Genomic DNA, 66,579 nt, shown 5'->3' with positions numbered 1-66,579 from the left:
TACAAAAAGACTAAAATACCCCCATAAACTTAAAAAATGACTGAAACGTCCCTACCACCCAAAAAATGGTTGAAATACCCCCTGCAACATGAAAAATGCCCAAAATACCATTGAAGCCTAAAAAAGACCAAAATACCCTTGAAACTAGGGGTGTCAATATTCGACCCAACCCACAAACACGACACGAACCCGACACGAGTTTTTTCAGGTTAGGGTTGGGCCTTAATGGGTTTGGGTCATAAACGTGTCATAAGCAGGTCAACCTGCGTAACCCGCAATAGACACGTTTGACGCATCAATTTATTTGTTTCAACCCGAAATGTCCCACTTAACACAACCCATTTAACTCGTATAACAAATAAATATTTATTTTATTTTAGATTTGTTAAATACCTATTATATCCAACATATATTTTAAATTTAAAAAGAAAAGTGAGTAATTACAAAAATTTACAAGGGATATAATTGGAAATTGAAACTTTACAAACCCTAGAACTACTAATACTTTTTTTTTGGGCATAGAACTCGCACAAATGAAATTGGATGAGCTTGTGGAAGATGTTATGAATTTGGACATCAACAAAGAATCTATGGATGATAATCGTGGTCATAGTCAGGATTAGTCTATTGTTTGCTCAAATTCTTTTAATATTGATACTTAGTATTTTGGCGAGTTCCAAGGATATTATATTTTTGTTGAACTATGTTATTTTATTTTTGTTAAACTTTGTTATTTTGAATTTGGGTTGAAGTGTATACACTTCTTCTGACGTGTAAAGAATTTATTTTTAAATGAATGTTATATTTTTGTTGAAGTATATTATTTTGAATGTGGGTTGAAAACTTGAAGTGTATGCATTGTTTTTTGGGGTGAAAAAAAAAATATTTCTAGATGGATGTTATATTTAATATTATGCAGATTGAAATGGGTTGTGTTACATTCGTGTCAACCCAACACCACTCGTTTATTAAGCGTGTCAAATGGGTTAGGTCAGGTCAACCCGCTTTATTAACAAGTCAGGTTAGGGTTGAAGGATCATGACACGATTATTAAATGGGTCGGGCTAGGGTTGAGTCATTTAGTCAAATACTCCTACCTCGACACGACACGAATTCGACATGCTAACCCGAATTGACACCCTTACTTGAAACCTAAAAAGGACTGAAATTAATAAAATATAATTTAATAATCCTTGAAAATGACTGAGGATATTTTGGTCATTTTTTAGGTTTTAGTGGTATTTTGGTCATTTTTAGGTTTCGGGATTATTTTCATCAATTTTTAGGTTTTGGGGTTGTTTTGGTCATTTTTAGGTTCTGAGGGGTATTTTGGTCATTTTTAGGTTTCAAGGTTATTTTGATTAATTTTTAGACTTTGAGGTTATTTTAGTCATTTTTTAGGTTTCGAGAGGTATTTTGGTCATTTTTTGGATTTCAGGGGTATTTTGGTAATTTTTAGGTGTCGGGGGAATTTTGGTCATCTTTTAGGTTTTAGGGGTATTTTGGTCATCTTTTGGGTTTTAGGGGTATTTTGGTCATTTTTAGGTTTTTGGGGTACTTTGGTCATTTTTTGGATTTTAGGGGTATTTTGGACATTTTATGGTTTTAGGGGTATTTTGGTCATTTTTTTAGTTTCAGAGGTATTTTGGTCATTTTCTAGAAATTTAAAATTTATGTTGTTTATTTAAATTTTAAATAGGTTTTAGTAGGTATTAGTGAGTTTATCTATTAAGACTCATATAATTAAAAAAAAAAAAACAAAAAATACACTATAGCTGACCTATCCTAGTGCTTTTAAAGCGCTGGAATAGGGTCCACCTATTCCAGCGCTTCAAAAAGCGATGGGACAGGTGTATCTTTATAAGGGAATGGAGTCCACCTATCCCAGCACTTCAAAAAGCGCTGGGATAGGTCTATTTCCTCAAGGGAATGGAGTGACCTTATCCCAGCGCTTTTCAAAGCGCTGGAATAGGTTGCACCTATTCCAGCGCTTCAAAAAGCACTGGGATAGGTCTATCTCCGTAAGGGAATGGAGTGACCCTATCCCAGCACTTTTTAAAGCGCTGGAATAGCGCTTCGAAAAGCGCTGGGATAGGTCTCCCTTATGGAAAAAGACCTATCCCAGCGCTTTTTGAAGCGCTGGAATAGGTGCACCCTATTCCAGCGCTTTTAAAAGCGCCGGGATAGGTCTTTCCCAGAAGGGAAATCAGTAACCCTATTCCAGGGCAATAATGTTTCCTATACCAGCGTTTTTTAAAACCGTCGGTATAGACCTCCTATTGCAGCGTTTTGTAAAGCGCTGGTTTTGAGCTGCCGTAATAGGGTTTCCTATACCAGTGCTTTCAAAAAACACTGGTATAGGCTTATCTATTACGGCGGTTTTTAAAAACGCTGGGAAAAAAACGCTGGGACAGGACGATTTTTTTGTAGTGCCAATTGGACTTATTCTGTAGTGACAATCTCTCCTTGTATTGCACAGCTCCCAGTATGTGACTAACCAAAAAATACGCGGATCCCAGTACGCGACTTGATCACCAACTTAAGAAGGATGTTGGCTGCAAAGTTCTTCAATTCATCACGCGATAAAGATCATGAAGTTACTTGGTCACAAAACCCTACGGTGTACAAACATAGTAGCTTCTTCAAGATGAACTAGGGCAACTAGGTTTCTGGTCACATTTGTGGAATTATGCTCTTATGCAACTATGCTCTTGACTGTGCAACTTGTGATGGCCCTTAAAATAATCCTTATATATGTTTAGGGTTGTGAGAAAAGAATGATTAAACACATACTCACGGATTGGATAAAAAACAGTTCTGAAAAACTGAGTTTCATAAACCTCAACAGATACCCTAGCTGTCGAGCAGCTGTCAAGCCTCGAGCTGAATAGCTCTTTTAAACCTCTATTGATACTAGCTATCGAGCTTTAATGAACAACACTTTTTCACTTGATTCTTGGACAGACTTGCATGGTTTTAACACTTGAACTTGAAACCTTGTTTCTTGAAGTATTAAACACATCCTAAATCTACTCAATTACAAGTAAAGTGCATTTTGTCAAAGGATTAGCCAACACATAAAATGTTGACATATGTTCCTAACATCAAATCACATATGTCCTAACACCTTATAGGAACCCTAAGAGGCAAAATCCACTTATTTCAAATTTTCATTTGGCCTACAATATTTTCTAGTATTTGTAATTTGTCTACTATAAAGAGTAATTAATAGTATTTGTTCACAATATTTTCACAATAATTTTATAGTAAATTATAGGTACTAAGTTGTTATTGATTCTAATTTGAACTTACCACTTAAAATTACTTTTTTGTCCACCACTAACAACCTGTCGCTTAGAATTTGTTCTTAAAATATTGTAATTTGTCTACTATAAAGAGTGATTTTATAATATTTATAATTTGTCTACTATTTTTTTTTGAGAGTTTCAAATTATGACATCCGCTTCTAATGATAATTTTTTATCATCAGATTAAGACACCAATTATTTTTTGGTATAGACAGATATTGTATCTTAAATTTCTTATTCAACTATCAGAGTGAGTAATGTTATCTTATCGAATTGGTTTGAGATTACATTATGTTAATTGGTAAGTTGAGATGTCCCCACTCCAAATAATGGATTAATTTAAAGAAAATAGAAACATAACCAATACTCAACTTTTCTCAGTTGTTTAGTTTCTCTTATATGTCTAACCACGACAATAAGTCAAAATTTTATTCCTCATAATCTTATATTTAATCAATATTCTCCCTCTGCTCTTTTAATTGATTCTTCTTTTACTCTTTAAATAGTCCTAAATGTATTATAAAAAATAATATTGTATTTTTAAGGTTGTTGCCGCTATAAACTAATAAAAGAAGAACCTTAATTAACAATTTCAGAGTAGTATGGAGCAGTAGCACATTTATGTTAAATTATCAAAGAAATAAAATCAATTAGAGAAGGAATAATTGTGTGTTGTACTATGATTTACCGCATTATATTATATCATCAACAAGGCCGGCCTTAGACATTTTGAGGCTTTAGGTGAGAACTAATATCATCCGTCAAAGTGGTTTCTTTTTTCTTTTTTTGAAAAAAAAAAAAAACCACTTTAGCATCCTAACCATGTATTTTCAATATCCTAACAAGAAATCAAATATTATTACTTCATCCTTAATTTATTCTTTTTCCCTGAAGTAATATATGCGTCAAAATATTTTGTACTTTAATTGTTTCTTTTTTTCCATATTTTTCTTGGTTGATTGAAATCATGGTTCCGCTTGCTTGACACAACATTTTAAGATAAAATTAGTCTTCTTTCACTTCAAAATTTAGTCAATTTCTACTACAAAAGAGAAAATTGGTTGAATTTAGGATAAAGTTTAATTACAAAATCGATTGTAGCCTTAAGCTACAAACTCAATATCTTTTTATTGAAGGTGAATTTTGACAAATCTACCATTGGATTACATATTCTTTTTATATCCTCCATGTTTGCAAAATTTTAAGAAAATTAAAGATCAATAACTATGTCATCAATAAATTTTTAAATTGCAAGTTTTGGTAATTTAAAATAATGTATAAAATATAAGTTTATAGATTATATAGTAATTAATATCCGATTGACACAAAATTTAACGTATATATTAAGAACATAAAGAACATGTAATTAACGGTTAGATTTTTAGAATATGCAATAATATTTGTTTTATTGAGTGAGTTTGTAGTTTAAGGCTACAACTAATTTGTAACTAAACTTTATCCTTGAATTTATATATATATATATATATATATATATATATATATATTTTGTGAAAAGAGAGAATTAACGATGAGCCAGTTAATGTGGATACCTACAAAAAAGAAGGTAAAAAATACACAGGTGTACGTGGTGCCAATCACAGATGCATAAATTAATTTCTGTTCTCTTTTTTGGAAAGAAAATTGGTAATTCTCTGGTAATTACTGGGTGATTATTATCTTGATTGATATATCATGATTCATAATCTGGTTACAATAATTGTGGGCTGGATAACAATTATAATTGTAGGTGAGATTCTTAATTAGCACCATATTCTTTGCTTTCATGTTTTAGTTGATTGACACGGGGCTTCGCTGAGCTAAAGTATTACTCAACCATTTTAAGCATGCTTCAGCAGGATTCAGTTTAAACTGGTTTGACTAAGTTGAATAAACAATATGGATCTGTGTCGGTTATATTCGTACCAATAAAAAAATTTACTGGAATAATAAACGAGTTATGCTACTAATTACCCTTAGAGTAATGGTTAATAATTTATTTTATGAAAAATGAAAAAAGTTGTAAAAAATTTAATTACTTTTTTTTTTCCTCATAAAAACCTTCTTTAAATGTATTATTAATCATTGTTCTAAGGGCATTCATTAGCATTTTTTTTATAATAAAATTTACTTTAATTGTTGGTTTGACTAAGTTAAATAAATGATAGGGATCCTGGGTCTACATTTTATAAAATTTATTAAAAAAACTGACATAAAATAATATTATTTGACATAAATTTATTTTTTAACGGACAATTTACTGTGCCAGTTAACATTATCCTTAATATAATACAATCCAATAGTCTTGTCTGTGCAAATATCGATGGATTCAAAAACTAGAGCAAGGTTGTCCCTTATGTGTCACGCTAGCATGGTTCTTGGGGCATTTATTTAATGATTCTTATGATGCGAGCCTCATCCATGCACTAACAGTAATATACTTAATGCTAAAAATTAAAATTTAATGAATAAACTCATCTACCTGGAGAGACATTATTACAAGTAACTTGTAAAAACGTAATTATTCTGACACGCATGCGTGCACCCACGCATACAAAAAAGAAAATGCAAACATTGTTTGTTTATGTGTGATTTTCAAGACTAGTTATCAGTAAATCGTTGAATTTTTATTTGTATAGAAGTTGTAAATGACACTCAATCTCATCTAACAGCATAATTAATTTTGCTAGATTCGAAAAATGTTACAACACCAACTTGTTCATGTAACAAGTTGTGAGTAATTTTGCTAGATTCAAAAAATGTTATGACCACAACTTACTCACGTGACAAGCTGTGTGTGTGGAGTAAAAGCAGTAGGTTCATAACTTCATCATTCATAACTTGGCAAGGTAGCAAATTGTAGCTAAAGTTATGGTTCTATTCCCTCTCTCTTTTTGTTTGACCAAAAGTCATATAGCTATAGTAACTGTCTTCTTAAAAAAAGAAAAAAAAAAAAAAAACCAAGTTATATTGTAACTTAAAATAAGACTCACATACTACACGACGGATCTTTCTCTCTCTCCAGTTTCTGATTGCATAACAAGCATGGCTATTACATTTGTCCGAGGTATATTTGTTAGTCGAAAAGGCCACATGCTAAGTAAATATCTTATATCATATTCGTACCATAATTAATTTTAAATGGAACTCATTGATGATAACCAATGTCGGACCTATTCACCAATCAAGCTGATACTGAATAATGATAAGCAAATTGATATCCACCTGATTGGCTGTTCATGATTTTATTTTTTTCCTTCCAAATAATGTATTTTTTTTAATACTATATTATGTTCTTAAATGATTATTTAAAAAATTGAAAATATATCTTAATAATATAGTTGAAATTGAATAATAAAACTTACTTTGATTTTTGTGGTGAAAGTACATTGTTTATTGATGAGTTTATATCAAAACAATAAAATATAATGTATTATTAAATAATTTCAAATAAAAATTAAAACTAATTTTAATTTTTTTTGAAAATTTTGGTAAAAATATGTAATTGGAGATTTTTTTTAAAATTGAATATAACCTTTTGAGAAAATTATGTTATTAATTTTAATGTATTCTTAACACGCACAAAAAAATCACTTTAAATTATGCCGCAAAAGCACATTGTAGAAGATCGAGTTTTTATCAAAACCAAACCTATAATATAGACTATATATTAAAATAATTAATGAAGCTTGTTTTAATTTTTTTTTTTTAAATTGTGATAAAGATTTAATTAAAGTAGTATTCTTAAACTTCTTAAAATTTTAAGAATGGAATTTTAATTTCAAAGTAAATCATATTAATAATTTTTAATATATTCATAACAATAAAAACCATTTGATGTAACCACGTGATACTGTTTTCTTTTAGATAAAAAAAAAAAGGTGTCACGTGACACATAATTTTTATGATTTAGTATAGTAAATGATATTGAAAATTAATGCTATTAATGTATTTTAAAATATAGTTACGTAGCAAGGTCTCAAACTCTTTGTTTGTTGTTTTTTTGTTTTTTTAAGTTTTCGAACCCAAAGTCTTTGCCTTTTTTAAACATGGCAAAGTGAGGCCCACATGCGTGAACCTAGTACAGTACAGACACCGAAAGTGACAATTGCTAAAAATGTCCTTTTCCTACTGGACCAATGATAAACTTTGTAATTTAGGATTCCCTTAGCAATCGGTTATCTCAAAACGAGTATACAACATGCTGTCATGCTGAGTTTTTTAGGTATATATGGAGTATAGTAGTTACGCACCTCGTTCATACTGCGGGACTACCTAACACGGGGTTTAATTCGTTAAAGTGAAGAGTGACTTGCTCTTACGATTTCACATTTTTCATTTTTAGAAAAAGTATAGATATGTATATGTAGTTTGTAATGTATATATACATTTCATGATCATCCCAAGTTCTTAGAAGATCACCAGTCCCCAACTGCGTCAGACTAATACTAATCAGCTTCCTTTACACCTTTCTTAGAGAATCCCATGAGCCATACAGATAACAACCGCGTCCATAGAGAGACTGAAGCTTCAGATTCACTAGCCCATGATGATCAGTCTCCATATCCGCCAAAAGTCGAGCTCAATCTTTGCACGTCATCTATGCCAATTGGTGGTGACCCCAGGATGGCTAAAAGGATTTTCCACAACGCTAGCGAGCGTGATCGTCGCAAGAAGATGAATGCTTTGTACTCCACTCTTCGTTCACTACTTCCCTCGGCTGATCAAGCGGTACTGTATACAATTCATTCACTTTCTTTCTTTTTAAGTTTCTAAGTTTCTATTGATCTTCCTATGGCACTTAGTAGCAGCCACTAGAAGTGGCTCTAATTCTGCCCCGCTATCATTTTCCCGGGAAATCATTTAATGTGATACGGCTCCTATCCGATTATTAGCTAGCTAGGTAAGTAACTTTTTCACCCTCAATCTTTGCCAGTATGCAGTGAGCCAGTGGCGGCATTACGATTTTTTTTAGAAAGGTAGTAATAAGATATATCTCGGGGTAGGAGATAAATCTTGCCATCTATATAGTTTCCTAATTACAAATTTGTTCACAATACTAGCAAGAAAATAAAAGATAAATTATAAGATCATGAGATATTGTTTCTTAATATAATGAATCTACTAATTATTGTAGCTAAGATTAAATCTTGAAAATAAACATATTAATTATTGTAGTTTAAAGAATTTTAATTATTACTGCTTAAAATACTTTTATTTATTAGTTTATGTCTATATTCTTTTACAATCATTTTATTTAACAATTCAACTTTACTTTTATAAATGTTAGTGTTTGTAATTGTAATAAGAAAATTTTAGTTTTGTTAACATTTGCTTTTGTCTTTACTCAATACTCCCTTGTCCCATGGCCCTGGTCAAATTTTATTTAGGAATCACCATCTTTCTAATTGTTTAATTGTCTTTTAGTGTTAACATTTGCTATCCACCAACTGAATGACTCATACCCTCAATCCTCACCCGAGAAATAACAAATTAAAAACACATTCAAACTTAACCACTCCACTCACATGTGCAGATAAAAGTATAAATTAATTGAGACATGCTATGTTGATAAATTTTGATAATAAATCATAGGTGGTAATTGTCTTTTAGTGTTAACATTTGCTATCCACTGGCTGAATGACCCACGCCCTCAATCCCCACTCAAGAAATAACAAATTAAAAACACATTCAAACTTAACCACTCCACTCACATGTGCGGATAAAAGTATAAATTAATTGAGACGTGCTATGACGACAACATTTTCAAAATAGATCCTAGGTGGTAAGTTGTTATTGATTCTAATTTGAAACCACCACTAAGAAATTACCTTTTTGCTCAACAGTAATAATCAATAACAACTTACCACTTAAAATTTCTTGTGAAAGTGTTGTGAAATGTTGTGGATATAGCATTATTCAAATTTATTATAACTTTATTTGCAAGAATAGATTGTTAAGAGAATCATATTCAAGCTTATATCAGTTGAAGTTAAAAAAATTAGGGTCAGAGTGTTCAAAATTTTATTTTAGGAGATCAAAAAAAAAATATATATATATTATATATAAAAAATATTTTGGCTAGCTTAGGGGGTTAATTGAACCCCTGGACTAAAGGTAGCGCCGCCCCTACCAATATGGCCCATTTTCTCTCATGAAAAGGTGGAACATGCTTGTTTACTTTATAAAAACTAATGTGTAGCCCTGTGCACATGCACGGGTACAATTAAAAATAATCACAATTATTTATTATTTTTATAGAAAAGGTTCAAATTATACATGATATTAACTTATAACTTTTTTTATACCAAACATATCTAAAATCTGTGATGTTTTATTTATGAGTGTGTGTGTGTGTGTGCGCATAGGTTTTAGACTCTTTGGTTTTTGCACTCAATAATTCTCTTATCACAAAAATTAAAAACTAAGATGGACAAGTGGCGAAAAATTGGATTCTAATTAAAATCCAATTTAGAATCTAGTTGGATTTGGACTCTTCAATTTTTAAAGTCAATAATTCACTTGGCACTAAATTAAAAATTAAATAAGACATGTGGCATAAAATTGAGAATCCAATTAAAATCTAATTGGATTAGAGAATGTTCTCTAAGTTTTGGCTATTAATATATATATATATATATATATATATATATATATATATATATATATATATATATGATTTCATATAGGCCAACTTTAAACCTAAGAACTTTATTTGACAACAAAAGAATTTACAAGTTGGACTAATTGAAAATCATCATATAGATCTACAGTGTAATTGAGAGATAGGCTTTGAACCACATATATGCATAAAACACCATAAATAGTATTTATCACTGAGCTATCATTTGAATCCTTATGCATACTTTTCAAAGCAATAGTATATATGGTCTTTCATGTTCTCACAGGTAACCATAAACTGAAATTGATGTTTGGTTGGCTTAAGAAATTTAAATATTTTTTTTTGAAAGATTTTTAACATATGACATTCTCTCCTAATAATTGCTCTTGATTATCAAACCAAGACACCAAACGGTTTTTGGTATAGGCAAGAATTGAATCTCAGATCTTTTATTCAACTATTAGAAACTTTACCAGTTAAACTAATTGGAACCTACAAAAAATTTAAATAGAAGTTAGAAGAACATGCTATTAGTCCCTCATCGACATTTATGATGCATTTTCCATCACTATCCTTACCTTTAGAATCCATTTCAATTGTGTTGTTCACAACAGTGGCGTTTTTGTTATAGGAAAAATTAAGTGTTCCGACTACAATTTCGCGCATGCTTAAATACATACCAAAACTAGAACAAGAAGTGGAGGTACTAATGCAAAAGAAGGAAGAGCTTATATCGAGGATTTCTAGGCAAGGTGAACAAATTCATCAAGAAAATCATAGACAAATTGTAGGTCGGAGCTCTTTATCTGTTGTTTCTGCAAACTGGCTTAATGAAAGAGAAGTTATGATTCAGATATCTACATATAAGGTTCATAAAAGTCCATTAGCAAATATCTTGCTTAATTTGGAGAAGGATGGGTTTCTAGTATTAAATGTTTCTTCCTTTGAGTGCTTTGGAGGAAGGGTTTTTCATAATTTACACCTCCAGGTATGTATTATGTTATTTGTTTTTTTTTTTTGATGAAATATTATGTTATTTGTTAGTTGGTTTTGTTGTCTTTAAAATAAACGGATAATATGTACATAACAGGTGTCAAAAGAACTATAAATCCACCTATTTGGAAATTTTAGGATAAACTTATCGTAGAATTGATTTACGCTCCGTTTGTTTTGGTGTAAAATATTTTCAGAAAAATATTTTCTCGTTTTACTGTGTTTGTTTTGCAGTAAAATATTTAGTCAAAAGTAAAATATTTTCAGTCAACCAAATCAGTTAGGCAAATTTATGTAAAATATTTTACGCTTAAAAATTTGGTAAAATATTTTACATTTGCTCTCTCCCTTCTCACCCCGATACTTTTACTCCCTCAAACCCCAGTCCCTCTCACACACACACTCTCTCCCTCAAATACCTCAGTCACTCTCATGCTCGCTCTCCCTCAGATACCTCCCATGACTTTCCCCCTTCTCACTCTCAACTTCTCCATCCACATATACCAGAGCCACCAAGCCACTCTCAGATTCACGGCGCCACCCATCTCCGGTGACTTTCACTCCAGCTCCACCTCTGCCATCATCAGCTCCACACCTCCACTCACCGATTCTTGGTTCGACCACTCAAATCCACTGATTCTTTTTTTGATCTGACCATACACCCCACCGGTTCTTAGATCTGACCATACACCCACCGGTTCTTGGTCTAACCATACACCCACCGATTCTTGGTCTAACCATACACCCACCGATTCTACCTCCACTGTCATCAACTCACCCACTGGTTCTCAAATCTGGGTTTTTTGCCACTGCATGGGTTTATTGATTTGGGCTTTTTGATTGGGTTATAGGTTGTGGTGGGTGGTTGGGATGGTTTGTGTCATGGTGATGATTGAGTTTTTGGGTGACTGGAATGGTTTGTAGGCCATGGTAAGGGCTGGGTTTGTGGGTTATGGTGGGTGATTGGTTGGCTTTGGCTTTTTTTTTTTTCCTCCAATTTTGTGGATTTGAATGGTCAGTTGAGTGTTGAGTGGTGGTGGGTGGGTTTGTGCAGTGGTGGTCTGGGGGTTGGTGGATGGTGGTGGGTTGGTTTTTGCTGGATTAGGTGGTGGTTGTGAGATTGTTAAAAAAATTTCATTGCGCTAAAACATACCTTTATTACCTTTTCAAAAATGCAAACCAAACACAGTAAAATGAAAATATTTTCAGTAAAATATTTTGCATGTAAAATATTTTACTTTTGCAAATATTTTATGTTGAAACAAACTGAGCGTTAATTTATTTATTGATATGTAAATGGTTTAAATTTGAAAAATTGCATTTTATTATCTTGAACTACACCCTTAATAATATTTTATACTCTAAATTATGACATTTCTTACACTTTGCACCCGATGTCAAGTTTACTATTTACTTGGATGAATAAGTATGCACCAAGTGAAAATATCCGAATTGCTCCTCTTCACAATCTTTTAAAAACAAATTAGAAATTATACTTTATCATCTTAAATTATACTCCCGATTACACTTTGCACCCTAAGTTTTGAATTTTTGTCCAAGTTAACAACAAACTTGGCATCGAGGTACAAAATATAACAATGATCATTATTTAGGATATAAAGTGTAATTGGAGGTATAGTTTAAGTTGGTAGAGTGTAATTTCTCCTAAATTTTATCAAATCCTCATTATTTAAATAACTTATCATAAATGTTTTGATAAATATATATTTGTTTTTTAATAATTCAGTTGTGAAGGAGTGGGAAAAGGGGATTCAAACCTTGATACTTCTTGTTTAGGAAACTAGGCAAATGGATTTGAGTTACAAAATTTTTAACTATATATACATCAATCAAGGACTTTTTTTTACTATATATATGAATTAAGTAATTGATGACATAGTGAAATCTAAGGCCTTGTTTGGTTAGAGAATTTTCATCACTCAGTTTTCGTCACTCAATTTTCATCACTCGTCACTCATCACTCATCACTTAAAATATCCCAATTTCCCTAAACACCCAACATTGGCACTCATCGCTCAGTTACTTTGTTTCAAAAAAAAAAAAAATCAAACTTTGCCGCCAACAACGTTGTTTCAAAAAAAAAAATAATAATAAAAAAACCAAAACAGTCCAACATTGCGGCTAAAAGGTTAAAAGTTGTAAGTTTAATTACGAAAATACCATTAGAAACTGAATTTTGGAAACTAAAAACACCTAAAATGTGTTTTCAGTTTCCATAACTCATCACTCAAAAATCAGATAATTGAGTGATGAAAACCGTGACTCAAAACTCATCCAAACAAAGCAACTTGTTGTAGGGCCCACAAAATTTGGATATTGAGTGATGAAAACTGAGTATTGGGTGATGAAAACACTTAAACCAAACAACCTCTAAGTCACTCATTTATCAATGAATACTTCGATAGTCAAGATTTTAAGAACGTTATGGTAGCATTAGGCAGCTAGGGCAGAAACTCTTGAGGATACTCTGTTACTGGTAGAAACTTCTTGAGGATATACTGTTAGTATCACATCTTGGTCTACAGTATAATTTAGATCTTGTACATCTATTTATAACAGTATAATTTTTTTTAGGCCTACCGTATAATTAATTGGAATACAAATTTTACCTGGTCCAGTGTGGATATATTCTACAGGCAGAAAGGAGTTATGCTTTGGAGCGTGCGGTGGTTTTGAGTGAGAAGCTCCTTTCATTTTATGAAATGGGGAAAGGGTTCAAGCACGAAAATCACCATGGCTCCGTTGTAAACGCATTCATGAATTGACAGTGACCAGTCCTATATATCTATTGTTCTAGTAGGGTTTGAATATCCACTTTACTTTTGCAAAATTTAAGCTGCGGGTTTGTAAGGGATTTGTTATTGATATATCTATGGTTTTGAATCTTCTGATGAAGGTGAGATATCTTGGTATTGAGTGATTTAATTTAGGACAAAACTAACGTACAATACTTTAAATGATGTTCTTTATATTTCTTTTTAAAATTTAGTTGTGTCTACTTGACTAAATAATACACTTCCATCACACAAGAAATAAGCTATATGTCAGAATTCTAAGAGAAAAATTTAAAGAACAGTACCTAAATACTATATCTAAATCTTTCCTTTTGATTTAGGGTGTGTTTAGTAAAGTGGATTTTAGGAAAGATGGAAAAAAAAAGGAGAGAGAAAATGAGGAGGGAAATACTTTTTTAGATGGTATTTGGTTGGGAGGAGGAGAGAAAAAAAATATGGTGGAGCCCATGTATTTTCTCTTGGGGCTCACAAAAAGTTTTTTCTCCAAAATGAAGAAAAAATTGAAAGGAAAACTGGACCAGTTATTTGGACAAACATATCCTTGCAACGTTTTTCACTTCTTCTTCTTACCCTTTTTTTTTTCATCCCTTTTTTTTCCTAGTTCCCTCAATTTTTTTTAGTGGTTTCTTTTTACTTCATCTACTTTGGGTGATTTAGAGCATTCACATTGGGAATGACATATATCATATCTAGGGAAAATTTAGCATAAAAGCCCAAAGCCCCCACACATCCGGACTTGTAAAAACCAACTATTGCAAAAAAATTTGCAATAGTGCTACAGTGCAATTCTAAAAGTAGAATTGCACTGTAGCTCAATTCTTAAAAAAAAAAAAAAAAACTAATATTTTATTCACTTACTTTATCAATTCCCCTCTCTCTCTCACCGGGTTTTTGGATTTTGGGATATATTATTTTAATATGTTGTATTGTAAAATAAAAGTTAGGATGCAGAGAGTATTGTATGGTATAATTGATAAATTAGTTTTTTGAGATGAAAAAATAGGATGGGATAGAATTTTGGAATGTGAATGCTCTTTTATATATATATATATATGTCCATCCATAATTCCGTACATAATTTTTTAATGAAAATATAGTTTATTTCTTTCTTTATCTAATAAAGACATGTGAGTAAATTTATAAAAACTACATTTTTCATCTCTCTACTTTTTTATCTCCCAACCAAACACAAATGAGAGAAGCTAAAATCTCTTCTATCCTCTTTATTTTTCTTCTTCTCTATTTTCCATCTTCGTACTTTTCTTGAATGGTTTCTACTGTGAATAGCTAAATATTAAACTCCAGCAGCCACAACCAAAGAGATGACCTAAGAAATGGGAGATTCTCTCCTCACAGCAGCCTTTTCAAATTTTTAATGGAGAATCGTCTGTTGGAAAATACAGGAAAAAACTTGTTTGTATCTTATACAAAACATGCATAGCAGAAAAATTAACGGATCTACTTCATTCGCAATTGATAACATGTACTATGTAAGTTTTAGAATTAGAGAACAAAAAAGTGTACCTTGAAGCGGTGAAATTCAAAACCGAAGATCAGAAGCACTTGGGAAGACTTTTAATCTTCACTCCAATTCCACTTAATGCCCAATATGTGTGGTCACTCAATCAATTTTCATCAAAGAAAGAATAAGAGAGTGTCCAACACTCACATACAAAACCATTTCATTCCTTGTATAAAAAACACTTATGAAAAGGTCTCATGAAAAGCCTACACAGAAATTTTGTATGTTTCTCTCCTTATATATAATTGATTATCTAATTGGGCTACCTTTTTGGGCCATTCCAATTGGGCTCTTGTGTGTGGCTTGGAGTGGGACCAAAATGGACCAATTAGACACTAGCTCCAATGGGATTTGGGCTTTTCTGTCAACTCTTGACAAGTCTAAAGTTACCATTAACTATATTTAATACTACTATATAAATATAGTTGCACTCTAGGCTTTATCTATAAATTATATCTCAAGACTTTATTATACATGCAACCCCTTCATAAAATATTCGTAGTAATACAAAGTCATGAATATAGACTGCCACTTTGAAGATTATTATATCTTAATCCTTGAGTACTCGATTTAATCCTTTAAGTTATTCATTATATATTTATGAAATCCAATTCCATAAATATATATACTTTAGTAACTCCTTACTAAAGTGGTTGGGCCCAACTCTGAATAACCAAATCCATTAAACTTATCTTAAGGGAATATTTTGTATCTCCATTAAGAGACTATAAATTTCATCTTGTGAATACATGTTCCATCAACACTAAATGTGGCTGTCCAACATAATGAGGTTTTGACCTTAACTAATAGATCTCACTCCTGATATATCAAAACGACCTACATCTCATGATCAGATCCATTATTCTCTCAGGATTTAGAGTTGATGTAAATAGAAGTCGTGAGATTTATTATTCATTTGACAGTCGTTAAGAGAATAATAAATCTTACAGCAGTCCAGTTCAATATGTCTTAACTCTTAAAACATATCAACATACCAACTAGAAATCTCTATTTCCATGATCAAGACAAATCATCTTAGTTGATATGTTATAGTCTTCGCAGATGAAATGCCCAATTTCATCACCGACTACGAACTACATTTTGAGTTTACAAGGAACTTGTGATTTACATCTTCTGTGACTAAATCACATGAATCAAATACAATGCATCTTATGGACTAAGATAATGTCCTATTAGTTCATTTATAAATAGTCTCATATAATTAAATAATTTAATTATTTATAACATGCCAATAAATTGGATTTTAGGGCATAAACCCCAACATCGTCCCTCATACACGATCTTGTCCATTTGTAATTTTGTAGTTTGTTCCTTGCGGTGAATGATCAGGCGATTGTGCACAGAGGGAGGAATTATTTATTTATTTTCTTTCTTCTAGGAATGTAATTATTATAAATAAGCATAAATTAGGTACAAAATAGTCCGGGGTGAGAAACTCCCCAACAACAAAAATTGGAGTATTATAATACATAACAAAGTCTTTGTATTTTAAATTTCTACTTTTGCTAAAAGATCACCACAACTATCTTCATTAGGAAGTTGGGTTGGGTCAAGTTGAAGGAATTTTTCGACCTAACCCACCATGATAGGTTAAACAAAATCCAACCCAACCCACATGGATCGGGTTGGGTTAGGTTAAACCTATGTGTTAGACAATTTATTATTATTATTATTGTTATTAAATTGAGCAAAAAATATATATTTCACTTGTTATATGAGTTGATAAACAAAATATACATGAAATAGTATTCTAACTCAGTTATAAACAAAATATATCAAACTGAGTTGATAAACAAAATATACATGAACTAGTATTCCCACTCAGTTATAGATAAATAAAAGTGGAGTGAGAGAGTGGGAGTAGGAGGTGGCAAAGAGAGAAATAAGATTTTTAGAGTTTGCAAACTAATTGCGTTTTATATAAGAAGAGCCGAATAGGGGGAAAAATTAAATAAAAAATTATTAATTATATAATATAGTTTTAAATATATAAGCTGGTTGGGTCGAGTTAGGCGAGCTGTGATTGTTATGACCCAAACCCAACCCACCCCCCTAAAAACTGACCCAACCCGGTAGGTTAAGTTAGGTCAGATCAATTTTGACAGGTTGGTAGGTTGGCTACACACCCCTAATCTTCATGGCAAAGCGTATTGTGTTTGGTTGCAAAGAGAGTGAAATGCAAGAAATTAGAAATTAAGTATTTTTCTTCTTTCGAATTCATTTTATTCTTTTTCTTTATTTCTTTCTAATCGAGGAATGAATAATTTTTTCTATTTTTATTTTTTATCATTAAGATATTGATGTGGTTTTTTAATCTAACATTAAACTTTTTTTTTTTTTGTTAGCTATCATCCCTTTTTTTTTTTGGAATAGAAAAAATTGTAAATTTGATTTATTTAGAATGATGTTATACATTGGAAGAGAGAAAAGATGAGCATTCTTATAACTAAATAATGACTACCTCATTTTTTTTTTTTTGGTAGTACTAGCAAAAGCTAGAGCAACATAATTACATTGTAAATAAATACTAACAAATGATATATTAAAAAAAATCTTACAAATAAGCTTAATATCCTCAAGAATTCAAGCAAATTCTAAAGATCAAATTCTATCGACTTCAGGAAATAAACAAGTTTAGCAAAATTAGATTTTGCAATAACATTGAATGTGTTTTTGCAGAATTGAAGAGCAACTATGTCATCCTTTAAGTGTGTCATATTAGCTTTTTGTTAGCCAAGTCATTAAATTCCATAAGTAAGATCATAGTATATCATTGTCATTAAACTCAAACCGGGCTAGTTGGGTGTTTAAATTGACCATTTCTACATAAGACCCTGTCAAATCCGACGGGTTTGTGAAACTAGATGAGTTTTATCACCCAGTTGGATTTGTGAAATTTGTAAAATTATATTTGTAGGCCCATTTTATTGACTTCTTTATAGTTTATATGTTATAATATGATACTTTAAATATGAGAAAACATAAAAAAAATTATAATAAAAAATGCATTTGTTTGTCTGTTTTCCTTCCCAAGACTCACATCCTATTAAAAGATTACTCTGTTATTGTGAAAACTTGATTTTGAATTTAAATGGTTAGTTTAATTTAGTTATATACCTATTTTTTTAATTTACATATTTATATTATGATTTCTCAAACTTATTCATGTATATTTTATTTTTTGAAAATTTTAATTTGACTTTGCGATTCGACTGATAAATTATTCTTTGAATCGATAACCTAGTAACTAGGCTTATAAATGGAGTCAATATCCAGGTTTAATAACTATGCAGTATATAGACTAAAATGAAAGGCGAAACTATACTGTTGGTTCCTTAAGTTTACCCTATGAGCGCAATTAATCCCTCAAGTTTTAAGTGAGTGCTATTAGTCCTTCAACTTTCGAAGATAAGCACTATTAGTCTTTTTATTAACTGTCATTAGTGTAACTATCCATGTAGCTAACAGAATAGCGATGTGACATCTTTTTAAGTGATATAGTAATTTTTTATTAAAATATTATAAAACACACTTAACACGTCAAAAACACATGAACTCAGTTACATAACCTATTTCCTAATTGGTACTACGCCAAATCAAGGGTCATCCTACCTCCACACAGCCACTAGTACCCCACCGCTCATCCTTCCCTCTCCGGCCAACCCTCTTAACTATTGCTCTTTTCCTCTCTTTGCGCTGCAAGTGAAAGATTGTTTTATATTGTTATCTGTATTTCCCTTTGCCAAACACACGATCGATGCTGCTATTATTAGGAAAACAACCACAACCCAAATTACATTCTCAAATTGAGTCCAAATGCATTTTACACTGTCTACTTGACTAGACGATTAAACAAACATTCTCACTTATTATGATAGAAATGAAAAAGATATAAGCATATCTACAAAACCACGGTGGGCTTTCAGATAACCCAACAATTTGACATTTATATTGAAATCGACTTGTTGCTAGCTGGGTTTGGCACTTGCACTATTTGAAGCTTTCCCTTGGCCCTTTGGACAATATATCTCCTAAAAATTAAAAGAGAATGAGAAATCAAAGAGAGTGAGAGCAAATCTAGACAGATCTAGCAATTGAGAGGGAGGTTGAGTGGGGGTATTAGTGGCCGGAGAGGGGAGGATGAGAGGGTTGGTCGGAAAGGGGACAATGGAGCGGGGAGGAAAAGAGCAATAACTGAGAGAGTTGGCCGTAGAGGGAAGAATGAGCGGTGGGGTATCAATGGTTGTGCAGCGGGAGGACAATCCTTGATTTGGGTAATACTAGTTAGGAAATGGGTCACGTTCATGAGCTTTTGACATGTTAAGTGTGTTTTATAATATATTAATAAAAAATTGCCACATCACTATAATGTTAGCCACATGGACATTTACACTATCGGAAGTTAATAAAAGTACTAATAGTGCTTATCTTTAAAATTGAAGAGGTTAATACCACTTACTTGAAACTTGAGAGACTAATTACATTCATAGGGTAAACTTAAGAGATTGACAACGTAGTTTCCCCAAAATAAAATATTGTCCAAAAACTCAAGGAACGAAATGCAAACAAACCCTATAGGATTAAAAGTGAATTTATTGCTTAATTTCAAATCATTAGTGCTCACCTTTCCGTTCCTTTGTCGACGACCATCATATCCTCAATTCCTAATGTGAAATAGTCGGAGACTCGGGACCATGACAGACTACAAAAAATGCCGACATCTGCAAAAGGGAATAACCGTACATGTACAGCTAGCAAATTCTTTTCTTTTTTGATAATCATGTACGGCAAATTCTTGTTCATAACAAAATTTATAATTTTCGAACATGCCAATCGTTGAGTGTTGCCAATGCAAACCAAGTGTTTTTGAGTCAATGCATGACCTTCTATGTTCTAGTCTTTGCATATTATAGGGTCTAACTTTAACATGCTGGCTAAGAACAAAACAGAAAGCAATGGACATCTTTGCTTTCGTGTTTTTTGAGTTCCATATGTGTTCTCGATGCTGCTGACAGCATTACTCAATCCCAATCCCTCAGTCATGGTGACTAGTGAGGACACAACCTTGGTCTCTAAAATGGAAGCTTTTTCCTGGGATTCTTTAGTCCAGGGAATCCCACTAACCGTTACTTTGGGAGTATGGTACAACTATACCCCAGTTAGAACGGCTGTTTCGGTAACAAATTAACTGCGGTAATCCAATCAAAGACTTGTCTGGCCAGTTGATGGTAAGCGTTTCAGATAGTCTTGTTCTTCTCAGCCAGAAACCAGAATATATAGGACTGTTGCCTGGTCCGCAAAACCCATTTTGATGAAATAATGTTCTGCTACACGTAAGACCATCTTGTTTTGGTGAGAAACAAATGAATGGTTGGGCTTCATTAAAAAAAAAAAAAAAAGAACAGTTGGGATTAGACATGTTTTCTATAAAAAGAATGAGACTGCATTCTCTATAAAATTGATGGTGGGGGGCTATTTTGATAAGTGCTTATATAGGGCCAAAATTGGGAATTAAGTCAATTTTTCCAACTATATAGTTAGTAGGCACAATTTCAAAAGTATATTCTTTTACTAATATCTCGAGTCTCAAAGACTCGATTTTGGCCTATAAATCAAGTCTCAAAGACTCGGTTTCAGTGTTCTGATCACGTCTGATTTGGTATTTTCCACGTGGCGTCCACCTGAAAATTGAATCTCTAAGACTCAATTTATAAGTCAAAAAAAATTTAAGTCTAAGTCATGTACAAGCCATTCCCAGAAATACCAAAAAAAAAAAAAAAAATTTAAGAAATCCCAGAAACACAATAATCTCAGCACAATGAAACACATTCACTATTTATTCAACAATGAAACAATTTTTCTGGGTTTTTCTATTTTGACTAAAAATTAAACTTGAAAACCCAAATCAAATCAAAGAGAGAAAGAATCCGAGTTAGCTTGAAGAGAAAGAATCTAAAGACCCAGATCAAATAGGGGAGAGAACTCACCAGTAAGAATAACGAGCCATATATAAATCACACCCAAATCACAAACCCAAACCCACAACCTCATCACCACCAACAATCGGAAAAAGGGAAACAACCCACCAAAATCACAAACCCATAATCCTCTCACAATCACCGCCGGTAAACCCAACCATATCCGTTGGAAACCATCAACACCCGCCAAAAACCATCGCAACTCTAATTAAAAACCCACCAAAACCCATTGCGAGACCCACGAGTTGAGCCACCCACGAACCACGAAGTCGACCCACAAAAAAAAAAAAAAGAAAAAAAAAGGGAGAAGACGGAGTGGCAGAAATGGGAGATAGAAATGGTGAAGATTGAAGTCAGTAAACATAAAAAGAAAAAGAAAGAGGAGTGACAAAGATATGATGAAAGAAAGAGGAAAAGAAAGAAAGAGCAATATTATTTTAATGAAAAGGAGAGAGGATGATATAAAATGTTGTGCTGGGATTGTTGTGTTTCTAGGATTTCTTAAATTTTTTTTTGGCTTATAAATCGAGTCTTAGAGACTCGATTTCCAAGTGGATGCCACATGGAAAATACACCAAATCAGGCGTGATCAGAACACTAAAATCGAGTCTTGAAGACTCGATTTATAGGCCCAAAATTGAGTCTTTGAGACTCGAGATGTTAGTAAAAAATATAATTTTGTAACAGTGCCTACTAATTATATTATTTGGCAAACAAGATTAATTCCCAATTTTGGCTGCTTATATAGGCTTCTCATGTAAGCATATTTACTTTTGCCTTTGTCTTCTCTCTCTTTGCCCCCATGGCCCCCATTGCTTTTGTCTTCTCTCTCTTTTTCTTTTGATTTTCACTCTTCCTTCATCTTTCTTCCACCATTGCTACTATGCATCTTCTTCTTTCACTTGAATTTTCTTCTTCACTCCACCATTTCTTCTCTAAAAAAAAACTTTTATAAATTTCTCAACTTCCTTTCACTCATTCCCCTTAATATTTTTTCAGATCCTTATGTTTTTGGCCATTTTTGCTACATACCCATTTTGTGAAACTCATTTCCAAACTTCTCTTTTCTTTGCACAACAATGCCATTCTCTTCCAAAGGACTCCCTTTCCTTACTTCTCATGGGAAAAAGTACCATCCATCACTTGAATAGAATAATGAAGAGAGGCTCCTACAAGACCCCAAGACTCATGATCCACATTCCCACATGGACTTCAAGGTGAGTTTTTTTTTTCTTCGTTGGGAAATTTGTTGTTTTCATGCTTCATTGAGGGTTTGATGTTGAGACATTGTCATTTTGTTGTTGTGTGCTTTTGTTGAAATATAGGGCATTGTAGGATTGACCATGTTGTAATCTTGGCTTTGGGGACATTTTGAATTGTTGTGTGTGTGTGTGTGTTTTTTTTTTTTTTTGACATGGTGCAATCTTGAACAATGTTGGTGGCTCACGGAATTTTGGCGATGTTGGCAATATGTGATATTGAATGAATTTTGGCTTGGATTTTGGGAGCATTGAAGTTGTGAAAAACTTGTTGTGTGGGCTTGGTTGAATAAATTCATGATGTGTGTAGGAAATTTTGTTAGCATGTGTAAATTTCATTTCATGAACATGGCAAAATTTTGTAGGTATGGCTATGGAAAAATTGTGTGGGTGTGGGTATTGAAAAAAATTTGTGGGTATGGGTATGGAAAGATTTCATGGTGGCATGAAATTTTGGTCATTGAAAATTTTGTTGGGCATGAGATTTTCTTTCGTTATCCTGATGATGGGTCTAACACTTGTCTTTGTTGATTTTTCAGGTGAGTCGCATGGCATTGGCAGATGCCACCATAAGATCCTTGGAGGAAAGGATCAAGAATCTTGAGCTTAAAAACCGGCAGCAAGAATCTCGATTCTATGTAAGTCAAGAAGGAAACACTGAAGGCAGCTCCTTTAGAGGTGGGTCAAGGAGGTCTTTGCGCAGGCGAACCTGAAGTCCCAATGATGACTGATTTGTTTTTTTAACTTTTCCTGTAAAAACAAGAAGAAGTGCTTCTTAGACAAATTTGTATTAATTTTAGCCTTTAGCTCTTTGTCCTTTGAATTGTTTTTGATATTTTTTGGAACTTTAAATGAGACAAGTTTAGAGTTCACCTAATGAAATCTTGTTATACTAACTTAAACTTATCTTGATCAGTTATGATGGAATTTGTGCTTACTTGGATGAGGCGGAGACGACTGCCCCTAGTTTAGGAATGAATGCATGACTTTTGGAAATCTTTATTTTATTTTTTTTGAAAAGAGGATGATGATAATTTTTTTTTTTTTGAAAATGAATGAGGCATGGTCAAAAGTCCCTAGTTTGGGACATGAATCCATGGTTTTGAAAAATCTTAATTTTGACCAATTTTTCTCTCTTCTCCTATTTTCGATAGTAGTAATGCAAGTGATGATTTTTTTTTTTTTTTGAAAACAAATGAGTTAGGCATGTCTGAATGCCCCAGTTTAACCGAAAAAATCTTTTCGAATGTTTAATAGGGTAAAAAATGGACCTAAAAAGTGCCTGAAAACGCAAAACAGTGCAAATGAGCATTAGTGGAGCTGAGTGCCAAATGGCACTTTATCATGCCATCGGGCTTAGGCCGTGGTGGGTTGACTCATGCTTTTTCGACGTGTGTTTTGTGTTTTCAAGTTTTTTGAAAGATTCTTTCTTTGTTTGTGACCATGAAACACTTCCCTACTCAGCTACAAATTCTTCGAAACTTATTTAAACTTGATTAACAACTGAAGTAGCTTATTTCGGCATCTGCAAACAAATCTCTGCATCAAGGTTAGCAAAACACAATAATCACAAGCAAAAGTCATCCATGGCTAGCAATCAAAATTTTTCTCATTCAACCATTCATGATATCAACAGATGGATTCGCAGCTTTGATTTTAGTGCCAAGACCAATTTTACAGCCTATAAACTAGAGGGAATTAAAAGCTTTGAGGAACGTCAAAATCAAGTGGGACTTCCTTTATGCTACTGTGAAATTTTGGGATCCTAAAGATCTCGTGTTCCGGTTTAAAACTGCTGAGCTTTGCCCAACAATTGAAAAATTTTCTGCTATTCTAGGCTATGATCCAAGCAAGAAATTCGTAGTATTTTCTTGTGATCCCAAGCATAGGGAATCTTTGTCTAATGCTCTAGGTCTTCCCACTTCCATTACCAGTAGTATGGTTGAAGGACATATGGTGAATATTCATATGGTTCTTTCCAAATTGATCAATAAATGCATTTACGGAGTGGCTGACAACATGCAGAAGAATTTTGGCTTAGCTCTCTACTTTGTGGGAAAATTCTTGCTTTGCTCTAGAAGGCTTGACTTTGTGAATGCTCGAGCCATAAGTGTTGTGAGTCAAATTAAGGATGGTGATATCTTGTTTCTCTGATCTTGGCAGAAACTCTTCTAGGACTAGACTCTGTATTTCATGGCGGGGAGTCTCAAAATTTTCTTGGGAGTCCCTTGACTTTGCAGATATGGTTGATGGAATGACTTGATATGATTGTCAGGCCTATAGCTAGTAATTATGGTCCTAGTAGTTTTCTTAAAAGGACCGTCATCAAAACTGAATGCCAAACTAAGAGCGACTGGGTGAAATTTTTGAACAAGAAGTCTAGTGCCTTGATTCAATGGAATTCCTATTGGTGGAAGTGTCCACCTCCTCTACTACGGTCTTTAAGTTCAGATCACATCTTCATAGTTGGATTAAGGAGGGCAACTTTCTATAAGGCAGATAGACTCTTGAGGCAATTCCAATATGAGCAAGGAATGCCCGGTGGAAAAGGAAGAAAACCTTTCACTCTTGTGGACACAAATCCTACTTCTATAAAGAACATGTTGTTGGGCTTGGAGATGGCTGACCGAGTGGCTCAGTCTTTTTTCAAGGTTCACTTTCACAGGATGACTACAGAATACTCTAACTGGTTGGTGGACAAGATTGCTGACAAGGAAGCTGACATGGTTGCTATGAGAAAATAGTTTCTTAGAGACAACCAGGAAAGACACAATGATGACAACTATGAATTTAAAAGGAGAGACAAAGATGACAAGGTACCTATCATAGAAGAAATCAATGATCAACTAAAAGAGAAAAGACTGAAGACCAAATGACCTTCTTATTTTTGGCTTTGAACATGTTTATTTTAAAAGTTAATGTGAAACTCTCATGTTTAGGGATTATTTAGGACTTGCAAGTTTAGGAATCTGTTTAAGGTTCAAGTTTTTGGAGTTTGGTTATTCATTATTATTATTTTTTTGGTTTGATTCAAGGTTTGGGTTTTTAGGGTTTGGTTTTTTTTTGGATTTTTTGTAATGACATGGTTTAATGGAATGGTTGAATTTTGGATTTTTATTTTTTTTTATTTTTTTATTTTTGCTTAATGGACTAATGGTGGGTTTGGGAAAGTTGTGACTGAACCAATGCATGGTTGCCTACGTACCTCCTCGGTAGAAGGATTAGGTCATTATGTAATTCATTTTTATTTGCCTTAATTTTTTCCTAGGCCGCCCTTTCGGGTTTTCAACCTAGCAGGCTCTTTCAAACCTTTTTTTTTTACTCTCCTTTTGCATAGATCGCCCTTTTGGGTTTTCAACCTACCCCTCTTTAAAAAAAAAAAAAAACCTATGAATGGAAGTAGCATAATTTACAACCACTCCATATTGGTATTTTGAGACTACCACCTCAGACGTGGTACTTCTTCAATTGATCCATGTTGGTTGGCTCAGTGAAAGGATTTGCATCTAAATCCATCATCTTTACTGCTCTCCTCCAGAGTATATCTGCTTGATAATGTATAAGCCTTTCCAATTTTGCTTGAATTTCCCATTTGCATCCTGAATTGGGGCTTGAATCACTTTCAACACTAAATCTCCCAATTTCAAGTCTCTAGTTCTTACTTTCTTGTTAAAAGCTTTCTTGAGCCTCCTTTGATAAGCCTGAGTATGATACAAGGCCTTGAGTCTTTTCTTATCCAGCATGCATAATTGATCATATCTTCTTTGCGACCAATCTACTTTAGGAATTTCACTTTCCAATACTGTCCTTAGTGAACAGACAACTATTTCAATGGGAAGGACTACTTCCATCCCATACACCAATGAATAAGGAGTGGCTTTTGTGGAAGATTGAATTGATGTCCTATACCCCCAGAGTGCATAGGGTAATTGCAAGTTCCAGTCCTTGTAGTTCTTCATGCTCTTCTTCAAAATTCACCCTATATTCTTGTTTGCAACCTCAACTGCTCCATTAGTCCGAGGATGGTAAAATGAAGACTTGTGGTGCTGAATGTTGAACTGTCGTAGCTGCTTCTCTATTTCTCCCTTGAAATGCAGCCCATTGTTAGAAATAATTTCATGTGGTACGCCATATCTGCAAATGGTATTTGTCTGAATGAATTGAGAAACTTTCTTTGAGTTCAAAACCTTGTATGAGGCAGCTTCTACCCATTTAGTGAAATAATCTATAGTAACAAGTATAAATTCATGGCCATTGGATACAGTTGGGTGAATCTTTCCAATAATATTTATCCCCCATGTAGAAAACGACCAGGGTGAAGTCATAGTATGTAGTGGCATGGGTGGCATATGTTTCAGATCTCCGTGGACTTGGCATTGATGGCACTTTCGGACATGAGCTGCACAATCAGCTTCCATAGTAGTTTCGTAATAACCTTGTCTCATTATCTTCCAAGATAGCATGTGTGCATTCACATGTGGCCCATAGCTTGACTCATGAACCTCTTCAATTATCTGTTGTGCTTCCTTAGCGGTCACACAAAGGAGATGAATTCCATCATATGATCTTCTGTAAAGCCTTTCCCCATAGATAATGTAATTAGTGAACGTCCTTTTGATGGTCAATTGGTCATTCTTATCTGTAGATGGTGGGTATGTCCCATTCTTAAGGTATTGTAGGATGTTTGAATACCATTCATTTTCCCCGTTTTTTCCCTCATCTTCTTCTATTGTCATGCAATAAGCTGGTTCCTCTTTTTGTTCCACCACTATCAGTTTTGTTTCGTCTTCCTTAGGTCCATCCATCATGGATGCCATTGTTGCTAAAGTATCTCTGATCTGATTCTGCATCCTTGGCACATATTGGAATTAAATCGTACTAAATTTCGAGGCCCACCTTTGAAGACATTCATGATAAGGCACCAGCCTCTCTTCCTTGATCTTCCATTTATTCTAAATCGGAGAGATTATTAAAGCCGAATCTCCATATACTTCTAACTCTTTTACTCCAAGACCTAGGGCTGCTCGTAACCTTATGATGCAGACTTCATATTCAGTGGCATTGTTGGTGGCAGGAAAGTTAAGTCTACCAGAAAATGGGATGTGCGCCCCCTTTGGAGAAATTAGGAGAACTCTAATGCCACTTCCATTTTGGTTAGTTGCTCCATCGAAATACATCTTCCATGATTCCACCTCAATCTCCATAATATCCTCATCTAGAAAGTCTCCTTGGATCTCTTCAATTTCTTCTAGTGAACAATGGGCTAAGTGATCAGCAATCGCTCTCCCCTTTATAGAATTTTGAGTTACATATTTAATATCAAATTCTGACACAAGAAAAACCCATTTAACTGTCTTCCCGTCTTGTAAAGGTTTTTCCATTAAGTACTTCAAAGGATCCATTCTTACAGTCAACAGGACCTTGTAAGCAAGCATATAATGTTTGAGTTTGCGGGTTGCCCATACAAGTGCTATGCATGTCTTCTCAAGTGGTGAATACTTTCCTTCACAAGGCAACATCTTCTTGTTGATGTAGTAGATTGCATTATCCTTACGAGACTTTTCTAGGTATTGAGCAAGCAAAGCCCCCATTGATGTATTTGTAGTTGTGAGATGCAACAATAATGGCGTTTCAGGTACTGGTGGTGTAACATCCCAGCTTAAAAAAAAGAAAAAAAAGAAAAAAAAAAGAGTAAAGGCAGATTTTATTTGGACCACATGTGCCCCACCTACCACATCACTTCCCCACCACTCATTTTCAATCTAACTTATTCTCTCTTGGCTGGGTCATTCATTCCTTGCTCTTTTTTTTTTTTTTTTTCCCCTTCTTTTCTCTCAAACACTCTTCTCTTCACTCCCTCACACTCTCTCACCGGTACCTCCATGCCACCATCTCCACCATCATTTTTCCGGCAATGTCATCGGAAAATCCTTGGGAACCTCTAAGCATCTTCATCTTTCATTTGAGGTAAAATTTCTAATCCTTTTGGTGAGTTTTATATTTTGCTTTAGGTTATATTTTTATCTAAGCTTTAATAATGATACTCATTGATTTATGAGCATTGGAAGTGATATTTATTTGTTTATATGTATGGGTTTTGTATTGGTGAAATTATTTGATGAGTGGGTTTATGGTTTGCGTTAATGATGACTATGTAAGGTTTATTTCTGGTGGAAATTTAAGGGTTTTGAGTTATAACATGTGATGGTTGGTAAATCTAATTTTTCTATTGCTATTGGGTTTACTTGGAGTTAGTTGAAGTTCTAAATTTCCTGCCTTGGAGGATATTTGATTTTGCTTACATGGGTCTATTGATGACGTTGTGTAAATCTTATAGATGCTAGTCATAATGTTGGAGATGATATTGAATGGGTTAAATTTATAAATTGGAGTCTATGCCTTGTGAATTAATTTGTTGAGAAACTTTGGAAGAGGAATATGTTGTTGATGAGGTTAATACTAGGCTTGCCTAATTAAGTGCATATTTGGCAATTCCTAAATTATAGCTAGATGTAATTTTAAGCTTTATGCTTATTGTGTTAGGTTTGCTTGATATTGTTGTAGTTCTAGCTAATTTCCTTTGGAGCTTAGAGAATTAGGCTTTCTGCGGGTTGCAAGGTAAGTAGCTTTTTAATGGGATTTTCGAAAAATAACCATATTTCATAAATGTTGTTCTTGAGTCAAACACATTTTGCAAAATTATATATGGATATATGTTTTCTTAAAAGTGTTGCGTTGTGACCCTATCATATATTATTATGTATGAAAAGTCCATCATATTTGATATTGCATTTGGGGAAATGCATAAATTATTGACATGGAAAAATGAACATCTCTTATTTAATCTTTGATAAGAAAATCATGGATTTTATGGTATATTAGAGAATTTAAAGATGCTTATCTTATCTTGTTATGTGGGAAATTAATAGAAAATCTCTTGACAAGAATGAATTTGAAAACCTTACAAACTTTGTAGTAGTCAGATTATTTAAGGTTTTTCTGAAATTACCTAGATATAAACCATGTCATGTGTGATTTCCCGGTGATCACCCGATTTGGTTTACGTAATCTTTGTGACAACGAAATCAAATCCAGGTCAGTGCCCTTTCACTTTGGATGACGCATTCTTCCTTGCTGCCCAAAGGGTGAAGAGGTTCCTTGATTATGTGTGGCTGAGGCTGCTGTCCATGGGGCCAAGAGACCACATGCAAGAGAGGTCCTATTTGACGCGCTCTCTTTGCTGCCCATGGGGGGAGAGAAAAATCTTGAGGGTATGGGTGAGGCTGCTGTCCATGGGGCCAAGAGTCTGCATAGCAGAGAGGACAATATCATGCTAATTGTGAATAGGGGAATCCCTTGACTAGTCTATGTGGTAGTGTGGTATATTTGTGATTTTTTACTGTATGTTAGATTTTATGGCTTTGAAAATTATATTGTTAGTGCTCACAGATTATAGATTATGGTATATAGTTTCAACGTATTTACTTTGAGAAATTTTGTGTTTCATTACTTAATCATTCTTGTCATATTATTATTATTGAAGATGAAACTTGCATTTTCCCCCACCCCCATTAATTACGCTACTTACTGGGTTCTGTCTCATTCCATTATTTTATAAGCTTTTCAGAGTAGGCAACAATCTTTTGAGACAGCTTTTTGGTGGCTAACAGTAGTTAGACTAACTACTGATGGAGGTTGAACTTTGTAATGGAAACATTAGATGATGTACATCTTAGAATAGGCTTGACTCTTTTTTTTTTTTTTTTGATATATTATAGTGGTTGTGACTTTATTCCCCCTGATGGGACAAGCTGTTGATATGTAATTGTTTATTCAAACCTCTATTCTTTTGTGGCTAATGGTCCTTGTAATTAATGCTTAGAGCTCTGACTTACTTTGAGAGTATATTTAATGGAATTATTATGATAATTCTTGATGTTGGTACTTGATAGGATTTATGTGAATTATATTGTCAAAAAGGAAAATTCTACAGGTATTTGAGACGTCTTTCTCATGCTTTGGACCATTTGGGGTTCGTGGCATAACAGGTGGGACCAGTATTGGTGGTCAAAACTTTCTTGGCATTGTTCATTCCATATTGTAGAAACTTTCTTCTTGAGCAAGTCATGCAACAAAGTGGCAAAGTGGTGGCTGCCCGTTGGTAAGTAGCACTAGTATTTTTAAGGCCAAATGGCATGACCTTGTAGCAATATGACCCCCATGGACTAATAAATGAGGTTTTTTCCATATCTTCTAGAGCCATCTTAATCTGATTATACCCTAAAAATCCATCCATAAATGATAGCAAGACATGCCTTGTTGTATTGTCAACTAGGATGTCAATGTGAGGCAATGGAATATCATCTTTTGGGCTAGCCTTATTCAGATCTCAGAAGTCTACACACATTCTAACCTTCCCATCCTTCTTTGGTACTAGAACCAAATTAGCTAACCACTCTGGATAGTTGATCACCCTCAAGAATCCTGCATTTTACTGTTTCTCAACATCTTCTTTAATCTTGAGAGTCCACTCTGGCTTCATTCTTCTCAATTTCTGCTTGATCGGCTTTATGGTTGGATATGTTGGAATGCAATGTTGACCACGCAAATACCTCTTTAAATTTTGTCAGCAGTTCCACTAATGCATCTTGCTTATAAGTGATAAGGGTATTGCCCACTTGTATCATTTTGAGTTCATCATCAGTTCCCAAGTTAATGGGTTGGGTTTCTTCTTTTATGTGTTCTAAGTGATAGGCCAAGAATGTATTAACCCCTTGTGATGAATTAATTGATTAATTAGCCAAGTTTATTAATTAATCAAATTAACATGCAAACGCGTGGTAGCACAAACAAATCACCAATTAACTAAAGTATGCAGCGGAAAATAAATTGACACGGTGATTTGTTTACGAATGGGGAAAACCTCCAAGGTAAAAAGCCCATCGGGTGATGTTAAGGTCACCACTCCCGAGAATTCACTATTATCACAAAAAGCGGTTAAAAGTTCTTTAGTTCATCACACGTTGAAGATCGAGAAGCTCATTGGTCACAAAACCCTATGATGTACAAACACAACAGCTTCTTCACAAGAAAGATGAACTAGGGCAAATTTTGTCTTCGGTCACAATTTGCATGAACAAACTTTGCTCAACACTTGTGCAACTTGTGTCACCTTTGACTACCCTTAAAATAATCCTTTTATATGTCTAGGGCTGTGAGAAAAGAAAGCCCAAACATACAATCACGGATTGGATGAAAAACAAACCAGAAATTCTGAGTTTCATAAACCTCGACAGATACCCTAGTTGTCGAGTAGCTATCGAGCCTCGGACTTAAACAGCTATTTTAAATCTTGATAGATACTAGCTGTCGAGCTTTAATGAACAACACTTTTCACACTTAAATCTTGGACTAACTTGCATGGCATCAATACTTGGACTTGAAGTATTAAACACATCCTAAATCTACCCAATTACAAGTAAAGTGTGTTTTGTCAAAGGATTAGTCAATTACATAAAATTGTGACATATGTTCCTAACATTGAATCACATATGTCCTAACACTAGGTGTCCTTGTTTTAATTCTTTACTATAAGAGTTTCTTTACCAATTTTAGAAATAAAAACATTCAAAGCCAACAAATAAGTAGAATCAAACTCAATAGATTTAACTAAAACAGACTCAACATGAATACTATCACAAACAAACTTGACAAGAATAGTAATACTTGTAGAAATAGACTCGATAGGGATGGAAACAATGTTTTTGGCGAGGGTGACTGGCTCGACAGTCTTGATCTTCTTGGCAAGAGTGACTGACTAAATGGTCTTGATCTTCTTGGCGGAGTCCTCCATAGGGTGGGCGGCTCCGTCCCATGCCTAGTTCTTCAACTCAGTTGTGGCTTCAGTGATGGCAAGCTTCTCCCAGCAAGTTCCTTCTTTCCTCAACATCAATACCGGGGGGTCTTCATCCATACAATCTGTGGCTTCATCATCGATCTCCATATCTGTGGGCTTGTTGGTCACTAAAGCATCTAGGCTCTTTATGCTATCCATCCACTCACCAAACAGATCTTACTTCCCTTTGTTGCTTAAGTGGCTGTGTTGAGGGAGGTGTTCTGACTCAACCCCTTCCATCTTTTCATTATCACCTTCAACATTCTCATGTGTTAGGATTCTAAGACTGTGGATCATCAATTTTTGATCTAGAATGGCCAATCTAGCATCTATGTCATCCTCCTCTTCGGTATTTAGGGTCCTTGAGCCAGGTTCTGAATTGTAATAAGACCCCAATTCTAGAAACTCTCTACCATGCTTGTTATATTGAGGACCTGACTTTGAACTAACATCCGTAATGCAGCTCCAATCTGAGAGGCGCCCATAGTCTACATTATCGGCTTCTCTAATCTCCTCTCTTGCATCCTCTAATACATTTACCAACCTATATTGGTCACTATCAGTATCGCTCCACCTGTTAGCTTCAGCATCACCTTTAATATCTTCATCATAGTAGTCTACGTCATCATCATACTCTTCATAGTAAAGCCCATCATCTTCATATTCTCTATCACTAGGGGGTTCACCCCAATCATTATCACTGTATTGGCTATCATAGTCTTCACTATTGTTACTCTTACCATAACTGTCACTGTCATCATCACCATGTCCACTGTCATTACTGTTGTTGTCACTACTACTATCACTCTTGCTGTTGCTACCCTTATCATCATTGCTAGAGGCCTCTCCCCCTTCCTCATCTTCACATGGGCTTTTCAATGCATGTTGGCAAGCCTTCCAGTATTCTTCTTCTTCTATATTGCAAATGACATCTCCAAGAAGCGTAGTCATTACATCAGGTCAAATCTTGGTTCAGGAAATCCCTAATAGCGTTGACTATCTCCAGCTTTAACAAATTTTTCATTCAATGTGGGAGTATAGGGATTTAGGGGTTCCGAAGGACAAGGAAGTCCCTTTCCTTTTGCTTTGGCACAAGCCATTCTTCTCACTTCCATCTTTAACAAATCATCATCAGTAGGCTTATAGCCTAGCCCAAAAGGTGGAGTGGCAGTGGGGATCATTAGGTTTTGAACAATCGGCTTCTTCACAATCTTCTCTAAGTTCATTCTTGAAAGGTAATTCATTCTCCTCATTATTGCTTCCATGTTATTGTTGCTATAGGGAGCAAAGTCCATAGGAATTTTTTCCACTTCCTCTTCTTTTCTTTCAAAGCCAAACCTCTCAATCTCAAAGCCATCCAAAGTCAATGGCTCCTTCTTAGAATGGATACCAAAGATGGGCTTGGGTGCAGTCAAAGTATCGCCATATATGGTAACTATGGCTCCTTCATGTGGAAATCGAACATTTTGGTATAGGGACGAAGGTACGCCCTCTGTGTCATGAATCCATGGCTGCCCAAGGAGCATGTTGAAGCATGATGCTATGTTCAAGACTTGAAACTCCACCTTCTTGATCATTGGCCCTATAGTAAGCTCCAATGTTGCAGTTCCCAAGACCTCCCTTCTACTATTATCATATGCCCTCACGTGCTGATCAATAGGCACGATGTCTTCAATGCTTAGATCATTGTCAGAGTAGGAAATAGTGAGTTCCCTACTTATGGACCCAATCATAGCATTCAAATCTTAAGAAGTAGTGGTTGTAGGGACTTGGATTTGGTTGAGAAGGTCTACCAAATTCTGGTGGTGCTTGTACGAGGCCATGAGTAAAACCCATAAAGATATGTTGACTTGTGTCTTTTGTAGTTTCTTAAGGACCTTATCCTCCTTAGTGGTTGTTTGCTGGGTGGCCTTGCTCAAGGCTTCTATTGGGCTATTTGTCTCCAAATGTGGGGGTTTGAAGTGTCTCCCCCACTTGTGATGTGGGCAATTTTTGTCGAGTTGTTTAGGTCAGTGTCTTGGGGTTTGAAGTGTCTCCTCCCATTTGTGGATGTTATGCCATTTGATTGGGGTTTGAAGTGTCTCCCCCCATAAGTTGGTGCTTGGTAATTTATTGGGGTTTGAAGTGTCTCTTCCCATTTGTGGATGTTGGATGATTTGGTTGGGGTTCAAAGTGTCTCCCTCCATTTATGGATGTAGGGTAATTTGTGGTCTCAGCTACTTCTTCATTCCATATGTCATACCCTACAATGGACATCATTCCCATTAAGTCTTCCTAGGTCATCATAAAACATTCGGGCAGATCATAGATTAGTTTAGATGGGTCCTCTTTACTTTCTTCTTTAGTCATCAAGCAATTAATCCTCGGCCCTTTTCCAAAATTGTGGTTGGACAAGAGATTATTAGTGATGCTAGGCCTTGTAGGCGGTGCAATCACCTTGTTGTCTATTAAGTCTTGAATTGCATGACGAAGGCCAAAACACTTGTCAGTATCATGGCCAGGGCCTTGGTGGTAGGCACACCTCTTATTCACATCAAATCTCGAAGGTAGCGGGTTTGGAATTGGTCTTGGGTCTAAGGGCTTCAATAACCCTTTTGCTTTTAGTTTCTCAAAGACTTGGGTCACAAGCATATACAACTCATTAAATTCCCTCCTAGGCCTTGGTGGTGGACCTTGTGATATTTACATGGTTGCAATGGGTGCAATCAATTGTTAAGGATCATTTTTATGAATATTGGAAACTTTTGTAGCCTTAAAACAAGATCCTAATTTATTTTTAAACCTTGGTGGGTCATCATTTTTTATAGTGCCATTCGATCTGATTGAGGTGGTGAATACCTTCTTGGTGATTTTAAGGATTACTTGACTGAAAATGGGATTATATCCCAGTTGACTGCACCTGGAACTCCACAACAAAATGGTGTAGCCAAAAGAAGGAATAAGACTCTTTTAGATATGGTTAGATCCTTGATGAGTTATTCAACTCTACCAATTTCTTTTTGGGGATATGCCTTAAGTACTGCAATGTATCTTCTGAATTTAGTACCTTCAAAGTCTGTTCCTAAAACACCTGTAGAGTTGTAGACTAGGCGTAAGCCTAGTATGAGACATCTCCATATTTGGGGTTGTCCAGCACATGTGTTAAAAGGAAAGTCTAACAAGTTACAGTCTAAAACAGAAGTGGTTTTCTTTGTAGGGTATCCAAAAGGAACAGTTGGAGGATTATTCTATAGTCATAAGGATAATAAAGTGTTTGTTAGCACAAATGCCAAATTCTTGGAAAATAACTATATGAATAATTTTACTCCTAGAAGTAGAGTTGTCTTGACTAAAATGAATGAACTTGTAGTTAAACAACCAATGGATGAAACTAGGGATGATGTGGTTGTATTAGATACACCACAAGATATTACTCATGAGATGCCTAGTACACAGGAGCCTCGTCGTAGTGGGAGAATTGTTCGGCCTCCTGTGAGATTCATAGGTTTGCGAGAAACTTATGAAGCTATCTCTGAAGAGGCTGAATCGGATCCCTACACTTATGATGAAGCGATAAATGATATAGATGTACATCATTTGGTCCAAGCTATGAAATCTGAATTAGATTCGATGTATTCCAATCAATTTTGGGATCTTGTAGAGGCGCCTAACGGCATTAAACCTGTTGGTTGCAAATGGGTTTACAAGAGGAAGAGAGGGATAGATGGAAAGGTTGAAACCTTTAAAGCAAGACTACTAGCGAAAGGATATACATAAAAAGAAGGCATTAACTATGATGAAACTTTTTCGCCAGTAGCCATGCTTAAATCTATCAGAATTCTCTTATCCATTGTTGCTCATTATGATTATGAGATTTGGCAAATGGATGTCAAGACTGCATTTCTTAATGGCAATCTTGAAGAAGAAATCTATATGTTGCAATCGGAAGGTTTCATAGCAAAGAACCAAGAGCATATGGTATGCAAGTTGAAAAGGTCCATTTATGGACTTAAGCAAGCATCTAGATCATGGAACATCAGATTTGATCAGGCAATCAAATCATTTGGTTTTGAACAAAATCTTGATGAACCATGTGTGTACAAGAGACATCAAGACAAAGTAGTGATGTTCTTAGTGCTTTATGTAGATGACATTCTACTCATTGGAAATGATGTAGGAGTAATGTCATCAGTTAAAGTTTGGTTGTCAAGCCAATTTGATATGAAGGACTTGGTCGAAGCTAACTATATTCTAGGGATCAAGCTTTGTCGAGATCGAAAGAATAGGAAGTTAGGTCACAAGCTGGATATATAGATAAGGTTCTAGAACGGTTTAGCATGTAAAACTCCAAGAAATGATTACTTCCTTTTAGACGTGGAGTTCCTCTGTCTGATGACCAAAGGCCTAAGACTCAAAAAGAGGAAAATATGATGAGACAAGTTCCCTATACTTCTACTGTGGAAAGTCTCATATATGCCATGCTTTGTACTAGACTGGGTATTTGTTATTCAGTTGGTATAGTCAGCCAATATCAATCAAATCCAAGACCAAAACATTGGCAAGCTGTAAAACATATTCTCAAGTATCTACGAAGAATGAGAGATTATATGCTTGTTTATCGTTGTGAGGATTTAACTCCCATTGGCTATACAGATTCAGATTTTCAGTCGGATCTAGATTTCAGAAAATCCACGTCGGGATGTGTTTTCACCTTAAGAGGTGGAGCCATAAGTTGGAGGAGTGTTAAGCAATCTTGTATTGCCGACTCCACCATGGAAGCCGAATATGTTGTTGCTTGTGAGGTAGCAAAGGAGGCTGTTTGGCTCAATAAATTCATTTCTGATCTTAGTGTTGTGAGAATTGAGCAAGTTCCTATTATATTGTTCTGTGACAATAGTGGAGTAGTTGCACAATCTAAAGATCCAAGGAATCACAAGAAAGGAAAGCACATTGAGAGAAAGTATCACATCATTCGAGACATTGTTGCTCGTGAAGATGTGGTAGTAGCAAAGAATCTAGCGGATCCCTTTACCAAAACCTTGCCCCAAAGGACTTTCGAGTCACATTTAGAGGAGATGAGAGTTAAATTAGTGCACAATAGTCTTTAGTGCAAGTGGGAGATTGTTAGGATGCGTGTCCTTAAATCCTATTGTATGATGCTATGTATTTTATTATGTATGAATTAATATTGTGTTTAATAAAATTGTTTTGTTTTTATCTAAAATAATGGTAACATGAATATTGGGACATTATCATATAATCCATGAGATGCATAATATGTAATTTATGTGAAAAGTCACAGAAGATATAAATCATAAGTTCTTTTTAAACTTAGAATTTTAGTTCATAGTCGGTGATGAAATTGGGCATTTCATCTACGAAGACTATAACATATCAACTAAGATGATTTGTCTTGATCATGAAAATGGAGATTTCTAGTTGATATGTTGATATGTTTTAAGAGTTAAAACATATTGAACTGCACCGGTGTGAGATTTATTATTCTCTTAACGACTGTCAAATGAATAATAAACTCACGACTTATATTTGCATGAACTCTTAATGCTGAGAGAATAATGGACTTGATCATGAGGTGTAGGTTGTTTTGATATACTAGGAGTGGGATCTAGAGTTACGGTCAAAACCTCAGTATGTTGGGCAACCATATTTAATGTTGATGGAACATATATTTTCAAGATGGAATTCATAGTCTCTTAACGGAGATACAAAATATTCCCTAGAGATACAAAATATTCCTTTGAGATAAGTTTAATGGGTTTGTTATTCAGAATGTTAGGCCTAACTACTTTAGTAAATAGTTACTAGAGTATATATTTATGAAATTAGATTTCATAAATATATGATGAATAACGTAAATGATTAAACCGGGTACTCAAGGATAAGATGTAGTAATTTATAAAATGACAGTCAACATTCATGACTTTGTGTTACTACGAATATTTTATGAAGGGATTGCATGTACAATAAAGTCTTGGGATATAATTTATAGATAAGGCCTAGAGTGCAACTATATTTATATAGTGGTATTAAATATAATTATTGGTAACTTTGTACTTGTCAAAAGTTGACTGAAAAGCCTAAGGCCCATTGGAGCTAGTGTCTTGTTGGTCCCTTTTGGTCCCACTCTAAGCCACATACTTAAGCCCAATTGGAAAGGCCCAAAAGGCCAACCCAATTAGATAATCGGTTAGACACAAAGGGAGAAACATACAGAATTTTCTGTAGAGAATTTGGTAAGAACACTATTGTAAAGTAGTGCATGTTAGTGTTAGACACTTTGACATTTTTGAAGGAAAAATTCTGGTTTTGCATCTCATGCAAATCCACAGCGGAAGCAACGAACTAGGATCTATTTCATTCATGATTGATAACGTGGACAATGTAAATTTCAGAATTTAAGAACAAGATAGCGTACCTTGGTGTGGAGAAATTCAAAACAAAGATTAGAACCACTTGGGAACACTTTTAATCTTCACTCCAATTCCACTTTACGCCCAAGATGTATGGTCTCTCAATCAGTTTTTCAAAGGGAGAATGAAAGTGTGTCTCACAGTCTCTCACACACCGTTTCTTTTTCTTTTCTAATCTCTTCTCATAAAACTTCTGTATGTTTCTCCCTTTATAACTAACTGATTATCTAATTGGGCTGGCCTATTGGGCCTTTCCAATTGGGCTTTAGTGTGTGGCTTGGAGTGGGACCAAAAGGGACCAATAAGACACTAGCTCCAATGGGCCTTGGGCTTTTCCGTCAACTCTTAACAAGTCCAAAGTTACCATTAATTATATTTGATACCACTATATAAATATAATTGCACTCTAGGCCTTATTAATAAATTATATCCCAAGACTTTATTATACACGTAACCCCTTCATATAATATTCGTAGTAACACAAAGTCATAAATATAGACTGCCACTTTGTAAATTACTACATCTTATCCTTGAGTACCCGGTTTAATTCTTTAAAGTTATTCATTATATATTTATGAAATCCAATTTCATAAATATATACTTTAGTAATTTCTTACTAAAGTGGTTAGGCCTAACTCTCTGAATAACTGAACCCATTAAACTTATTTCAAGGGAATATTTTATATCACCATCAAAAGACTATGAATTCCATCTTGAGAATATATGTTCCATTAATACTAAATGTGGCTGCCCAACATACCGAGGTTTTGACCGTCACTTCGAGATCTCACTCCTGATATATCAAAGCAACCTACACTTCATGATCGTGTCCATTATTCTCTCAGGGATTAAGAGTTCATGCAAATAGAAGTCGTGAGATTTATTATTCATTTGACAATCGTTAGAATAATAATAAATCTCACAATGTCCTGTTCAATATGTTTTAACTCTTAAAACATATCAACATATCAACTAGAAGCTTCCACTTCCATGATCAAGACAAATCATCTTAGTTGACACGTTATAGTCTTCGCAGATGAAATGCCCAATTTCATCACCGACTACGAACTATTAATTCTGAGTTTACAAAGAACTTGTGATTTACATCTTCTGTGACTTTTCACATAAATCACATACAATGCATCTCATGGACTATATGATAATGTCTCATATTCACGTTACCACTATTTTAGATAATAATAAAATAACTTTATCAATCACAATATTAAGTCATACATCATATCATACATAATATCATACATAGCATCATACAAGAGGATTTAAGGGCACTAATCCTAACAATCTCCCACTTGCCCTAAAGACTATTGTGTACTAATCTAACTCCCATTCCCTCCAAATGTGACTCAAAAGTCCTTTGAGGCAAGGCTTTGGTAAAGGGATCTGCTAGATTATTTGCACTTTCAATCTTTGCTACCACAACATCTCCACGAGCAAAAATGTCTCGAATAATGTGGTACTTCCTCTCAATGTGCTTTCCTTTCTTGTGATTTCTTGGATCTTTGGATTGTGCAACCGCTCCACTATTGTCGCAAAACAATGTGATGGGAACTTGCTCCATTCTCACTACACCAAGATCAGAAAGGAATTTCTTGAGCCAAACAGCCTCCTTTGCTGCTTCACAAGCAGCAACGTACTCGGCTTCCATGGTGGAGTCCGCAATACAAGATTGCTTGACACTCCTCCAACTTATGGCTCCACCTCCCAAGGTGAAAACACATCCTGAAGTGGATTTTCTGAAATCTAGATTCGATTGAAAATCTGAATCTGTATAGCCAATGGGAATCAAATCCTCACTATGGTAAACAAGCATATAATCTCTCATTCTCCTAAGGTACTTGAGAATATGCTTTACAGCTTGCCAATGTTTTGGTCCTGGATTTGATTGATATCGGCTGACCATGCCAACTGAATAACAAATATCTGGTCTAGTACAAAGCATGGCATACATGAGACTTCCCACTGCAGAAGCATAGGGAACTTGTCTCATCATATTTTCTTCCTCTTGAGTCTTAGGCCTTTGTTCATCAGACAGAGGAACTCCATGTCTAAAAGGAAGCAATCCTTTCTTGGAGTTTTGCATGCTAAACCGTTCTAGGACCTTATCTATATATCCAGCTTGTGATAAGCCTAACATCTTATTCTTGCGATCTCGCCAAAGCTTGATCCCTAGAATAAAGTTAGCCTCACCGAAGTCCTTCATATCAAATTGGCTTGACAACCAAACTTTAACCGATGACATTACCCCTACATCATTCCCAATGAGTAGAATATCATCAACATAAAGCACTAGGAACATTACTACTTTGTCTCGATGTCTTTTGTACACACATGGTTCATCAATATTTTGTTCAAAACCAAATGACTTGATTGCTTGATCAAATCTGATGTTCCATGACCTAGATGCTTGTTTAAGTCCATAAATGGACCTATTCAACTTGCATACCATATGCTCTTGGTTCTTTGCTATGAAACCTTCTGGTTGCAACATGTATATTTCTTCTTCAAGATTGCCATTAAGAAATGCAGTCTTGACATCCATTTGCCAAATCTCATAATCATAATGAGCAGCAATGGATAAGAGAATTCTGATAGATTTAAGCATGGCTACTGGCGAAAAAGTTTCATCATAATCAATACCTTCTTTTTGTGTATACCCTTTCGCCACTAGTCTTGCTTTAAAAGTTTCAACCTTTCCATCTATCCCTCTCTTTCTCTTGTAAACCCATTTGCAACCAACAGGTTTAATGCCGTTAGGCGCCTTTACAAGATCCCATACATGATTGGAATCCATAGAATCCAATTCAGATTTCATAGCTTGGAGCCAATGATGTGCATCTATATCACTCATTGCTTCATCATAAGTGTAAGGATCCGATTCAGCCTCTTCTGAGATAGCCTCATCTGAGATAGCCTCATAAGTTTCTCCCAAACCTATGAATCTTATAGGAGGCCGAATAATTCTCCCACTACGACGAGGCACCTGTGTACTAGACATCTCATGAGTAGTATCTTGTGGTGTATCTAATATAGTCACATCATCCCTAGTTTCATCCATTGGTTGTTCAACTACAGGTTCATTCATTTCAGCCAAGACAACTCTACTTCTAGGAGTAAAATTATTCATATAGTCATTTTCCAAGAATTTGGCATTTGTGCTAACAAACACTTTATTATCCTTATGACTATAGAATAAACCTCCAACTTTTCCTTTTGGATACCCTACAAAAAATACCACTTCTGTTTTAGACTGTAACTTGTCAGACTTTCCTTTCAACACATGTGCTGGACAACCCCAAATGTGGAGATGTCTCATACTAGGCTTACGCCCATTCCACAACTCTACAGGTGTTTTAGGAATAGACTTCGAAGGTACTAAATTCAGAAGATACATTGCAGTATTTAAGGCATATCCCCAAAAAGAAATTGTTAGAGTCGAATAACTCAACATGGACCTAACCATATCTATAAGAGTCCTATTCCTTCTTTCTGCTACACCATTTTGTTGTGGAGTTCCAGGTGCAGTCAATTGGGATATAATCCCATTTTCAGTCAAGTAATCCTTAAAATCACCAAGAAGGTATTCGCCACCTCGATCAGATCGAATGGCCTTTATGTGTTTACCCAATTGATTCTCAACTTCAACCTTAAACTCTTTGAACTTTTCAAAGGCTTCGGACTTTCGTTTCATTAGGTACACATAACCAAATCTAGAGTAATCATCAGTAAAAGTAATGAAATACTCATAGCCACCTCTTGCTTGGATTGACATAGGACCACATACATCTAAATGTACTAGTTCTAGCAAATCTTGGGCTCTTCTACCCTTTGCATTAAAAGGTCGTTTGGTCATCTTACCTTCCAAACAAGATTCACAAACTGGAAAACCATCAAAGTCCATGGGCTGTAAAAGTCCATCTTTGATTAGTCTTTGAATCCTACTTGAATTAATATGACCTAAACGCAAGTGCCATAGATATGCATCACTAGTAGAAGGAAACTTTCTCTTTAATGATTTCACATGAGAGTTACTATCTAATTCAGAATTGTATAATTCATGCTTATCAGGAGTCAAAATATAAAGACCATCCACAATATTGCCATGCACGTATAAACACTTTATCCTTCTTTATTACAACATTGTCTTTCGGGATAACACAATATCCATGTTTACCTAAGTAAGTTGCGAAATTAAATTCCTACGAACATTAGGTACATACAAAAAACGATCTTCCAATATTAAAACTCTAGATTTAAAACATAAATTAAACACTCCAACGACTTCAACCGGAATCTTGCTCCCATCACCCAAAGTAAGAAATAGTTCTCCCTCATTCAACTTTCTCGGTCTCCCTGGAACCCCTGCAAAGAATTGCAGATATGATTAGTACAACCTGAATCCACACACCAGGAATCTGTTGGATTCTGTACCAAACATATTTCAAGAAGAAATGAACTTTTCATACCCTTATTCTTGGCAGCCTTGAATATTGAACAATTCCTCTTCCAATGTCCTTTCTCACCACAATGGAAACACTTTCCTTTGGTTTTCTTTCCTTTGTTGGCAACCCCTAAGGCAATTTGTTTACCATCTTTCTTAGTGAAGTCTTTCTTCTTCTTCTTCTTACCCTTGCCTTTCGACTTAGGTTGAAAAGTAGAAGCTTCACCCACATTGGCTTCAACACTAGAAGTACCAAGGATGCCTTCCGCCGCCACTAACTCATTCATTAATTCAGACAAAGAATAAATATTTTTGTTCATATTATAATTGAGTCTGAATTCCTTGAATGATTCTGGTAGTGACTGGAGTATCATATCCACTTGGGATTCTCCATCAATGTCGGCACCTAAAACTTCTAATGTGTTCAGATTAGCAATCATCCTAAGACAATGCTCCCTCACAACTTCCGCAGCCATTTTGGTATTATAAATTTGCCTCATGGTTTCTTGCCTTGCGTAACGGCCTTGCTCACCAAACATCTCCTTCAGACTATGCATTATGTCCGAAGCAAGTTCTACATCCTGCATTTGATGCTGTAGAACATTTGAGATAGATGCTAGGATGTAGCACTTGGCCATCTCATTAGATTTCTGCCAACGATCATATCGCTGTTTTTCCTCAAGAGGAGCATCTAATGAAGGAAATTTAGGACATGGTTGAGTAAGCACATACTTGTGCTCTTTAGCAGTAAGAATAATGTCCAAATTTCTTTTCTAATCAACATCGTTGGATCCAGTCAGTTTGTTTTGGTTAAGAATAGAAACAAGTGGGCTAAATGATGCCATGACAAAATCTGAAAATAATAAACATGAATATAATAAGTAAATTAGACATTATCAATTTAGCATAAAAGCATATAATATGGAACCTTAATAAAACCATAAAATAACATATGCAACGACAACCCAATCTCATATTCAATATCCCTCAGCATAGAGTGAACATAAAATACTATGATTGATTGAGAACTATTCTCATTATTAGTGCTATCATGATAACTCTTATCAAACACTAATAATATGCCGTTTTACATTTAGCCTCTAAGTAATAATAGTAAGAACTCAGCATAGAGGATACTATAATACTTAGTCTAGTGTATACCATTGTCTAGAATCATGTGTAACCACATTTCATCCTTTTAACAGGCTTATTTTGTAGTACAATGATAAAACACCCTCTGCATGGAATGCAAAGCTCGAAGCTAAGACAAGGTGTTTATCAAACCACTATAAACCAAGAAATTCAATCTTGTAGGGCCATGAAATAAATACTCTCCTCATGGAATGCTAAGCTCGAGGCAAAGACAAAGTATATATTTCACACTACTATGAATCAACAATGGAGGCCGTGAGATTTAACCCTTGAATCTCTCTCCCACTAGATATTTTAAAATAAAGGTTTTTAAGATCAAGAATGATAATAATGCTAGACACGTAAAAAAAAAAATATAATCATAATCTCATTAGGAATAAATTTCATTAAACTAGCATTAATATATATAAATATATATATATATATATATATATATATATATATATATATAACGTAATAAAAATCTTTATTATATATAAAAATCTATATTATATTATATATAATATAATATACAAATTAATATATATAATATATATTTAATTACATTACGTTATATATATATGTATTAAATATATTATAATATAATATATATATATATATATATTATAATATATATAATTGTCAGAAGAAAGTGAATCCACAGAAGAATAGAATCCACACGGATCACTTTCTTCAAAACAAAAAGTGACCATGCCATGAATCCGTGTGAATCCGTGCGGTTATGAAGAAAGTCTCGAGCGGTTCAAGAAAAAATCCAAGTATTGCAACGAATTAATTCACGTGCATGAGTCATTCAATCCGTATAACCAATCAGCTATATACGGGTTGGATGCTTCCAACACACATGACAGTTACTGATATATATAAATCAATAACTATATCTCCATGGCAATTCCTATTAGAACACGGCCAATAATCAAGATGGCCATTGACAACAATAATCAATAGTTATTGAATTAAATTCAATAACTACTCCCAATTGCCAATAATATCCAAACCATGCATAACAAAAGTTACAGTTGTGTCCTCTTGGAATTATGCAAAACAATATATCGCATATATTGATCAATGCACACAGGGTTTATGGAACAATAACTTTATGCAGAAATTTGAAAACACAAAGATAACGGTTTTCTTAAATTCTAAAACTCAATCACATATTATACAAACATGATATGAAAACCTGGCTCTGATACCAATTGAAGGAAAAATTCTGGTTTTGCATCTCATGCAAAACCCACAACGGAAGCAACGAATAAGGATCTATTTCATTCATGATTGATAACGTGCACAATGTAAATTTCAGAATTTAAGAATAAGATAGCGTACCTTGGTGTGGAGAAATTCAAAACAAAGATTAGAAGCACTTGGGAACACTTTTAATCTTCACTCTAATTCCACTTTACGCCCAAGATGTGTGGTCTCTCAATCAGTTTTTCAAAGGGAGAATGAAAGTGTGTCTCACACTCTCTCACACACCGTTTCTTTTTCTTTTCTAATCTCTTCTCATAAAAATTCTGTATGTTTCTCCCTTTATAACTAACTGATTATCTAATTGGGCTGGCCTATTGGGCCTTTCCAATTGGACTTTAGTGTGTGGCTTGGAGTGGGACCAAAAGGGACCAATAAGACACTAACTCCAATGGGCCTTGGGCTTTTCTGTCAACTCTTGACAAGTCCAAAGTTACCATTAATTATATTTAATACCACTATATAAATATAATTGCAATCTAGGCCTTATTAATAAATTATATCCCCAGACTTTATTATACACGTAACCCCTTCATAAAATATTCGTAGTAACACAAAGTCATAAATATAGACTGCCACTTTGTAAATTACTACATCTTATCCTTGAGTACCCGGTTTAATTCTTTAAAGTTATTCATTATATATTTATGAAATCCAATTTCATAAATATATACTTTAGTAATTTCTTACTAAAGTGGTTAGGCCTAACTCTCTGAATAACTGAACCCATTAAACTTATCTCAAGGGAATATTTTATATCTCCATCAAGAGACTATGAATTCCATCTTGAGAATATATGTTCCATCAACACTAAATGTGGCTGCCCAACATACTGAGGTTTTGACCGTCACTTCAGATCTCACTCCTGATATATCAAAGCAACCTACACTTCATGATCAGGTCCATTATTCTCTCAGGATTAAGAGTTCATGCAAATAGAAGTCGTGAGATTTATTATTCATTTGACAGTCGTTAGAATAATAATAAATCTCACAGCGGTCCTGTTCAATATGTTTTAACTCTTAAAACATATCAACATATCAACTAGAAGCTTCCATTTCCATGATCAAGACAAATCATCTTAGTTGACACATTATAGTCTTCGCAGATGAAATGCCCAATTTCATCACCGACTACGAACTATTAATTCTGAGTTTACAAAGAATTTGTGATTTACATCTTCTGTGACTTTTCACATAAATCACATACAATGCATCTCATGGACTATATGATAATGTCTCATATTCACGTTATCACTATTTTAGATAATAATAAAATAACTTTATCAATCACAATATTAAGTCATACATCATGTCATACATAATGTCATACATAATATCATACATAGCATCATACAATAGAATTTAAGGGCACTAATCCTAACAATTTTCTCCTTTTAGAACTGATTGAGAGATTACACATCTGGGGCGTTAGTGGAATTGGAGTGAAGATTGAAAGTGTTCTCAAGCACTTCTGATCTTCGGTTTTGAAATTCACCGCTTCAAGGTACACTCTCTTGTTCTCAAATTCTGAAACTTATATAGTACATGTCAACTTTTATGAATGAAGTAGATCTGTTTATTTTCCACTGCGCACATGCATATTTCCATCATCTTGTAGGTTAAATATGGGGTTCTGATGTTGCAACAACGGAGTGCCTTCTATGCTCATGGGCTTCAGTACCGTGATGGGAGTGATGGGCTTGGAACTGGAGCTACTAGCTTAAGTGTCGATATTGGGTTCTCTTTGAAGCCTTCCCTCTGATCTTGACCAAATTCTCCCCTAAGATAAGGCTTGGTCAGGTTAATCACAGCTAGGTCCCCATCTATATAAATCAATCAAGCAATCACACACAACATGCAATGCAATTTTAACATGGACCGACCTAAGGGTAGGCTCTAAGCCCTTATGTTGTGTGGTGGGTTTGTTATTTCATTGTTTCCCATAACTAGGATGTTACACCTCCCAACTTGTAATGTAATTAACCTTGTGTTGGTTCGAACGACATGGCCTATCCTTTACAGTCAACAAGAAATGATCCAGTGATTTTAGGCTATAAGTTGGCGAGTTCTCCACTAGGTACCCAAATCTAATGAAGACCGGTGATCCATGGTTACTAACACCACAAGTTGTTGAAAGGGGTGCATACATATTTGTTGTTTTGATGGCACCCACTATGACAATTAGGGAAAGCTCTTAACAAACAATACAAACCACCAAATATCATACAACAATCTCAACAAACATAAATAAACAAACAAACAACAATATCATGCAAGACCATGCAAAAACATGGGTACATATTTGGTCACTTAAGTCTAATACGTAGCTTAGTCCTCGACATCCCCAGTGGAGTCACCACTGTGAGAGACCACAAACCTGGTGCTCTCAAAAAAGAGATTTGGGTGCTTTTTCAAGACACCTCTCTTTTTGGGTAAGTGGTGTGGAGTCGCCACTTATTTTTTATATTAAAAAATAAGAAAAAAATTAAATACAACTTTACATGACTGAATTGTTCAATTCTCATTGATTGAATAAAAAATACCAACTTGATAAATTGAGTATTACATGGCTTTGGGTCCTGGTTACAAACTACCAAAAATATATGGTTTTTTGTCTTAGTTACAATCTACCCAAAAATAAAAACAAAGATAAAGCCTTGGTCTACCTATCCAAAGACACTAAATTTGGAATGGGAAGGTATTAGACACCTATTCCACCCAGATAGAATCAGGTCTTCTGGACTCTCATGACCAATGTACCCTTCATACATGATATGAATGATATGTTGCATACATGAGACACTTAACCAAACTAAGTCACATAAATCTATTTATGAATGTGTCCTCTTTTTTATTTTTATTTTTTAAAAAGATCCAGATATCCTTTTGTCAATAAAAAAATTGATTTGATTCAAAAAAGAGACCAGATCTGTTTTATATATGTAAAAATTAGTTTTGTAAAAAAAAAATTAGATCTGTTTTTGTTGAATTAAAAGAACAAGGTTTTTTGCTAAAAAATGTCAGATCTGTTTTGAAGTGAAGTAAAAAAAATGGTTTTTAGTTTAAATATAAAAAAATTAGATTCGTTTTGTAAATAAATAAAAATATCTAGATTTGTAGAGAGTTAGAATAAACTAGATCTATTTTTTATATGAAACAAAATAATTAAAAAAAGATTTTTTATAAGAGGACTACACTCATGAAATAAACCTACGATACTTGCGTCAAACAAAACATCACTACTCATGACTTTCCTTTTTATATCAAAATCTGTTTTATTTAAAAAAAGTTCATATCTACATATAAAGAAGATATAGATCAGTTTTTAATTAAAAATAAAATAAAATATGTTTCTAAGGAAGATACAGATCAATTTTTTATGAAAAAAAAATTCAAATCTGCATCTAAGGAAAATACATATAGTCTTTATAAAAAAAAAAAAAAAAATCCAGATCTGCATCTAAGGAAGATACAGATTAGCTTTTGGTTTTTTGAAAATTTAGATCCGCATCTAAGGAAGATACAGATCTTTTATTTGGTTTTGAATAAAAATGTGATAATGAGTAGATTTTTGAAACTCAATAAGGTAAATCATGAAAAAAAAAAGAGTATAAAGAACATATTTCAACAAGAATCCTAACAACACATGGCATGAATATTAGAAATTAAAACCTAAAGAATACATCCACTCATGCATCATCAAATAAAAAGAAAAAGGGTAAAGAATGACTATCTCTTGCATGGACGTACTCTTCTTATTGAGGGAATATTTTAGGGTTACAATTATCTTTGAAACCTAAAATATCTTACTTACAAAAAAGAAATTCTTAAGGCTAGAGCCTCCTAAATGTCTTTAACGTAAGAGAGAAAATAATAGAAAAGGGGAGTCAGAAAGAGGGGAAATCAGTGAGTGTGAAAAAGTGTGCTGAATTCTGAGATGTAGCCTCTATTTATAGAGACTGTGGTGTTTGAAAATTTAACTAGATGATCTGAATACGAACTAGGACACATCCTTATCTCTAAAAAAATTGAAAAGGATGTGTTTTAACCTAATCTAAGTGCCCTCGGGCTGAGGCCCGAGTTTGTGCCAATCAGAACTTGAAAAGTGCCGATCGGCACTCCAAAAGTGCCAACTTTTGGGTGCCAGACCCGCTTTTGAGTTATAGTCCATTTTGGACTCATTTTTTGAGATTTTTGAGCCAGGACTTGCACTTAGACTCGGTTTTAATCCACATTCTAAAAATTAAACTCTTTTTCTGATAATTTAGGTCTTTTTAGCAATGATTATCTTGTAGATAAATACTCCAAAAAGTCTTGATTATCCTCAATTTTATTATTATCTGATTATCCACTTTATTCCTATGCAAGCAAACCCATTTTTGACACTCACTCACAACCAATCACAAAATTATTTAATTAATTTTAATTTTCTAGCCAATTAGAATTAATTTAAATTAATCATGTGTGGATGATTCTACCTAAACACAATGCATGTTGACCGTACCAACTTGATCATGCGATATCTTTCAATTCGACGGTCCGATTTAGAAATCGGGCATACTGTCGTGACCATTAGAATCTCAAGATCACTTTTATGATATGCAATGAATAAATTAATGCATGTAATGCAATCATGAATTCCAGGTACATGAATGGTCATTTTAGTCATCTTCCTTGGTTAAATCATGGGTGCAAAATCGAGTGCCTACACCGCGTAACCTCACAACAAGCAACAATAGACAAATTCAAATTGAAAAAATTATTTTAAAAATGAAGTTAAAATTGTAATTCAATTCAAAAATTCAAAAACTATCAAATAAATTTCCTATAATTTCCTACTAGAGTCTTAGACAGGCCCAAATTCCTCACCTGTTTCTAAAAAACCAAAAATCCTCAAATTCTATGGCTCACAAATTCCCACCCCATGTTTGACAAAGCTACAAACAAAAACTCTTCCAAATAGATGAACGTGGTGTAAAAGGAAACTTCCCGCCCTTCCTAGCACAAACTACAAACACTTCCCAGGGATCATTATTCCTAATTGAATATAAATTGTCCCAGGCAGCTACTCTTTGTATGATGCCATGTTTGTGATTTATTGAATAGAAGAGCCAAAAAGTTTTGTGCAACACTAAGGGGAAAAAACAGAAGTTAATTTTTAATGAACTCCCTTTTCCTTTTTTTTTTATTTTTTTTTATTTTAATGTTTCTTTTTTTTTTTTATTTTGATGTTTGAACTGTTTTCTCTTCATATATGTTTGTATTGCCTTTTTTTTTTTTTTTTTTTTCATTTTGATGAATGTCTTTTCTTTGTCCAAAATAAAAATTACTGTGTGTGTGTGATTTAATGAATAGAAAAGAGAAAAAGAGAGAAAAGCACAAAAAATAGAAATTGTTTGAAGCGACTTCTTTTTTTGTATAAAAGTAGTGTTAACAAAAAAATGAACACCAAAATAGCATTAAAATCACATGTTCATGTGTACAAATGTGTAAATCTCAAATTGAGATAAATGAAAATTATGACACTAAACCAAAAAAAAAGAAAGTCTTATTAAACATGTGAAGTGTGTGTGATGGGGCTAGTATTTTTTAAGTTTTTCTTTTCTTTTATCAAGACATTATCACAATAAAATATAAAGTCTTAATATTTATGCATTTGAATACTTAGCAACACAAACTAAATCTTTAACACTAATAGAGTTGGGTGAGGCTAAAAAGTTGAAGCCATCCCCATCTCACCCTAGGATGTAAGGAAAAAATCTTGCCCAATCCTCGTCCCCATAGGCAGAGGGAGGGGGGCTAGGGGGGCCATGGCCCCCTTGGATTTTCCAAAAGATACCCCCTTCTCCTCTGATTAATGTTTTAAATTGAAAATATTGAGTAAATTTTAGGTGATGATCCCCTTTTATTTTTATTTTTTAAAAAGTATACATGCTCTTTAATTTATTTTTGTCTCATTTATTTTCCTTTTAATATTGACTTTTTTGTCATATATAAGTCATTAATTTTAGAAGCATTTAAAGTATAAGTTAATAAAAATTTATAAATAAATATCTTTAGCAAAAGATTTTTATTATTTTTCAAAAATAAAGTCATATGCATTAATATAGAGAGTTAAAGCACCTAGAATACAATAATATTTTTGGCTTAACCTCCCTTGAGAAACTTTTTTGGCTCTGCCACTGCTTATCCCACCACCTTACAGGGCAGGGAAAACCCGCACGGGCCAAAGCTAGGTGGGGCAGGTTAAAGTAGGATGGTGAAAAATTATCATCCCTATTTCACATACTAGTGCAAAAATAGTAGGACCAAGATAAACTATGAAAATATGACTTTTGCAAAAGGAAATAACGACTTGCTTGAGTCAATGCATGATATTTCACATTAATGTCTCTAGTCATTCTAATGAAATCCATTTTTCCACTTATACTTTAACATGTTGGCTAAGAGCTCTAACAAAAAGCAATGGACGTCTTTGCTTTTGTGCTTCTGGTTCCAGTTTGCTTCTTTTATTTGTATTCTTGGATGCTGCATATAGCATTACTAAATCCTAGTCCCCCAGTCATGGCAGGACCTTGGTCTCAAATGATGGAAGCTTTTCCCTGGGGTTCTTCAATCCTAGTAATCTCAATAATCAGAATATGGTATAACAATATCCCAGTTAGAATGGTTGTTTGGGTTGCAAACCAACTCAATGCAATTAAAGACTATGTGTTGATGGTAAACAGTTGTTGAGGTCCAAAATATCACAAGTATTACAATCTAAAACTAAAGGGCCCTTGAAGATAAGGAAGGCCCAATTAGCCAACCAAGGCCCACTTAAAATGAGTAATAGGAAGCCCAAGCTCATGAATGAGCAAGCCCTGAGCCTTAGAGAAGGAAGAAAAGGAAAAAAGAAGCACAGCCTGGCCTTTGTGAAAAGAACTTCCAAAGAACCCAAAAAGGGACTAGACCAAGATACCTTGGAAATGCTAGAACCAAGGGGGATCCTTGGGAAATGCAGGAAAGAATCAGCTGAGAGTTGGACAGCTTAAGGAAGCATGCTTATGGACACAAGGAACGAAGATAGACATGTCTCATCAACAGCCTATGACTCAGAAAAAAGCTAATAACTTAGGAATTAGCACTTGATAAAAAGAAGGTATCTCGGGAAATGCAGGAATGTAAGCCATGAAGGAAGGCGGCTAAGAATCTTTCAGCTTGACAAGGAGGAATCTACCTGTTTAGAGATAAGGAAAATTGGTGAAGCAGCCAAAAAGAGGGTCTGAAAAGGTCCATCTAGAAGCTTGGAGAAAGAAGCTTAAAAGTAAACCGTCAAGACCCCTCAAAAGAGGAAGGTCAGCTGGGAACGTTTTGGGGGGAAATCTCAAAAGAAGAATGTAGTGAGAAAATAAGGAAATGACTAGCTACCAATGTTACTGACACAACATTGGTTTTGGTACCTAGGGAAGCAAATAAAGGGAATTAATGGCACACCAAAAACCCTAAGAAGGTACTATAAAAAGGGGGTCAAGCCATCAGTAAAAGGCATTCAATAACAATTAATCAGAGCAAAAAGAGCCTTCAAAAGACTCCTTTAAATCTCAGAAAATAGAAAAAAAAATGGAAAAACACTGTGAAGGATCCTAGGATAACTACTAGAGGATATACTTGGATTCAAGGGAATTTAAACCTCACAAGTTTTGGAAGCTTACAAAGAGCTATCTAAGCCTGTGACTTTTGAACTTATTTGAACCTTGTGAACATTCCAATGAAAAGTATGGTCTAATGTACTAAAACTCAATATAATGACATATCACTTTATTTTCTAAGGATCTCTAACATCCTTACATGCTTTTTTCTTTATTTCCTTACTGTTCTTTATCCATTTATTTTACAATATGTATATGTTTGCATGTATGGATATGTATGTGTTGTAGGGCCCATGTTTTGTGCACAACCTGGTTCGTAATCAACCAAATATAGTTGCTGTCAACTAAGCTCAATCCACCAACTCAACAAGTATTAAATTCTTTGGAGGCTCAGGATCCTTGTTTCTACTTGGGCCTAGGTACTGTCCAAAATAAAAACCCACAACAGTTTAGGAAGTATGCTCCTTCTCAGCAGCGGCAAATCTAGGAATTTTTTCAAGTTATTATAAAACTTAAATTATACAAAATCTAATAAAAAGATAACTTCATATATTGACCAAAAACACACACACACACACACACACACACAAATACATAACGTCTAGCAATTTTCTTCTAACTTTTCTTATTTTGAAACTATTGCATAATAATCTATTATCAATATTGCAAACTATATCTCTTTCAAAATTTACTTAAATAAAATTTTCTTGCCTTTTTCTTTTAGTTTGTAAGGGTCAAATATTTTGTCAAGGAGATCAAAATTTAAGTACAAAATTTGTCTACAAATTTAGTTGTAGTCTAAGTTACAAATCTCACTAAACAGATTACCATAGCTACATATTTTAAAATTCTAACCGTTGAATTATATGTTTTTTATGTTCTTAAATATATATGTCAAATTTCATGTTAATTGGATGTTACTATATGATTTATAAACTTATTTTTAATGTATAAATCCTAAAATCCAATTATAAAATGCCACATCAAAATTTAGTGACAAATTTTAAATTAATATGTCATTAAATTAAATGATGACATGTGTCATCCAAATTGATATTAGATTGGCATATTGAAATTTGCCACGTGTCATTTGGCACACAAGAGAAAGATAAATTTCTTATTCAAAATATATAGATAATTATCTTTATTAAAATAAATAAATAAAATGAAGATAAATTTTCTATTCAAAATTGATAGATAATTATTTTTATTAAAATAAATTAAATAGAGATAATGATTTATATTTGTTGATTGTTATCTTTATCAAAATATGATATAGATAAATAGAGATAATTATCTCTAAGAAGAATTTGGTCCAATCAAAAGTCTACTACATACTTTCAAGCATATCAACTCAAAGTGAAACTTATCCTCTAAAATCACTATAAATAGAGGACATCCCCTCTCATTTTGAACAAGAAGTTTTGGAAGAGGCCCAAGCTCTGGAGAAATTCTGTCTCAAGAATCTTTGAAGAACTTGAAACATCTTTGAAGAACGTGAAGAACATTCAAAGGGTTTGAAGAACTTGAAGGACAAAAAATCTCTAATAAGCATAAGGCTAGAGATTCATTGTGAAGACCGTTCAATCCATCTTCCAACCAAAGTCAAGAAGATCTCTTGTTCGAGTTCTTTGAAGTTCTACTGGAAGTAAGCTAAAAAGCCTCCATAAACTTCAACAAACCCAAATCTTTGAAGCTCAATGGATCAAGCCTCTAAAGCCCCAAAAAACTTCAACCTAAGAGCCTTCACATTCGAAAACTTCAAGAACAATAAATCTCTAATAAGCTCAAAGCTAGAGATTTGTTGTGAAGACCATTCAATCCATCTTCCAACTAAAGGCAAGAAGATTCCTTATTCAAGTCAAGTTCAATGTGTTAGGATTAGTGCCCTTAAATCCTATTGTATGATGTTATGTATGATATTATGTATGACATTATGTATGACATGATGTATGACTTAATATTGTGATTAATAAAGTTATTTTATTATTATCTAAAATAATGGTAACATGAATATGGGACATTATCATATAGTCCATGAGATGCATTGTATATGATTTATGTGAAAAGTCACAGAAGCTGTAAATCACAAGTTCTTTGTAAACTCAGAATTTATAGTTCGTAGTCGGTGATGAAATTGGGCATTTCATCTGCAAAGACTATAACGTATCAACTAAGATGATTTGTCTTGATCATAGAAGTGGAGACTTCTAGTTGATATGTTGATATGTTTTAAGAGTTAAGACATATTGAACAGGACCTCTGTGAGATTTATTATTCTCCTAACGACTGTCAAATGAATAATAAATCTCACGACTTTAATTTGCATGAACTCTTAATCCTGAGAGAATAATGAACCTGATCATGAGGTGTAGGTTGCTTTGATATATCAGGAGTGAGATCTAAAGTGACGGTCAAAACCTCAGTATGTTGGGCAGCCACATTTAGTGTTGATGGAACATATATTCTCAAGATGGAATTCATAGTCTCTTAATGGAGATATAAAATATTCCCATGAGATAAGTTTAATGGGTTCAGTTATTTAGAGAGTTAGGCCTAACCACTTTAGTAAGAAATTACTAAAGTATATATTTATGAAATTGGATTTCATAAATATATAATGAATAACTTTAAAGGATTAAACCGGATACTCAAGGATAAGATGTAGTAATTTACAAAGTGGCAGTCTACATTTATTACTTTGTGTTACTACGAATATTTTATGAAGGGGTTACGTGTATAATAAAGTCTTGGGATATAATTTATTAATAAGGCCTAGAGTGCAATTATATTTATATAGTGGTATTAAATATAATTATTGGTAACTTTGGACTTGTCAAGAGTTGACGGAAAAGCCCAAGGGCCATTGGAGCTAGTGTCTTATTAGTTCCTTTTGGTCCCACTCTAAGCCACACACTAAAGCCCAATTGGAAAGGCCCAATAGGCCAGCCCAATTAGATAATCAGTTAGTTATAAAGGGAAAAACATACAGAATTTTCATTAGTAAAAGAATAAAGAAAATAAGAAACGGTGTGTGAGAGAGTGTGAGACACACTTTCATTCTTCCTTTGAAAACTAATTGAGAGACCACACAACTTGGGCGTAAAGTGGAATTGGAGTGAAGATTAAAAGTGTTCTCAAGTGCTTCTAATCTTTGTTTTGAATTTCTCCACACCAAGGTACGCTATCTTGTTCTTAAATTCTAAAATTTACATAGTGCACGTTATCAATCATGAATGAAATAAATCCTTGTTTGTTGCTTCCGCTATGTGTTTTGTATGAGATACAAAACCATAATTTTTCCTTCAATTGGTATCAGAGCCAGGTTTTCATATCATGATTGTATAGCGTGTGATTGCATTTTAGAATTTAAAAAAACTGTTATCTTTGTGTTTCAATTTTTTGCATCATTTAGATATAATGAAGAGAATTGCATCACTTGTATATATATATCTGTGTCTGTACGAGGATATAATGCTATTGAAGAGGAGCCGTGTGTGATTATGGCGTAGAGGATACAGTTTTTGAAATTCAAAAACTGTCATGTGCGAACCATAATTGCACTGGTTGGCATTCATTGCATAGAAATGTCCTGCGCTTGAATGATGATGACAAGATCAAATGAATAGTGCCGTGTCTTTATGGTTCTTAGATACGGTTATTGATTTATGAAATAACTGTTTTGCAACTGTTAAATGCATGCACTGTTTGGACTTATCTCTTGCACCGCTTGAATGTTATTTCATGGCTTGCATGGTTTGAATGTCCTTGCATGGGTTGACTATTCAAAGTTTTTTTTTGTCTTGCATGTTTTATGGCCATGGAAAAGATCCATCCGTATATATATGTATATATATTGCAAGTGGGACCCAATAGATATTATTGTAAATATAGAATCCTTGACTTCATGAATTCCATCTTGAATTTGCACACCAAGCAATTCAACCGTGGGCCATAATATAATATAATATACCTATATAACTTTACATATATTGCATATATTAATTTATATATTATATTATATATAATATAATATGAATTTTTATATGTAATAAAGATTTTTATTACGTTGTATATGTTTATATATGTTAATGCTAGTTTAATGAAATTTATTCCTAATGAGATTAGGATTATGTTTTTCATGTGTCTAGCATTATTATGGTTTTTCATCTTAAAAACCTTTAATTTAAAATATCTAGTGGTAGAGAGATACAATGATTGGATCTCACAGCCTCCATTTTTTGTTCATAGTAGTGTGAAATTTATACTTTGTCTTTGCCTCGAGCTTAGCATTCCATGCGGAGAGTATTTATTTCATGATCCTACAAGATTGAATTTCCTGGTTTATAGTGGTTTGATAAACACCTTGTCTTAGCTTCAAGCTTTGCATTCCATGCGGGGGTATTTTATCATGGTACTACAAAATAAGCCTATTAAAGGGATGAAATGTGGTTACACATGATTCTAGACAATGGTATACACTAGACTAAGTATTATAGTATCCTTTAGGCTGAGTTCTTACTATTATTACTTAGAGGCTAAATGTAAAACGGCATATTATTAGTGTTTGATAAGAGTTATCATGATAGCACTAATAATGAGAATAGTTCTCAATCAATCATAGTATTTTATGTTCACTCTATGCTGAGGGATATTGAATATGAGATTGGGTTGTCGTTGCATATATTATTTTATGGTTTTATTAAGGTTCCATATTATATGCTTATATGCTAAATTGATAATGTCCAGTTTACTTATTATATTCATGTTTATTATTTTCAGATTTTATCATGGCATCATTTAGCCCACTTGTTTCTATTCTTAACCAAAACAAACTGACTAGATCCAACTATGTTGACTGGAAAAGAAATTTGGACATTGTTCTTACTGCTGAAGAGCACAAATATGTGCTTACTCAACCATGTCCTACCTTTCCTTCATTAGATGCTCCTCTTGAGGAAAAACAGCAATATGATCGTTAGCAGAATCTAATGAGATAGCTAAGTGCTATATCCTAGCATCTATCTCAAATGTTCTATAGCATCAAATGCAGGATGTAGAACTTGCTTCGGACATAATGCATAGTCTAAAGGAGATGTTTGGTGAGCAAGGCCGTTCTGCAAGGCAAGAAACCATGAGGCAAATTTATAATACCAAAATGGCTACAGGAAGTTCAATGAGGGAGCATTGTCTTAAAATGATTGCTAATCTGAACATATTAGAAGTTTTAGGTGCCGACATTGATGGAGAATCCCAAGTGGATATGATACTCCAGTCACTACCAGAATCATTCAAGGAATTCAGACTCAATTATAATATGAACAAAAAGATTTATTCTTTGTCTGAATTAATGAATGAGTTAGTGGCAGCGGAAGACATCTTTGGTACTTCTAGTGTTGAAACCAATGTTGGTGAAGCTTCTACTTCTCAACCTAAGTCAAAAGGCAAGGGTAAGAAGAAGAAGAAGGACTTCACTAAGAAAGATGGTAAACAAATTGCCTTAGGGGTTGCCAACAAAGGAAAGAAAATCAAAGGAAAATGTTTCCATTGTGGTGAGAAAGGACATTGGAAGAGGAATTGTCCAACATTCAAGGCTGCCAAGAATAAAGGTATGAAAAGTTCATTTCTTCTTGAAATATGTTTGGTACAGAATCCAACGGATTCCTGGTGTATGGATTCAGGTTGTACTAATCATATCTGCAATTCTTTGCAGGGGTTCCAGGAGACCAGAAAGTTGAATGAGGGAGAGCTATTTCTTACTTTGGCTGATGGGAGCAAGATTCTGGTTGTAGATGTTGGAGTGTTTAATTTATGTTTTAAGTCTAGAGTTTTAATATTGGAAGATTGTTTGTATGTACCTAATGTTCGTAGGAATTTAATTTCTGCAACTTACTTAGGTAAACATGGATATTGTGTTATCCTGAAAGACAATGTTGTAATAAAGAAGGGTAATGTGTTTATCTGTTCTGGCAATATTGTGGATGGTCTTTATATTTTAACTCCTGATAAGCATGAATTATACAATTCTGAATTAGATAGTAGCTCTCATGTAAAATCATTAAAGAGAAAGTTTCCTTCTACTAGTGATGCAAATCAATGGCACTTGCGTTTAAGTCATATTAATTCAAGTAGGATTCAAAGACTAATCAAAGATGGACTTTTACAGCCCATGGACTTTGATGGTTTTCCAGTTTGCGAATCTTGTTTGGAAGGTAAGATGACCAAACGACCTTTTAATGCAAATGATAGAAGAGCCCAAGATTTGCTAGAACTAGTACATTCAGATGTATGTGGTCCTATGTCAATCCAAGCAAGAGGTGGCTATGAGTATTTCATTACTTTCACTGATGATTACTCTAGATTTGGTTATATGTACCTAATGAAACGGAAGTCCGAAGCCTTTGAAAAATTCAAAGAGTTTAGGGCTGAAGTTGAGAATCAATTGGGTAAACACATAAAGGCCATTCGATCTGATCGAGGTGGCGAATACCTTCTTGGTGATTTAAGGATTACTTGATTGAAAATGGGATTATATCCCAGTTGACTACACTTGGAACTCCACAACAAAATGGTGTAGCAGAAAAAAGGAATAGGACTCTTTTAGATATGGTTAGGTCCATGTTGAGTTATTTTACTCTACCAATTTCTTTTTGGGGATATGCCTTAAATACTGCAATGTATCTTCTGAATTTAGTACCTTCGAAGTCTATTCCTAAAACACCTGTAGAGTTGTGGAATGGGCATAAGTCTAGTATGAGACATCTCCACATTTAGGGTTGTCCAGCACGTGTTGAAAGGAAAGTCTGACAAGTTACAGTCTAAAACAGAAGTGGTATTTTTTGTAGGGTATCCAAAAGGAACAGTTGGAGGTTTATTCTATGGTCATAAGGATAATAAAGTGTTTGTTAGCACAAATGCCAAATTCTTGGAAAATGACTATATGAATAATTTTACTCCTAGAAATAGAGTTGTCTTGGCTGAAATGAATAAACCTGTAGTTGAACAACCAATGGATGAAACTAAGGATGATGTGACTGTATTAGATACACCACAAGATACTACTCATGAGATGTCTAGTACACAGGTGCCTCGTTGTAGTGGGAGAATTGTTCGGCCTCCAATAAGATTCATAGGTTTGGGAGAAACTTATGAGGTTATCTCAGAAGAGGCTGAATTGGATCCTTACACTTATGATGAAGCAATGAATGATATAGATGCACATCATTGGGTCCAAGCTATGAAATCTGAATTGGATTCTATGGATTCCAATCATATATGGGATCTTGTAAAGGCGCCTAGCGGCATTAAACCTGTTGGTTGCAAATGGGTTTACAAGAGAAAGAGAGGGATAGATGGAACGGTTGAAACCTTTAAAGCAAGACTAGTAGCGAAAGGGTATACACAACAAGAAGGTATTGATTATGATGAAACTTTTTCGCCAGTAGCCATGCTTAAATCTATCAGAATTCTCTTATCCATTGCTGCTCATTATGATTATGAGATTTGGCAAATGGATGTCAAGACTGCATTTCTTAATGGCAATCTTGAAGAAGAAATATACATGTTGCAACCGGAAGGTTTCATAGCAAAAAACTAAGAGCATATGGTATGCAAGTTGAATAGGTCCATTTATGGACTTAAACAAGCATCTAGGGCATGGAACATCAGATTTGATCAAGCAATCAATTCATTTAGTTTTGAACAAAATCTTGATGAACTATGTGTGTACAAAAGACATCGAGACAAAGTAGTAATGTTCCTAGTGCTTTTATGTTGATGATATTCTACTCATTAGGAATGATGTAGGGGTAATGTCATCGGTTAAAGTTTGGTTGTCAAGCCAATTTGATATGAAGGACATGGGTGAGGCTAACTTTATTCTAGGAATCAAGCTTTGACGAGATCGCAAGAATAAGATGTTAGGCTTATCACAAGCTGGATATATAGATAAGGTTTTAGAACGGTTTAGCATGCAAAACTCCAAGAAAGGATTGCTTCCTTTTAGACATGGAATTCCTCTGTCTGATGACCAAAGGCCTAAGACTCAAGAGGAAGAAAATATGATGAGACAGGTTCCTTATGCTTCTGCAGTGGAAAGTCTCATGTATGCCATGCTTTGTACTAGACCAGATATTTGTTATTCAGTTGGTATGGTCAGCCGATATCAATCAAATCCAGGACTAAAACATTGGCAAGCTGTAAAGCATATTCTCAAGTATCTTAGGAGAACGAGACATTATATGCTTGTTTACCATAGTGAGGATTTGATTCCCATTGGCTATACAGATTCAGATTTTCAATCGGATCTAGATTTCAGAAAATCTACTTCAGGATGTGTTTTCACCTTGGGAGGAGGAGCCATAAGTTGGAGGAGCGTTAAGCAATCTTGTATTGCGGACTCCACCATAGAAGCTGAGTACGTTGCTGCTTGTGAAGCAGCAAAGGAGGCTGTTTGGCTCAAGAAATTCCTTTCTGATCTTGGTGTAGTGAGAATAGAGCAAGTTCCCATCACATTGTTTTGCGACAATAGTGGAGCGGTTGCACAATCCAAAGATCCAAGAAATCACAAGAAAGGAAAGCACATTGAGAGGAAGTACCACATCATTCGAGACATTGTTGCTCGTGGAGATGTTGTGGTAGCAAAAATTGAAAGTGCAAATAATCTAGCAGATCCCTTTACCAAAACCTTGCCTCAAAGGACTTTCGAGTCACATTTGGAGGGAATGGGAGTTAGATTAGTGCACAATAGTCTTTAGGACAAGTTGGAGATTGCAAGGATTAGTGCCCTTAAATCCTATTGTATGATGTTATGTATGATATTATGTATGACATTATGTATGACATGATGTATGACATGATGTATGACTTAATATTGTGATTGATAAAGTTATTTAATTATTATCTAAAATAATGGTAACATGAATATGAGACATTATCATATAGTCCATGAGATGCATTGTATGTGATTTATGTGAAAAGTCACAGAAGATGTAAATCACAAGTTCTTTGTAAACTCAGAATTTATAGTTCGTAGTCGGTGATGAAATTGGGCATTTCATCTACGAAGACTATAACGTATCAACTAAGATGATTTGTCTTGATCATGGAAGTGGAGACTTCTAGTTGATATGTTGATATGTTTTAAGAGTTAAAACATATTGAATAGGACCGCTGTGAGATTTATTATTCTCCTAACGACTGTCAAATGAATAATAAATCTCACGACTTCAATTTGCATGAACTCTTAATCCTTAGAGAATAATGAACCTAATCATGAGGTGTGGGTTGCTTTGATATATCAGGAGTGAGATCTAAAGTGACGGTCAAAACCTCAGTATGTTGGGTAGCCACATTTAGTGTTGATGGAACATATATTCTCAAGATGGAATTCATAGTCTCTTGATGGAGATATAAAATATTCCCTAGAGATAAGTTTACTGGGTTCAGTTATTCAGAGAGTTAGGCCTAACCACTTTAGTAAGAAATTACTAAAGTATATATTTATGAAATTGGATTTCATAAATATATAATGAATAACTTTAAAGGATTAAATCGGATACTCAAGGATAAGATGTAGTAATTTACAAAGTAGCAGTCTACATTTATGACTTTGTGTTACTACGAATATTTTATGAAGGGGTTACATGTATAATAAAGTCTCGGGATATAATTTATTAATAAGGCCTAGAGTGCAATTATATTTATATAGTGATATTAAATATAATTAATGGTAACTTTGGACTTGTCAATAGTTGACGAAAAAGCCTAAGGCCCATTGGAGCTAGTGTCTTATTAGTCCCTTTTGGTCCCACTCTAAGCCACACACTAAAGCCCAATTGGAAAGGCCCAATAGGCCAACCCAATTAGATAATCAGTTAGTTATAAAGGAAGAAACATACATAATTTTTATTAGTAAAAAAAAAAGGAAAATAAGAAACGGTGTGTGAGAGAGTGTGAGACACACTTTCATTCTTCCTTTGAAAACTGATTTAGAGACCACACATCTTGGGCGTAAAGTGGAATTGGAGTGAAGATTAAAAGTGTTCCCAAGTGCTTCTAATCTTTGTTTTGAATTTCTCCACACCAAGGTACGCTATCTTGTTCTTAAATTCTGAAATTTACATAGTGCACGTTATCAATCATGAATGAAATAAATCCTTGTTTGTTGCTTCCGTTATGTGTTTTGTATGAGATACAAAACCAGAATTTTTTCTTCACAATGAAGATAGAATCAGAGGGTATTCTTTTGTAAAGAATTGAAATAGAGATTGTACTCATTATTCATCAATACAAATTTATATTTGCAAACCATATTTTTTTTCAATTGTTTGATTTTCTACAATTGGGAAATTTTTTGTTTACAAATTTTTGGCATGCTCAGTAGGACCATCTCTACCTCTCATCTCTTCTTCATCAACTTGTCACATCCTTTGAAGCCATATGGCTTCAAAGAAGACTCAAATCGACAACCCTCTTTTTGGAACAATTGAAGTTGATCCTACACTTGATTCAAACTCTGATATTCCCTATACTGGACCCTTGACAAGGGGATAGATAAAAGCCCTTGCAGAAGTCTATGCTCAAACAACACCCATACCCCAATCCTCGCCTGTTTTCAACACTTCTGAAACCGAGAAGTCACAAACGGCCTCATCTACTCAGGGGGCAAGCAAAGATGTAGCTAGCCTCATTGAAGAAATGTTGTCTCAACTAGCTTTGTCACCGGAACCTACACAAGAAGTTCCAATTGTTGAAGAAGAGAATGAATCACTTGATGGCTCTGAATTCTCTTTTTCAAAAAATATTCCTACTTCCAAGCTTACAGAATCCCCTCACTCTGTAGTTCATCTGCCATGCCAGTCATGATGACTAACACAACATCTTTGGAGGAACAAGTCTTGACTATAGCCCAAACTTTAGAAGAGCTTATGAGGTCCATGAAAGAAAGGGAAGCATTGAGAGATACACAATAACTTTCTTGATGGATAAGATGGGGAATGCATCTAGAATGAATCATGAAGATGAAAACTCTCAATCAAAACAAACCCCTAATGACAAACCCGAGAGTTCAATAAAGGATCTCAAACTCTCTACAGATGGATCTATCTCTTCTGACCAGCTCAAGGAGTTAATCAAGGAAGCTATTAAAGACCAAGTTGGGGGTGGAAGTCAATCGTCCATTGCATATGCCAAACCATACACTCAAAGGATAGATCTCTTGAGGATGCCGCAAAACTATTAACCACCAAAGTTTCAACAATTTGAAGGTAAAGGCAATCCAAGGTAGCATGTAGCTCATTTTGTGGAAACTTGTAACAATGCTGGTACTTATGGGGATCTCATGGTCAAGCAATTTGTTCGATCATTGAAGGGAAATGCGTTTAATTGGTATACTAATCTAGCGCCTGGCTCTATTGATAGTTGGGATCAAATGGAAAGAGAATTCCTGAACATTTTTTATAGTACTCGACGTACTGTTAGCATGATAGAGCTCACCAATTCAAAGCAGTGGAAAGAAGAGCCGGTCATTGACTACATTCAACAGTGGAGAAACCTTAGTCTTGATTGCAAGGATCAATTATATGAGTCGTCTGCAATTGAGATGTATATTCAAGGAATGAATTAGGCTATAAGATATATCCTTCAAGGAATAAAGCCTAAAACATTTGAAGAATTAGCAACACATGCCCATGACATGGAGCTTAGTATTGCTTCCAATGGTTATTAAGGCCCACCTGTTCAAGAACCCCGTAAGGGGAGAGAAAGACAAGATATTCACAAAGGGGGCAAATTCTCTTCTAAATCGGAAAACAAGCAGTCTTTGATTGTAACTACTACTCCTCTCAAAGTTCCAGTTAAGCCCAAGATGAAAGAACAGACGTCTACTCTCACTCAAGATAAGAGAAGAAGAAGACCAACATTACAAGAGATGCAAGAAAAACAATATCCATTCCTTGATTCCGATATCTCCAATATGTTCGATCACTTACTTGAGTTGAAGTTGATTAAGCTGCCAGAGATGAAGCGTCCTGAAGAGGCTGACCAGACAAATGATCCCAAGTATTGCAAGTATCATTGCCTTGTAGGCCACCCTATAGAGCAATGCTTTGTGTTGAAAGATAAAATCATGAAGCTTGCCCATCAAGGAAAAATCACGTTTGATGATGAAGTTGCGACTGCCAATTTAGCCATGGTGGCCTCAACAACTACTTCTACTGTTCTCACCATACAATTTGGCTCATTTAAGCCTATTTGAGCCATGGTTACTAAGGCCCGCCTGTTCAAGAACCATGCAAGGGGAGAGAAAGACAAGATATTCACAAAGGGGCAAATTCTCTTCTAAATCGGAAAACAAGCAGTCTTTGATTGTAACTACTGCTCTTTTCAATGTTCCAGTTAAGCCCAAGATGAAAGAACAGACGTCTACTCTCACTCAAGATAAGAGAAGAAGAAGATCAACATTACAAGAGATGCAAGAGAAACAATATCCATTCCCTGATTCCAATATCTCCAATATGTTGGATCACTTACTTGATTTGAAGTTGATTGAGCTGCCAGAGATGAAGCGTCCTGAAGAGGCTGACCAGACAAATGATCCCCAGTATTGCAAGTATCATCGCCTTGTAGGCCACCCTATAGAACAATGCTTTGTGTTGAAAGATAAAATCATGAAGCTAGCCCATCAAGGAAAAATCACGTTTGATGATGAAGTTACGACTGCCAATTTAGCCATGGTGGCCTCAACAACTACTTCTACTGTTCTCACCATACAATTTGACTCATTTGAGCCTATTGAGGTGAAAATACCTTTCTCCCCAGTGCCAATTCTTGAGGATTATATCTTTTCATCTCTTATATGTTATGAAATAAGTGGTGAAGAAGACTCTTCGGATAGTGAGGAAGAAACAGAGCGAGCTATTGTGTATAGAGCATATTGGTCTTCAATTATGTTCACTGATGATTATCATTTATTGGGATCCAAGATTCATAATCGTCCCTTATTTGTGACTGGCTACATTCGAGAACAAGAAGTCAATCGTATTCTTATTGACGGTGGATCTGCAGTCAATATCCTTCTACTCAAAATATTGAAAGAACTTGGAACCTCCTTGGATGAACTACTTCCTAGTAAATTGATAATTCAAGGCTTTAATCAAGGTGGAGAAAGAGCTGTTGGGAAGATTAGACTTCGTATGCTCATTGGTGAAATGGAATCAAGTGCACTCTTTCATGTCATTGATGCGAAGACCACTTACAAATTGC

General features: G+C 34.5%; 1 protein-coding gene and 1 pseudogene across 1 annotated transcript; one reads left to right on the top strand and one right to left on the bottom strand.

Moving 5' to 3' along the window:
* Nucleotides 1-7,698: 7,698 nt before the first annotated feature.
* On the top strand, nt 7,699-13,706 carry LOC142639241 (transcription factor ORG2-like; annotated as a pseudogene).
* A 12,331-nt stretch (nt 13,707-26,037) lies between these two features.
* Nucleotides 26,038-26,475, bottom strand: LOC142639510 (uncharacterized). Its single transcript, XM_075813673.1, has one exon. It carries the CDS (start codon nt 26,473-26,475, stop codon nt 26,038-26,040), a length of 438 nt encoding a protein of 145 aa, XP_075669788.1.
* Nucleotides 26,476-66,579: the final 40,104 nt, after the last annotated feature.

The sequence above is a fragment of the Castanea sativa genome, chromosome 6 (genome assembly GCF_040712315.1).
Source record: "Castanea sativa cultivar Marrone di Chiusa Pesio chromosome 6, ASM4071231v1".
NCBI lineage: Eukaryota > Viridiplantae > Streptophyta > Magnoliopsida > Fagales > Fagaceae > Castanea > Castanea sativa.
This window is presented reverse-complemented; position numbering and strand designations above follow the sequence as displayed.

Coding starts and splice junctions, on each gene's coding strand:
- LOC142639510 (XM_075813673.1), bottom strand. CDS start 26,475: ATGAAGAACTACAAGGACTGGAACTTGCAATTACCCTATGCACTCTGG.